General features: G+C 43.3%; 2 pseudogenes across 1 annotated transcript; one reads left to right on the top strand and one right to left on the bottom strand.

The window, feature by feature from the left end:
* Positions 1-15,860: 15,860 nt before the first annotated feature.
* On the bottom strand, positions 15,861-51,433 carry LOC147452191 (uncharacterized; annotated as a pseudogene). The gene is made up of 2 exons (XR_015188879.1): positions 51,296-51,433; positions 15,861-18,562 (listed from the first exon to the last, which is right to left on the bottom strand). The product of XR_015188879.1 is annotated as an uncharacterized LOC147452191 (transcript).
* On the top strand, positions 51,425-52,284 carry LOC147452190 (uncharacterized; annotated as a pseudogene).
* The last annotated feature ends 19,805 nt before the right edge of the window (positions 52,285-72,089 follow it).

Below are 72,089 nucleotides of genomic sequence, written 5' to 3'. Positions count from 1 at the left end.
GCTGCCTGCTGGTTGCTGCGTGCTGCTGGTTGCCTGCTTCCCCCCTTGCACTCCTCATACTCCCCTTCCCCCACCCTTTCCCCCCTGTGCGTGCCCCTTCCCCCGCTCCATTCGCTCCGCCTTATCCCCCCTCCCTCCGAGTCACAGCTGTTATTTTCAGCTTCCTGGTGAGCGCCTTGTCGCCAACGCCCTCCTCGATTCTGCAACAGACACAGAATGGCGCCTTCTGCTCCACCTCAAAGGGACTCCATAGAAGCCCCCTCGCCCAACACTACGGATCCGACCCTTCGACTTTCTCTTTCGCCACAAGAGCAAGCGAGCTTGATGGCCGAAGTGGAGCACTTGCAAGCCACTTCGGTTATCTGTAAGATCATTGGCACTCGGCCCCCAGTCGGGGCGAGGTTCGGGATTTACTACAGGCCCGTCTTCTCTCCGATGTGGGCAAGATCACCGATGTCCAGATCCTTGGGAGAGGGTACTACCAGGTAGAGTTCGAGTCTACAGATATGACGGCCAAGGTGATTTCGATGAGCTCGCTCGGCATCCGAGCAGCTCGAGCTTACTTCCAACGATGGCATCATGGTTTTGACCCTACTACAGATGTGCTTGAGGAGGAGGCAGACTTGCGGATTTCAGTCTGTTTTCCAGGCCTAAGGAGAGAGTACCTCCCTCTTCTCCCCAGGATTGGTTCCGTGTTCGGGACAATTGTAGAGTCTCCGCGCACTGCAGCTTCAGTTGTGGCCAAGGCTGCAGGTTTACCTACTGTGCAGGTTCTTGTTCGAGAGACACACTCCCTACTGCTGTCTCGGGTGAGTGAGGGATGGATGAGACGGAGTGGAGTATTCGGGTCTCCCAAACCATTGTTTCATTTGCAGGCAGATGGGCCATTTGGCAAAGGCCTGTCCTCGCAGGAGACCTCGACCCATAGTGTATGTGCAGCCTTCCATGGCTCAGCATACCAAGCAACCAGATACATAGGATGCACAGTCTGGTATTTTGACAGAGATCAGTGATTAGACAGCTGACGGTTGGGAGCAGATGCTTGGCCGCCGTTGACAAGGGCGGGCTAGCAGCACTGGGTTCTCACTGGGAACCATTAGGACCCCCTTCAGCAGGACCCGCCTGAGAAGGCCCCGTCCACGTCAGTTCCTCCACCACCGCCTTCTCCTTCCTCAGACGCTACCGCTGCGCCTCCCCCATCTCCTCCCTCTCGTCCACCTCTACGTTCGCCTCCCGCCCCTCCTCTCTACCAGATAAGGCCCAAAGCCTCATCTCCCGACCCCTCCACTCCTCCTTGGACGTAGGGTACTGGGCATACTTCTGCCGCGAGGCGTTCTCTTGGTAGTGCTTTCTCTACGAGTCGTGTGGCTTGAGAGGGACAGCCCCACCTGAGGACACCTTCTTTGGTGCAGACTGCTCCCTTTGCAGCAGTCCCTCAAGGTTTGACTATCTTCGACATTCGCAAACACTGGGACTTCTTCGACTACAGCTTCACTCGGTTTCTGGTGACTCTTCTCCTGACCTGGAGGAGGCTAGCTTTCGAGTGGACCCAACACACAGTCCTTGACTGGCTTCAAATTCACGCTACTGAGTTTTCACACCACACAGGGGACTTAGGGGTGACAGATCTGGTGCAGACACTTTGGCCTTTGGTTAAGTTCAGCGTGACGCCTCTGGATGTAGCGGGTTGCATGCACATTGTGGTGCACTTGTTTGCTGACACTCAGTGCCCTCCTTGTTATGTATTTGTGCATGAGGATTCTTGTACAAAGGATGTAGCCCTTCGGGCTGCACGCTCGGCTTGGGCCTAAGCGGGACAGCCACTTCTTTCGCACTTGTCTAGAGGCCGTTCGGATGCGGATTACTCCCCATCCAAACCGGCCTCAAAGATAGCGAGGTTGGCTGCTGCGGCAACATCTGTTTTCTCTCACTAACTCCATGAGGGTCATCTCATGGAATGTGCAGGGATTAGGAGGGTCCGAGTTTCAGCATGAGAGGGGTCGGCTGCGTCAGGAGCTTCAGAGATTCCTTGTGGGTGGTGAGATTGACATTCTTATGCTACAGGAGCATCATCTTTGTGAGAGCCGCATTTGACGGTGTAGTCAGATTTTGTGTGGTCGCTATGAGACGTTTTAGTCAGCTGCATTTGGACCTGGAGGCATCTAGGGTGGGGTATGTATGACTATTGCGGACTCTTTGTAGCATTCCATTGTGGACAGAGGGATTATTGTGCCAGGTAGGGCTCAATGGATTACTATGCAGGTTCAGGGTTGCCTCATGGGCTTCTTGAACATCTACGCGCCCAATGTGACGAGCGCACGTGCAGAGTTTTGGGCTCACATTGTAGAGTCTCTGCCGCAGGCAGAGCAATGGTGCATTGGGGGTGACCGTAGAGTGGGAGGAGTGAATCTATCTCGGATAGATCGCTTCTATACTAGTGATCACTGCTGTGACTTGAGTGGGGCAGTTTGCATCCTTCCTGGGACTTCTTTTTTGGACCATGCACCAGTGATCCTCAAGTGACAGATAGACAAAGGACGGGGAGCACGATGCTTCGCACCCCTGAGAGGGTCTTGCTGGACTTTGTGCTCAGAGAGCGAGTGGTAACTCTTTGAACAGAGGGCTTAAACTTGCAGGACTCTCTTGCTGACAGAGTGGCCTCTGGACCTGCTCAGCTTAGTCGGCTATTTCTCTAGGAGTCTATGGCCCGCCTGGCTGCAGCAAGAGGAGGAGCAGCGTCTCTGACAAGGTGTTGCTTCCCTATAGAGGATGCAGGAGCATCATCCAGATAGTCCTTGGTTGGAGGAGCAGTTACAGCAGGCTCGCCAAGAGCTTGCCAGCACAGAGGAGGGGCGCCAAGAGTTTGCTTTTCATCGTTAGGCATCTCAGTGGACCCAGGTGGGTGACAGAGTGACGAGGGATTTCTTTGAGACAAAGGAGTCCCGGTAGGTGCATGCCAGGGTCAGCCAGTTGAGGAGGCTTGACGGGTCAGTTGCTTCAGAGCCAGAGGACATGCATGCTGTTGCCACAGACTTTACCATGACCTGCTGCCAGCAGAGCCTCAGTCAGAGCGTCAGGATGTATGTAGAGAGCAGGTGTGGGTACAGATGTCTTGTCTTTTGACTGAGGAGATGCGCCAGAGTCTTGAGCTGCCTTTACAGTTAGAGTAGCTCCACGTGGCCCTCATAGCACTTCCCCGTGGTAGTTGTCCAGGTGAGGATGGTCTGACTCCCAGCTTTTTCTTAGAGTACAGGGACGTGCTTGGCTCAGATCTTTGCAGTGCTTTTCATTACATCCTACACACAGGAGAGATGCGTGACAACATGAGTGAGGGCCTGATCTACCTCATTCCCAAGGAGGGTGGCTCCTTGGATGAGATTCGATAGTGGCGGCCCATCACCATCCTCAACTCAGCCTACAAAATTCTTGCCAAGGCTCTGAGTTTGAGGATTCCGCCACTTCTAGAGAGCATCATACATGGGACACAGACAGGTTTTGTCAAGGAGCGTAGCATCCTTGACAACATCTTTACTTTCTGGGAGGCGTCTGCCCTCGCGCGCCTTCGTGGTTAGAATCTGGTGATACTTCTTCTCGATTTTAAGAAGGCATACGACAGAGTTGCCTGGGACTTTTTGGAGGGCACTCTACCCAGGATGGGCTTCTCACATGCCTGGATCAGAGGTGTGTCATCTCTCTACAGACGGGCACACAGTCAGGTACTTTTGTCAGGTGGTAGAGGTTGTAACAAATTGCTGACGTGTCAAAGCCTTGAAGAATGGAGTCAACTTGCAGATGCCAGCCGAGGGGCCTAAACCCTAAGAAGAGCAAGTAACAAAAGAAGAAGTCCTACCAACTTATGAGGAGTACCCCATCCAATGGGGCCCCAAGTGACATAAAAGAAAATGAAGCAGAACCCACGTACACACACACAAGAAATTGCGTAGCTGCTGATGACGTGGCAGATTTCCAAAAATTGCGCTGGCTAATGACGTAGGCTGTACGGATTTTCACATTTTGCGCTGGCTGATTACGTGGCAGGTTGTACGGATTTCCGTAAATTACGTTGGCAGCTTTTTGGCATTGCTTTTGGACCAGGAGCTTTTGAGTTAAAGGCTTTTCATGACTTTAAATATGAGGATAGGGCTCATTCTCTAGCATGCTCCCTGGAGAAGGTGCAGAGTCTGGAGTACCGAAAGGGGCGCCAAGGTTTGGGGCCAATACTCTTTGGGGTGGAATTCCGCAACTTTGTCTTGCGTGTCGTCTCTCTCTCTCTCAGTTCTGTTTTTATTGAAGTGCTAAAAGTCTGTTTAGTCTGTTCTTTTCTATTGGCACATGGTGTCCGTTTTGTGACAGTGGTATCAGAGTATCAGGCGTGTGCTTTTTTTAAAGCATATCGGTCCTACAAAAGAGCAGATAGAGCTATTGGAATTTTATTCAAGGTATCTTTGGCCTCCGACCCCAGACTTACTAGCCACTCCCACCCTTCATAGCGCATCGGGCGCACTCCCGTCTTCATCGCTGTGACTTATAGGGCATAAGCCATAAAGAACCCAAGACGTGAAATTCATGGATTCAACAGAATATTTGTAGTTTCTGTTCAACGAGCTTCACGACATTCTTTCGCGGCATCCTGAGTAGAATCTTTCGATGCTGCAAAGTTTTCAACAATTTTTTAGCTACATGTTACCCCCTCTGCTGCCCTAGGTGGTACCTCCTCCTCCGGCACCAAAAAGTACGAGAGCTTCCAACTGGCAACCTTCTCAGCCATCTGTTCCGATCGGGGAGTCTTCAGAAATATGGTGCAGCCATCTGACCCTGATCCAGTGCAACCGCCTTTGCCACCGCCATTGCCTCCACCTCCATCACCACCGCCACCAGGCTACAATGGTTGAAGCCCATATGGATACCCTTATTATCCATACCCGGGATATGCGCCTAACCAACCCAAAGATTTCAAAGATGGTGGCACCATAGTCAAACTTTTCACTTTTTCCGGGGTGAAACATCACAAGAAAGCATTGCAATTCCTACAGCAACTCAAAAATATCTATGCTTTGGGGATTATACAGAAGAATCCAAGATTTTGCGAGCAGCAGGATTTCTTAAAGATAATTCTATGCAATGGTGGAGTTCAATCACGACACAACCGCATGCTCCAAGGACCTGGCAAGTTTTCAAGACAGTTTTTGCACGTAGTTATATGACTTCGATGTTTGAAGTTCGGATTTTGGCAGAGTGGGGCAACTTGAAAATGCTTGCCACCGAAACCATGGATGACTATAACCAAAGGTTTCTTGACGTGTACCTTCAGGTGTCCTTCTTCAAGTTCATTTCCTTGGGGACCAGTGCGAGCGCTACACCATTGCAGGAATATTGTCTCTCCAAGCAAGTCTCTACCATGCAAGAGCTTATGGACCAAGAAAGTCTCTACCATGCCGTGGTCGGCTCCAAGCTCATGAAAGGAAAGTTGGAGTTTACCAGAGTACAACCTCCGGCCACTAACCAGAACTGCCGGCAACAATGAACAAATTCTCGGGAATCTCGTGAAAACCAACCTCAACGGCCTCGTCTGACATAACGTCAACGAGACGCCTTGTTACAAGAAGGCCGATGCTTCGAATGTTTCCAAACAAGGCATACATTCAATACATGTCCTGAGCAAGCCTCGACGTCCTCAGTGCAACCTTCTGCTCCCACAACAGACAAATCCCCGAGGCCACCTCCGGCCAAGAAGGCTAGACCTACTATTGGACTAGTACCCGATATTTATGGTATACACCTCGAGAGTTTTAATGAATTATGCAGAGCTTATGGAAAAGTCAACAGCTTGAAAGCCCTCATTTTCTTTGACCCCAGAGCTATGGAGAACTTCATCCATCCAGAATTCTTGAAGCAGATGCACTTTGATTATGATGCAGAGGGTGGAGAAATTGAAGCTGAGCTAGCCACGGGGCAAACTAAGAAAGCGGTACCGCTCATTGGTGCACTTCGAGTGACTATACAAGATTATCATGGAAAAGCCGATTTCCACATTATGAAGTTGGGCAATTGCGAGGTTCTCTTGGGCATGCCCTAGCACGACAAGAATGATGCAACTCTCCAGGTCTGGAACCGAACCATCAGCGTGATGTAGAAGGGCAAGCCCGTTGTCCTCAAAGTTCAGTTGTCCGAACCAAACCCTGAATGACCTCTCTAGTTGTTTTTTAGTTAGATACTTTTGAACATTTTTTGAGAAAGTATTGTTTGAATTTTTTTTGAAATGGATGCTATCTGTTTAAACGTGTCTTGGTGCCGATTTGAATTAATTCACTCTGGTTTTAATAATGGTTTCAACAATTGGTGATTTTACTCCCGGGTAGAGAAGTGAGAAATACTATTTTGGTATCGTTTGAACCTCGAAACGACGCAGACCGATGCCCGGGAGCGTTTGGTTGTATGCTTGAACCTCCAAGCGACGCAGATTGCGGTCTGGGGAGCGTTTGGTTGTACAGTCCTCTGAGCTCATGGCCCGGACCTTTTTAGGTTATTTGCGGGGGGATTGACGAGGTAGTCATTGAGTAGCTTCATACCGCAGACCGTTTGTCTCAGGGAAGTGCTCAGCGGCGCTGTTTGTTGTGTCTTGTAACATGCATATGTAAGCATTTATGTTGCATTGTGATGTGCCAATTACTGAATATTTCTAATTGGATGAGATTGCCTAGGTATGTAATTTTAGTGCATCAAGACACCTGTGGAAGATCAGTACGGCATATTATGTTCTTGCCCCCTTGCAAGAAGTGAAGCCTGCATTGATTGAAACAATAGCTGATAGACGTTGGGATGCATGGCTCAGCAAGTATCCTAGCTACCAAGAGGCAGCTGCAATATGTATATAGCTTTTGAACTCGAAAGTTTTTTGGCGCAATGTAGAGAGAATTGTCACCCTGGCCAAACCATTTGTAGATCTTTTGCGAATAGTCGACAAAGACTCCTTTGTCTTTGGTCGAGTCTATTGGTATATGTCAGAGGCATTGCGTAAAGTAAGACAGCATGCTGGCTTTGGCGCAAAGGACAAAGCTTCCATAATTACAGTTGCCAATAAGCGATGGGTGCAATTGCATACGCCGATGCACGGTGCTGCATTTGTATTAGATCCCAAATTTCAAATGCACCAACAATCAGCCAATAAAGAAGTCACGAGTGACTTCGAAACAGTGTGCTCAACTATTAGGACAAGAGGATGGGAAAACTGCTTTTCATGAGTGAGTTAATTATGCTAATAGAACTGGCATGTATGGCATATAGATGCCATTGCACACACAAGTGCATCTCTATGGTGGAAGGAGTATGGTGGGAAGAAAGTGGAGTTACAACACATTGCTGACAGGGTTCTATCTATTGCAGCATTAAGTGGAAGCTGTGAGAGGAACTGGTCGGCTTTTGACTTTATGCATACTAAGAAACGAAACCGGCTTCATCCTCAACGTGCTGCTGATTTGGTTTATGTTTTCTGCAACATGAGACTCATTCATAAGCTGGTGAACATTGCGACAAGAGCAGCACCAAAGCACTATGGTGTTTTTCAAACCCATGAACCTATAGCTGCGGAAGTAGACGTTGACGATGATATGGAATGGGAGATAGCTTCAGAATGCTCTGATATGGATGAAATAGATGATATGGTTGGTATGTTTGATGGAGACGAAGATGTATGACTTAAGGTCTATAAGTTTTGCTCGTTGTGAGTGTGAAAATTATGACACTACAACATGTTTACCTCTCTCTCTCTCTCTCAAGTTACTTTTGCAATAAGAGTCATAATTACAGTTAGATGCAATACAATACAATACAACACATGGATACCTGCTGCAGCTCAATAGGAGCACTATAGTGAATAGGAAGGAGGAGAGAATGCTGAGTCTCGCGAGAGTAGGTGGGCTCAAACTGGCGGATAGCTACATGCGCGGACACAGCATTTGCACGTTGTGCTCCCAGTTAGAGGGTCGTTCGCTTTCGCATTTGCTGATGAACTGTTCGGCGGTTGATGAATCTAGGGGGAGGTGGCTAGATTGATTCAACTCCACCTTCAACGTAATCGACCCTTCGTTGGACCTTGAAGAAAGGACCGTTATCCTCCTTGGTGGGGATGCTCGCGGGAAGTGGATGCCCTTCTAGGTATGCCGTGATCCGCACTCAAGGGACGAAACCGCAGGGCACGTGCTTGTCGCGAAGTTCCTTAGTGAAGTTGTACCCCGGTATTTGGGTGCTCTGCATAGGAGGATGGGGAGATAATGCTCCCCTTCCTATGCTGCTATTTTGATCCAATCCCTTCCGGGGGAAATGACTTAATTCTCCCCAAGCGAAGCCAGATGAGCTACAAGAGCGCCAAGTACCATTACCCCCCCGGGGGGGGGGTCAATTTCACCTAAAAGGGGTTGGGAGGTGCAAAAGGGAGACACCACCAACCTCAACGGACACCACCTGTAAGCCGACGCCCTTCCAAGCGGGTATGGCATTTCCTAAGGGAAAACCGTCGGGTTTCAAAGGAAGTTTAGTGAGGTGAGTGATAAGTTACCTGGAGGAGGCAACTCCAAAGGGAAGACCGAAGCACGTCCCGCAGTACCTGGGCCTCTGAACAAAGGTACTTGGTCGTTGTCACCTCCAAATCAAGTTGGCGAAATGGGTCTCTCAAGGGATTAGTCATGGCCCTAAGAGTGTAGATAATTCTGGCCTCTCGTAGTCGAGAGGAAACTAGTGACAAAAGCATCTGTCTTTGGTTTCTGGGTGCATAGTCCTGGTCGTTCTTCTTGTATACTTTTTTTGGTGTATGAGAGGAGCGGTGGGGCGTGCCCTACTCGACTCCGAAAACAAAACAAAAAACAATACAATATAATTTTTGCCGATCAAGAATACAAAAATGGCCAGTTGAGGGGATAAATGACGAGTTGTGATTACAAAAACTGTAGCCCTTCGCCCAAATAGACAGGGGTAAAGTGAGCGAAGTGCTCAACCCAAAGATTGAGTCACCTCATTGAGTAGTTGGTCTATGTCAAATTCAGCACTTTCAGGCGTAGGAGATGGGCTTGGAGGCTCTTGTTGCGAAGAACTAGCCTGATCTGGCAATGGACCGTAGAGTTCTGCATACTGTTGCAGCTTGGCTTGGGCCTCTGATAGCTCTATCTCAAGCTCAAGGATTGTGCCACGCAAAATGTCAGGTGTCTCTCCTTGGCTGGCAAGATCTTGCCCTTGGCTTGCCAATGCAACGAGTGTGTCTCATTCTTCAGGAAGTAGAACTATGGGACGTTTGCATGGAGGCATTGGATTATTGGCATGACTTGCAGCCACTTTCTCTGCAATCTGACCATGCCCAACGCCAGAGTTCTTGGGGCAGTCTGATAAATCCATGCGTCTCCCAAGGATTTTGTGAACATAACATTGTTGTATGAAGTAGAGTGCCATTTGATTGTTGTTTGGCATAACTCTCTCTCGACATATGAACCTTCATAGCAACACTCGTACGAGTCCTTTGTGCTACAAATCCGACAGCTTTACATGCGCTGATTCCTTGGCATTGCCGCTGATTCGAAATAAATGTTGGCGCACAAAGTGGCTTGGACATAGTTTCGTGCACTCCTTAAGGCTGAGAGGTTCACCTTGCAACCCGGACTCATTCTCTTCGATCTGTGCAATAGCTTCGAGATCTTTCTCCTGACCATAACGCTCTCTCTTCTTTGTAGATGGCCTATGCTTCGGCGTGGTTAAGTTCTTCTTCCATGTCTGTCAATCAAGTGAACATGTCATCATGAGAAAGATTTTTCGTAAAGTTAACATGTTATCACTTTCAAATCTTCGAAGAAATAGACAAGATATCTTCATCTTGCAGCAATAAAGAGATATAATATTTATCACCATGTCGTTAGAAAGAGACAAGATAATTTGATCAATTATATAATTTAGAAGCGCAACTAAAGAGGACCATAAAAAATTCATCACTTGGTCGTAGACCAAAAATCGTTACAATGTCATAGCCCACTCTATGGGCACCGTTTAGACATAGGGAAAGATCAAAAGCGTTAGGTCGGGCTAAAGGGATTGTTTCGCTTGTCACTCTCAAGGTGGGTAAGTACATTGTCTAAAAAATCCCTTTTGTTTTGCTCTTGTGGCACTTCCACGCACTTCAAAAGAAGTTTACAAGTATGGCACATGGAGTAAATATCCATGGCTTTATTCTAGGGAGGGGGATTAGTAGATATGCATTCTGGGGTAGCCCATGGAAAATCTCTCTTGCTCTGTTTTCTAGTTTCTATTTGCAAGTTGCGGAGAGGAGGAAAGGATGTCGTTGTTTTGGTCTTTGTACACGACCCCCAATCCACAATGCCTGCATAGACCCCCTTCTATCCAAAGTGAAGCATCATGTTGTGTGAGTGAAGATCATTGTGGAGATAGTCGTGCACATGTAGATACTTCAGGTCTGAAGAAGAGCGTTTATTATCCGCAACATGTTATTTTGGAACAACTCTACTGTTCCTTCTGTGGTTACATAATCGCGAATGGCAGGTTGATTGCCATATGCAGTGCATTGTGTTATCCACTGCTCTACATGGCCGCCATTCCAAAAACGTGAAATGAGCATTCGACGCTAGCGCTATATGGCGGACCATGGCGAGTGGATAAATGATGCCGCGATGAGCGATGTCGAAAGTTGTGGCTTCGTCCTTGACCTGCTGATCCATTGTGGGTCCATGCAAGTGGACATTGAAGATTTTCGCTGCATACATTGGCTCTTTAAAGGCAGGGTGTGTGACACCTACACACTTCACGTTTGCCAATCTCTCTTCTCCCAGTTGCGGAGCGTGTATGCTGAAGACTGCAGTTTCTGGCAAAAGATATAACACAGAGGGGAGCTGAGACTGATCGAGTGCGAGAGTGGCACTAGCAGGAGTCTCTACTCTAACTGTAGTCTCTGGCTCTGCAGTAGCATCGGAAGATCTTACTTCCACTCTCTTGCGCTTTGTTGCTCTTCACAGCTTTCCCTTGCTCATTTTAGGGTTTTTTAGATCCTGAAAATCCTCGCAATCTGTCCAATAGACTGCTTGACCATGTTCGATAATAAACCTGAGGTCATGAAAGATATGTCAAATGCATTGTGGGATGTGAATGCGTGTTGAAGCTGCTCAAAGACAGACTTCGATAAAGCCTCTGTGAACTGGTAATACTGTTCCAGAGCCGAGGGATTTAGGCAACGACGAAGCTCAAGCTTTGACATGCGATGAAAGTGATGTATTATCACTTTGAAGACGAATTTTCGGTAATGTTTCGCCAACTTAATATCTGCGATATCTGCAAGATATAATTTTATAACATAAATGTTCTCAGAGAAGAGGAAAAACTATCAAATTCATGTCATGTTTGTTAATCCAGATTTCATGCACAATTTGACTTAATTCATAGCTAACGACGATATATTATGATTGCAATACATACATTATACAATAGAGAGGAGAATACACAAAGAGAGAGATGGACAAAGGTGAACAAGCCAGGAGTGTGAGGTACGCTCATCACAAGAACTAGACCCTGTTATGTGCGCTATATAATACACGTTAATGATCGGAGCGTGAATGTGAACAACCTAGATGGTGTGAGTTACACTCAACACAAGTCCTCGACGTTGTTGTAATGTTAATTGATAGTTTAATCAATCTAATCCCTAATGAAGTGTGTGGAAAGTACAACAGGATCATTTGTGGACAATTTAAAATCTCGGATTGTGGTCAAACATTGTACATATTTATATCCAAGACAACACCAATTGATCTACGGATAAGTGGCGTATCTACGGATCAAAAAATACAAGGCGTGTCATGCTAAGATGAAGAGGACATAGATATGCATCTCTCCACTCTTAGGTAGACAAACGTGTCCCTCATATTTCTATGTAGTAAGAACGATGATGTGACTTAATCTAATCCTTGATGAAGTGTGTGGAACTCACAACACAAACATCAGCAGACAACTTAACAATCTCATATGCAGGCCAAATATTGTATGTATTTACATCCAAGACAACACCAAGTCATCTAGTGATGAACATGACGTGTCTTTGGAATTCGAAACACAAAGTGCGTCACACAAAGATGAAGAGGACATAAACTATGCATCTCTCCACTCTGTGTTTGACGAACAAAAACTCTTGTGTATACGTGAAACAAATGATAAGTTGAGCTGACCTAAAATTGAGCAAACTATAGGCCACCCTGCAGTGAGAGGTGTAGCATCATGCCTACTGCACACCACGAGTCGACCACTAAACCCTAAACTGAGCCCTGTGGTGAGAGATAGACAACTGCACCACACGAGTGAGAATCTAAGTCTGTCCTAAAACCCTTCTCTGCAGTGAGCCAAGTCGCTGCACAACAGGAGAAAAGTGACTAATTTCTACACACTTCTGGAGTGAGCCGGATGGCTACACACCACGAAGTGGCCTATAACCTGCAAGCCAACTCTGTGATGAGAGTAAAACAACTACATCACACGAGTCTGGCACAACACACAAAAACAAGTTAGAAAAGAGCAATATAAGTTGAAAATTTTACCTCAAGCTCTGGTTGTCCCAAAATTCTCCTCAAACTTTGGCAATCTCAAGCTTTGTCGGTCTCAACAATCTCCTCAAGCTCTAGAACTGCTTTCGATCGAAACCGGCGACGGTTTCTTCTATAAGATATTTTTCGATCAAAAGCTTTTTTGATCGAAAGATCTTTTGATCGAAAAAAAATAAAATGCAATACGGTGATTATACGGGATTTCGGCATATAATAGCGTTTTATACGTACAAGTATTTTGGTACGGACGTATAAATACAACGCAGATGGGTACTTGAAGTTCTTGATGTTCTTGGCTTGCAATCTGCGTTTAAGAAGGCTTTTCTCTTACCCAAGCTCAACTCCCTACGGGTGCACCCCTTGTTGGCCTTGCGCTCTCACCAAGGTTTCTCTTTCCCACCTCTTGTCGATTGGCCTGCCGCTAAGTGCAAGGTCCGCTCTCAATGAGTGGAAAAGAGGAACGAGGGGAAGCTGGAAAATCCCTTCTTTCTTGGGTTACCTGCCACTCTTTAAAAACACAGATTAGGGATTGACATGCTTAAGTGGTCTTGTTACGTGCGACCACAAGCAGCGAAATAAATAAATAAAAATTTATGTGGTTCTTTGTGCTTCTTTCCTTGAGTGATGATACCGAACAATGCCAAAGAGCTCTGATACCAATGTAATGTGCAGTGGAAGTGAATGATGGTGTATGGCTCAAGATGAGTGATTAGAGAGTGCTCAAGGTTCCTGTTTTATTGACGGGAAGGGAGAGACTTCCTTGACTTAATGAGAGAATGTGCAATGACCAAAACAAAGAGAGTGGAAAAGTGTGAGTGCAAAGTGCATGAGAGAGAGAGAGAGAGAGAGAGAGAGACAGAGTGAGACGACACCAGATGGTGTCCCAAACCCCCCTCCAAGGGCTCCCCTCTCTATTGCTAGAGAGGTATTTGCTTTAGATTGCACAAGGTCTGGTACAATGCTCCTAGATGTTGTGGTACTTGACGACGACGATGTCGTCAACGATGATGATGTCGACCATGATGACGATGGTGTGGACGCAGAGGTCAAGATCTGTGAGGCTAATGGTTGGAATCTGAAAACGCTAGGTCTACTGCTGAGGTTTGGGTCGTATGGCGAAGCTACTGGGCTTATCTGCCGCCGAAGGTGTCGTGTGTGGCTGGAAACTGAAAAACGATGGCTGTCCTTAGGGCTAAATTCTGATCGCTGGCTGATCTGCTGCGATAGACCGACTGCGGCAAGGATCTGAAAGGTGCGGTTCGGCGAGCTGATCTGAAAATGCTAATCTTTGGGGTGCAAAAACGCTTCTTTCTTGAGAAAATGCTGGAGAGCCTGAGGGTCCTGCTGGGTGTTGTGACCTCCTTGTGTCTTCTGTTTCTTCTGCTGTCTACTGGCGGCCCCTGCCCCCCTTTATAGGTGACAAATGTTGGGTCGAGTAGTGCAAGATTAAGCCTCCACGATTTGGTAATAATAAGGTCACTTTGTTAGCCAAGAGGTGGTTCCCACGTGCGATCGGAATTGGTTTACATGCGGTGGAACTGCTCATGCTGGGTACAGGATCATGATGCTAATGCTATGGGTTGTGCAATCAGAAGTGCCTGGACTGCACGGCGTAATACAGGCTCACAAGGGTGCACATAGGGTTAGATGTGCATGTCACATGCTTCTAGGGTTACATATGATTAAATGTCTAGCTTGACCTCTTTGAAGTGCTACTGTTAGGTCCCTTTTAATTGGTTAAGGATGGTGCTAGAATTGTTGACTAACTATTGAAGTTTCGGCGTACTAAACTTGATGAAGGTCTTAATTTAGATACTAGGTAAAGGGTCAATGTGCCACTCCAATGACTCACTAGAATGGGGCTTAAAAGTAGAAAATAAGCGCATGACGACAAAATTAAGGCGAGGATACTAGTATAGTCCATGTCTTGCGATGAGCTTGAAATCACATGGCTTTCTATATACAATCTCTGCAATATGAGTTGGAATCCACCTCACTTGTTCTCCCTTTCTTCTTCATCTACTATAAATCCGTCTTCTAGCTAACTGTTGAGGCAAGTTTGCACGTCTTTGTTGCCATATAAATGAATGTCACCCGTTGCTATGCATGGAGTAGATTGAAAGAGAGGCACACAAATGCTACTACAAGACTTGAACTCAGTCACTCTACAGCCTTGGTGATATTAAATGTACCATCCTTTCATAGATTGGCACGAAAGTAGCCCAACTTGGTCACGGAAGTGTGTTTCAGTCTCACAATTTGGACTCTTGGGACTGTTTCTTATAACATTAGGAGACTTTCTCTCACTCTTTGAAATCTGAATGCAATCCAAGTATTGCTCCTGACAGCCTCTGTGAGCATCTCTCCGGAGAAACAAGCTAATGCTTGTGTGCCGCAATCGAGATTGCTTTGCATAGAGATGTCAAAACCTCATTAAAAGCAATCTAATTCGTTGCATCCTCATTACCAATGAAAATTGAGTTAAAATAGCTAGGTATCCGCATAACCATGGTTAACTTTGGGAAAGGTCTAGATGCGGATACGTGTTATAACACTACTCAAAATTGGCCTTGAAAAAGTGCACTTACTAAGCACATATTGGTCCTTAGTATTGCTACCTCTGCTCCCAATTACAGGCTCAACAATGTTGATTAAGACACGAGCATCAGTATTGCCAGACACCACCAGCATAGTATACTTCTCCATAGTTGACTTGCAAACCCAATGATATCACAACTTGAGTATATACAATACTCTCAAGCTCAAACTTTTCCACATCTAATGGTATGCAATAGCATCAACGCAAGAGTTATTTAGATAAAAACTATTAACAAATTGAAGTCTCTTGGCTTAAGAGTGTGAGAGCGTGTTTTGTACAATAATGTTGACAAGGGATAGACACGTAAAGCTTTTCTGCTTTTAACAATGCCCGACTCTTGAATTGTTTGATATAGCTACGTAACTACCAACCAAACTTTACCCAAAAGAAGGTCAAGTTTCATGTCACAATGGCCTATATATAAAACAAAAAGTCTAGTTAATGCCCCTCTTACAAGATAAGATAAATAGTCCATCCATAACTTGCCATGTTGCGTTAATCGACAAGCTATAGCAGACTGTCCACAATTGCTCCCAAGAGTTCCAAGGCATGCTGTAAGATTCCTTCCATAGGTAGAGACATTCAAGCACATTCAACTCACACATCATGGACAATTACGCTAATTAAGTTTAGTGAAGTGTTTTTTAGGGCCATCCACATTGACTTTGAAACTATTGATGTGAGGGTTTAAAAGGTGGGAATTTTTACTTCTTTGAAAGTCTAGACAGGAATTTGTACAAATGTGAAATTTGAAGGGCAGAAATTTACACAACGTCTGTAGTGCAAAATAGGTTGGTAGAGTCTTGAGTTTTCAGGTTAAGGCTTTAGCTCCGCCGGTTGCTCTGGAGGCAGGCGGGCTGTTGGCGGTTGCTGGTGGCAGAAAGAGACCGGCGACTGTGACAGTAGATGCAAATAGGTTGGTAGATGTGAAGAATGAAGTGTTTCGAGCTCATTCTTTAGCTTGAAAAAAAATATCCATGTCTGGATCGGTTGATCTTATTGAAGGCTCATGCCAACAAATCTTATGGAAATGAGACAATGTGTTGCTACTTCTTTGACAGCCTCATAACGCCTCAATCTACGGAGTGCCAGCTACTTGAAAGGATTGGCAATTATTTGCAAGGGAATGCCTCCTAACATGTGCTTTTCACACACCCAATGCACATCTTTACCTGAAGTACTGTTGTTGACAATATTGCCGAAGGACACTCGGTACAAGCCAAAATCTGATTGCATATCAATATTCTCATGCTTTAGAATACCTTGGATGGCTTCCTTCACCTCCCCTGCTCTCAGCATGGCCCCTTGTTGTGTTAGCAGCTGCTTGCAATCAATGTCGGGCACTCCATTCAGCAAGGCCTCCAGAGCTTTGGGCAATATCACATGTTGAAGCCCATCATGAGTGACCCCTAATGCTTCCAACGCGTCCGGAGAAGGTATGAAGACATTGGCAGCCGGCATGTAGACTGTGGCTGCAATTCTCAGCAGACAGCATATCACTTTAAACGCTGGCAACATCACCCGCGCTGCTTTTGTGAGCCACTCTTTTGTCTCAATTGTCACCTCCTTCCCCCTCTGACCTTGCACTTGATGTGGCCCCCTAGTCAGTGATTCGCACATGAAATGCAGCCTTGCTCTCTTCACTAGTAAAGCCTTCAAAGCACCCAGCTTTCCTGTGTGTGCATCCACAAAGTAAGGGTAAAAGTGGATAGGCATGGTCTCTTGTAAGCTCATGTCTCAAAAGTCGGGTGGAGCAGTTGAATATGATGTTCCTCTCGAATTTCTGTGCATGAGTGATGGCAGCACCGTTTCTACAATATCACTGCACAATTTGGGGATGAGGAGCCCACTTTCTGCAAGCTGTTCTTCAAGCAAGGCTCCTAATCTCCTCTTTACTACCTGCACTTGGGCGATGTTATTTACAGCAACATCAAAAAGATTGGCAAATCGATGTCCTCCACTAGTGCTGCTCATATGCACGGCCGGATCTGAGCTGCTACTGAAATCAAGCTCCCTTGAGAAGTCTGTCATGATTAGATGGGCCTTGTCGCGAGCAATACTGGACATGTCTTCAGAAGAGGCAGCATAGAAGAAATTGACCACCACCATCACCTTGGGCTTGAGCACTGTAGTTGGAGCAGACATACTCGCTCCACTGCCAGCTCTTTTGTGCGAGATGATATATTTCAGCCAGTATCGAAGCTGGCGTTCAAACGCTTCCTGAGAGTGGTGTTGTTCATGCACAAGCTTGCACACCACTACAAAGAGGTCTTTGTTGCTGGCATTCATGAAGTAATGGTGAAAGGTGTGGAAATCCTCTTGACCAGCCAAATCACAAATCACGAGCTTGAATCTTCCTTGCTGGAAGCGAAGTGGATGGAACTCCATACCTCATGTCCGGCTAATTGGCTTGCGAAGCAACCCACAATATGCTGGGCCCATGGATGAGGGTGACAGTAATGCTTGGCAAAGTGTTGATTTACCAGCCTCTCCATGGCCACAGAGAAAGAGTTTGGCCACAGAGGGCTTCACCAGTGGCTCCTGCAGGAGATTGCCAGACTTGTAGAGGGAATTTCGGCGGATGACAGACATGGCTTTGGCCTTTGCTGCAGGATTTTTCCATGTGAGGAACATTGTGCATGTGCAGAGAGAGAAGTTGTGGACCATGGACTCGGCCAGCTCCCACTCTTGGCTCTCGTCAAATGGTGGTGGGTCCCTGCAGTCCAGCCAAAGCAGGGAGCAATGGGGGGAGCGCAAGTAGTCGGCCAGGCCTCCTGCGCCACCAAGCTGCAAGGTGCCGATGTCGTGGACGATAACGTTTTGGAGGCGTAGGGCTTGGAGCAGGTTTTTGTTATTGCTAGCATTGTTGAGCTGTAATGTTTGCCAGAACCTCCTTCCCAGGACCAGCCTAGACTTAAGACTTACAGACAGGTCTAGAAACCTGACGCAAGAATTGGGTCTCGTGAGGACTTCTGCCAGCATCAGCTCAATATTATTCTTCTCTTCTTCTGTAATAGTAAAGATTGTGAGGCGGAGGATGAGGAGACGTTGGAAGAATGTGGGCGTTCCATGGATTAGATCCGTCAAGTGAGAGGCACTGCGGATGGGCACACCCAAGTCGGTGACCGATGTATTTGCAGCCAGCGCCCGCAATAAACTATTGCTGAGAATACTACCATCATCACAGGAACGGAGATCAAGGCGTGAGAGACGGGATGCAGGATGTTGGAGCGCTGACAGTACGATTGGCATCCCGACTTCTGCAACAGCTTGTAATTGCAATTCATAATACTCCATTTGAAACTTCGCCAACTGGCCGATACTGGACGCAAGCGGTTGGCCGGGGTCATATTCTGACCTGGACACTCCACTGTCGGACAACCTTACACGGAAAAGATTAAAGCACTGATTAGTTAGGCCTATGGCTCACATTAAACTAGGCGAGAAAATTGAAACGCCAGTGTGCTCCTTTCCAACTTTTCAAATCAATCATCATACAATAACAAGGTATAGCTCGAAGGTTCAGTATCTAGCAATATTTTGAAATCAAGTAAATATATAGGCCTTTTGCAAACGTTGAGACACATTCACTTGTCCCTCCACTGCATCGCTGTGAGAGAGAGAGAGAGAGAGAGAGAGAGAAGATAAATCTCACACACACACACACACACACACGAAGTCATATATAGGTAGGTGTATGTATGTATGTATCTGCGTGTCTACATGTGAGGAGAATGAAATTGTAGTCCATGGAATCACTCTAGGAAGATAACAATGCCTCTCTCTCTCTCTCTCTTCTTTGAGGTCTCTTGGGATAGTTTCCTACAACGTTAAAACTCTCTTCTTCTTCTTCTCTCTCTCTCTCTCTCTCTCTCTCTCTCTCTCTCTCTCTCTCTAGATAGACACACACACACACACACCAATGTCCCTTTTTGGATTATTCCTATGTTGTTTAAAATTATGTTCTCTCTCTCTCTCTCTCTCTCTCTCTCTCTCTCTCTCTCTCTCTCACACACACACACACACACACACATGCCTTGGGATAGATTTAAAACATCTACAGCTTCTCCAAATATGTGAAGCTAAAGTAGTCGGCGGCAATGGCTCTTAGAAGCTAAAACAACATTGCTAGCCATAGAAGAAGCCCAAATGCATCCAATGCTAAGATGCTTTGCATTTGCATCTCCAATTAGGGTTTTTTTGTATTCACCATTGCAAGAAAAGGACCCATTGTAACTTGTTGCTTCAATTACATCATCATCATCATAACCTACAGATAAATGTCTCTCAATACGTTGTTAGCGTGCCAACGAGCAAGAAAACGAATGCCTCTATAGCCTTGCACGAGCTACACCATTGGAAGGAAGAACTATTGCATGGCCGGAAACACCTGTGGTAAACACCTGTAGAGATTTATGAAACACACTCGAAATTAGGAGAAACAAAATGGGGGCTTTCTTATCTTTTATCCCCAAGAGTTTTCTCTCTCTTCTTAGCCGACAAGGTTCTCTCCTCAGGCATCTTTTAATTGGCTTCTTTTAGGCCTTTTTGGGGCAAAAAATGAGCTATCGTTGACCCTTTGACCAAGGAATGGGGTGAGGGCAAGTGGTTGAGGACCAAAATAAGTGACCAGATGCCTGTCCCCGCAATGTGAACTCCCAAAATGCGCCATCTTATTCCCCATGAGCCGACGAGCCCCCATAGCCGAACCTTGAGAGAGCTCCTTTTCCTTTGATACACCTATAGTGGGCACGCAATGTGCCTTATATACCTTCCACTTTCCCTTTTCCTCTTCTCATGTGGGATAATCTCCCCACCACATGGCAACCTCCTCCTCATTCCTCCCAAGCCCAAAACATTCCAGCTTTCTCCCAAAGCATAAGAGGACTTCTCGGACAATTTTCCCCGAAGCATTACCGATCACCGAATGACGCACCGTAGCACACGGCTCGACGCCCATCACCTCGGCTATCTCCAGAAATGTAAAACTTCAACATTTCTAATCTTAGACCCCCATGTTGGCCTAGTTGTCCTTGTCGCATGCACCTGCAATCACCTTCTAACTTGAGACCGCCCCTTTGGATGCTCATAACTCATGATGTACAAGTCCGATTCACGAGTTATAAAGCACGGCTGAAAATACTTATCAAAAACCATGTTTTGGGACTCGAACAACCCAAAACATCAGCACCCAAGCTTGGCAAAATCATGCCTTTGTACATGAATTTTTACAGGGCCACTTCCAAAACTTGTAGGGCTATGTACACATAAATACATGAGACTAGTGCGCAAGCTTTTTGGCATGACTTAGTGACTTTATGCTCATCCAAAAAATGCCTGACATAGCTTGCCAACCCTCCCTTGCCTGCTTGATTATTCATGACAAGCAAAGGTTTCTAGGGTGAACAACTGTTGCAGCTCATTCCCAGAAACCTCATTTACATTCTCAAATGTCTCCACATTGTCTTCCTCTATCGATAGCATGTCATTTGTCACAATTGTCATCAAACGTGCCAAGTATTTCTTTAATCTATAACCATTAACGCGATATTTATGCTGTGCACCACTCAAATCAGCCAACCGGTATGTGCCATTATCAAATTTGTTCACAACAGTAAAAGGACCTTCCCATTTGATTTGAAACTTCTTCTGAAAAATATTGTCCAACTTACTATTATATCACAACACCAAATCACCCTTTTCAATTTTCTTATCCTCCACGCATGCATTGGCTTTTAGCTGAGCCTTCTTTGACACTTCTTGATAGTAGCTCAAAGCTAAAACTCTGTCCAATTGCAAACATTGTAAATCCAATAATCTTTTCTACCAAGCATTTGTTTTCTCCATCTCCCAATGACAACAACTTGAGTGCAGGAATCTCCACTTCAATTGGCAATAAAGACTCATTGCCATAAACCAAGTGGTAAGGAGAAAATCATGTGCTTGTTTTGATAGCAGTTGTGTAGGCCCATAATGCACAAGGAAACTCTGAATCCCAAGTCTTTCCATGTGTCTGGGTCATCTTTGTCAAGATCTTTACCAACTCTCCATTGAACCTCTCATTGAGACCGTTGCATTATGGATAATAAGGAGAATTGTACCTATGCTGTATATTGAGCTTCTCACATAAGAAATCAAACAGCTTTCCTCTAAATCCTGGTCCTCTATCAGAAAGTAACTCTAGGGGCACACCAAATTTGCAACATATATGCTCATAAACAAATTTCCCCATCTCCTTACTGGTAATCTATTTGACAGCCTTGGTTTTTGTCCATCGTGACAAATAATCCACTGATGTCAAAATGTAAGCATTTCTTTTGCTAGTCATAGGTAAGGGTCCAATAGCATCAAGACCCCATTTTTCAAACACATCAAAAGCTAGAATTTTTTGTCGCAATTCGGGCTTCAAAATTCTCTTTCCCATCTTCTGGCAAGGTAAACACGACTGGCACTGATGATTAACATCCTGCTGAATTCTTTGCCATACATAGCCTTCTTGCAAAATTTTATGCAACACGATCTTCATGGCAAAATGGCTTCCACAAGATCCCTCATGATTTTCTTCCAAAATCTTGTAGATTTTCTCTTTCCAAGGCACACGACACAAAACTAAATTACTTCCTTTCATGTAGAGTACATCATCAAGCACTTTGTATTTCCTGGCTTTTCTTATAAATGCATACTTTTTGGAAGATGGTAAACCTTCAGGTAGGACACTTGTTCAACAGAAAATCCATCTCCTTTGATAACACTTCCCTTCCATGATATAAAGGGACATTTGCCTTCAGTACAAACACACAAGTGATCATTTCTTGGGTAGCATCATGAGATTCTTCGTTTTGAGACCTCTCAATATGCTGCAAACTCCACGCTTCGAACTTTTAGAGCAATGATTTCATCTTGAAGCATAAATTATTCAGTTTAGGATTCTTATTCTTCCATACTCCCATTACTTGCTTCATGACCAACAAGGCATCTTATTCCCAACTGTAAGCAAATGTTCAAGCCACCTTCAAGAGCCATGTACTCTGCTTCATTGTCACTTTTTGTATCAAGTTCCAACCCTTGCTTTCTTATAAGATTCCCTTGTGCATCATAAATAACAATGCCTCCTGAAGCAACATTATGACTTCTTCGACAAGAACCATCAAAGTATAACAGTGAAGCATCATAAATGGAAAGAGTCTCGACTTTCTTCTTCGCACCACCTCTTCTTTAACCAAAACCGAAGTGTCTTTATAAGTAAGTAAATCTGCCAAGGTAGCTCGAGTACTCTCTTCCACCAAAAAGGTGAACTGAAACTCCTGAAGTTAAATAACCCATCTCATCACTGTTTTTGATATATTTGAATTATTGAACAGCTGGGGAAGCAATGAATAACTGGTGAGGAAGGTGAATGACTTTTGCAGCAAGTAGTGTTTGAATTGTTTGCAAGCATAAACCATACTGATCATCACCAATTCAATTTCAGAGAAATCTCTTTCATGAGGAGTCTTCACTCTGCTAGCATAATGAATAGGCTTCATATATTGAGATTCCTTCCTCTTTTGTAATAACATGGCCCCAATGGCATCATCTCCTACTGATGGGTTAACGTAAAACTCCTTTTCCCAATCACGAGCTTGCATAATGGGCAACGTACTCAAAACCTCTTTGACTCTGTCAAAAACATCGTAACAGTCACAAGACCACTCCAAGGGATCATTCTTAACTGCTTGCTCCAATCGATACAATAGTTGTGATGCCAAAGGTATGAAACAAGACATATGTTTAACCTTCTGTATGAAGGTAACCAGCTGTCTGGTATCTTTTGGAGATGACAATAACAACAAAGCCTCGATTTTCTTTGGATCTGCTTCAATTCCATTTTCTGAAATCACATGTCTAAGAAGCTTCACCCTTGACTACGGCAAATGACATTTTTTAGGGTTTAACTGACCCCCGCATTCATCATACCTTGCAAAAGTCATTTCAAGCTTTTGAACATGTTCTTTCCTTGAACTGTATACACAGAAATTATCTATGAATTCTTTGACAAACTTCCCAAGAAACGGGGTAAGGATCCAATCTACTTTTCTTTCAAAAGCTCCATGTCCATTTGTCAACCCAAAAGGAAGGCAGCAAAAGCAGAAACAACCCCATGACATGATAAAAGTAGTCTTTTTCTGGTCTTCAGGAGCAAGGATAAGCTGAAAATATCCTAAATATCTATCACAGACACTGTATCTTTCAAAGCCAGCCACTACATCTAAAAGTTGATCAATGAAAGGCAAAGGATAATGATCTTTCTTGGTCACTGCATTTAATGGCTTGTAATCAACACAAACTCTCCAACGCCCATCTTTCTTTGGAGTGACTACTACAGGGCTCACCCATTCAACATTATCAATTGGCACAATGAACCATGCATCTAAATGTTTGTCCACTTCTTGCTTTAAAGCAATCATTTTCTCCTTACCCATCCTTCTTAATTTCTGTCGTATTGGCTTTGCCCCTTCAACTAGCTCAATCTTCACACGATCCCCAACAAAACCCCTTATTTCCTGATATGAAGTGATGAAAAGATATGAAAACTTGTCTAACATTTTTAAGTACTCCCTTCTTTCTCCTTGCGTCAGATCAGTACACAACATATTTTGAATCAACTCTCTCTTCACTGGCAAATTCTTGTTTAGGTTGCATCAACTCTTCAAGTTGCTCTAAACGGCTTGAAGCATTTATATTCCCTGACACTTGTAACATTTCACCCACTTCCCTTTTCTCCTCATCCAACAACAAGAACGACACTTCACCCTCATCACTGGAACTCAAAGCAAAGCTACTTTTTGAATCTTCACAACTGTCTTCACTGCTAACTTCAGAGTCATCATTCTCACTCACATCTTCTAGTGCCATAGGTTGCTTGGTAGTCATATCAAACACCCTTTTTTCACCCAGGCCTGCCATACACACAGATTGTGCCCTTGCCCCAATCTTGCACAGCACCAACAGCTCTCAACCAAGGTCATCCCAAAATGAGAGGAAAAGCTCCCAGGCCAGCTGGCATAACATGAAATTTTACTATAACCTGCACGTTAAAGACTTCAACTTTCAAATTCTTAATCATCCCCAAACACGTCACTTTGGCATGGTTTGCTAGTCAAATCCGAAACCCTGAGCTTCTGCATGTAATGAGGCCCAGTCTCTGGACACATGACTGTGTGATCACACAAACTTGAGCACCTCCATCAATGTAGGTCTCTCCCATCCTCACACCTTTCTACCAAGCGTTCACCACAGGACAAATGTCGGGTAACTCTTTCACAGCCAACAGTCTGACTTGTCCATGCTTCGTCTCTTTCTCTGGATTTACTAATGACTTCCACTGCCTCTTGAGTTTGGGCACCATATTCATGCATTGTCCAAAAGTACAATCTACTTTCCTTCCAATCAGGTCTTTCTTCAAACAGTAAGCTATTTGGACTTCTCTCAAAGGTACATCTATTACTTCAAACTGTCTACGAGGTCTTCTCTTCCTCTTGGCTTTCGTATCTTCACCCTCTTTCTCTTTCCCTTTCTTTTTGCTAGGACCTGGCACAACATAGCCTTCCCTTTCTCTTTTTCCCACGGACAGCACATCTGCTTCTTTCTTTTCTACCAACACAATACCCACATGACCACCAAGAGGTTGAGGCTTGATTTTCCTGTTCAGTACCATGATCTCCCCGTATATCCAATGCATAATAATTATCCCTATTAGGAATATGCTGGGGGAGTGGGAACACATCACCTCCCATCCTTGTTGGCTTTGAACAATAAGTGCTAATATGACCAAGTTCGCCACAATTATAACAAGTAGGAATGAACCTCCTCTGCGGCTCAAAGATGCCTTGTCCACAACCCTCATTAGCATTAGGATGAGCTTCACATGCTTGAGCCATTGCTCTACCACGTCCACGACCACGATCGCCTCCACCTCCAAGAACACTAAGTCACAATTCTTGCATCATGGTCATCATGTCTTGCATATTTTGTTGTAACTGTGTTCAGTATTAGTAGCCCTTTTAACAGGTTGGCCTCCACCCTCTGCCTGGTTTTCCTCCTTTTGGACACCATTATTTTGCATAGGGACCGCTTTTCCATACTCATTAAGTCTTTGAGCCTTCCATTCTTTCTCCCGAGCAATAATGACTGTCTCCTTGAGGGTGGCGGGCCTTTTCAACTCAACTTTGACCTTCACGTTTTCTTTTAAGTTTTCCACAAAACGGTCCATTTTAACATGGATGTAGGGATTTCATTTCCCAAAGATCGGGCCCATTTATCCCATAAACGGGTATATTGCATGACAAAATCATCAACACTCTGATTACCCTTTTGCGTGTACCCCAAAATTTCATGCCAAATTTTATTAGGTACTTCAATGGATCTGTACTGTGCCAAGAAATCTTGCTTCACATGATTGTAACCTAAAACTACCCCTGGAGTTTGTGCCTATACCAACTCTTCATGATTGTGTAACCAAACTTTTATCTCATCCTGTAAACTGTATTGCAGCAGCCTGCAACAATATAGCTTGATCTAGCATATTTCGTAGTAAGAAATTGACTTCCAACTTTTCGATTAAAAACCTCTACATTCTCATTAGGCAATCCATGAAACTGTGGGAACTCGTCTGCCATGTTTGATTGCCACAAAAACACTTACATGTGACGCCGAAAGCTCAATTGATGCGGATGGATCGCTCCAGTACCTAATCCACCTCACACTGGGTAACCCGGTCCCCAATGCTTGGCTTCACAAAACCTCACGACCCTCCAAAGACTGCAATCCAATTATACGATCACCTCAAGTGCTGTCCACAATTTTCACATACATAGGCGGTTGTCCATAAGGACCCACATCCCCTTTACATTCTTTGCCTACATAATAGATATATTTCACAGGAATTGGAGCATAGGAGAAATTTCTCCTCCGTGGGGGCACGAAAACAATGTTAGCATGCAAATGATTAGGAAAACGAATGCCTCTATAGCCTTGCACGAGCCACACCATCGGAAGGAAGAACTATTGCACGGCTGAAAACACCTGTGGTAAATACCTGTAGAGATTTATGAAATACCCTTCAAGCATGGAACACACACAAAATTAGGAGAAACAAGGGACATCATGACAAAGCTTGTCTCGTGGAGATGTCCGTAGAATATATGTAGACAAACAACAGATGAAGGATGAAAGAGTTATGGCTGCTCAAGTCGGGGGTGCACTCTTTCTTGCTAAACAATCAGCTCTCTGGAAGTTGTGTAGGTATTGCAGCTATTAAAATGGGAGATTTCTTATCTTTTATCCCCAATATTTTTCTCTCTCTTCTTAGCCATTAAGGTTCTCTCCTCAGGCATCTTTTAATTGGCTTCTTTTAGGACTTTTTTGGGCAAAAAATGAGCTGTCGGTGACCCTTTGACCAAGGAATGAAGTGGGCCGGGGCAAGTGTTCGGGGACCAAAATAAGTGACCAAACGCCTGTCCAGGTAGTGTGAACTCCCAAAATGTGCCATTTCCCTCCCCATGAGCCCATAAGCCCCCATAGCCAAGCCTTGAGAGAGCTCCTTTCCCTTCGATACACCTATAGTGGGCACCCAATGTGCCCTATATACCCCCCACTTTCCCTTTCCCTCCCACTTTTCCTTTTCCTCTTCTCATGTGGGATAATCTCCTCACCACATGGTAACCTCCTCCTCATTCCTCCCAAGCCCAAAACATTCCAGCTTTCTCCCAAAGCATAAGAGGACTTCTCAGAAAATTTTCCCCGAGGCATAACTTGCTAGTCCAGTCACCGAATGACACACGGTAACACACGGCTCGAAGCCCATCACCTCAGTTATCTCCAGAAATGTAAAAATTCAGCATTTCTAATCTTAGACCCCCATGTTGGCCCAGTTTCCCTTGTCGCATGCACCTGCAATCACCTTCTAAGTTGAGACCGCCTGCTTTGGATTCTCACAACTCATGATGTACAAGTCCGATTCACGAGCTATAAAGCATTGCTGAAAATACTTATTAAAAACCATGTTTTGGGGACTCGAACAACCCAAAACTTGAGCATCCAATCTTGGTAAAATCACACCTTTGTAATGAACTTTTACAGGTGCCACTTCCAAAACTTGCAGGGCTTTGTACACATATATACATGAGGCTAGAGGGAAAGATTTTTGGCTTGACTTAGTGACTTAATGATCATCCAAAAAATTCTTGACAATGTCAGCCCCCACAATGCTCCAATGTACACGGAAGTGCCATTGTTGTTGAAGGAGGGGTGAAGGAGAGCATGGAGAAGAATGCATTCCCTAAGTTTGGACAATGGAATGGGCTCCTATCTCTCTCTCTCTCTCTCTCTCTCTCTCTCTCTCTCTCTCTCTCTCTCTCTCTCTCTCTCTCTCACACACACACACACACACACACACACGCATAGATTTTGTCTGAGTTGTGGCTACAATTGCTCCCACCTAAGCCATTAGCTCTTTACTCTCTTGCTACTAAACCAAAATCTTAGTGGCTCAAGCAACCCATGCACACCTATTGCCTTGAGCACCCATCTTCACTACCAAGCACTCCCCACCAATGGACAATGCTTGTCCCCTGTTTGTCTCTACATGATCATTAGTAGCTATCCTTATCAAGGTCTTGGTCTTGGTCCCGGTGACCCACCTCACTCTTTCTCTTTCTCTGTCCACTTGCTAGTGGCAGAGCTCTCTCTCTCTCACTCTCTCTCTCACACACACACACACACACACAATTTTGACTACTATAGTATGCACATTGTCCGAAGAAGGTGATTTGCAGAGTCTACGTGCTCTCTCTCTCTCTCTCTCTCTCTCTCTCTCTCTCTCTCTCTCTCTCTCTCTCTCTCACACACACACACACACACATACGCACGCATGCACGCACACGCACAAGTGCGCACGCACACACACACACACACACACACACACACTGACAACATGTTGTCAGATGTAAAATTTTGACTATTGCAAGTCACTGGAAAAGGATGGAATCGTATAGAGTCTGAACTACTTCACTCAATTTTCAAAGGCTCTTTAATGTGTCTACGGTAAAGAAGGACGACCCCATAGGGACTCAACAACTCAATTTTGGTGCTGATCCAACATGCCATGTAAATCAATCAAAAAACAACACGTGGAGGCCCTCTCCTTCCTCTAATTTGTCAAACTCCATTATAAAGAGTATAGATAATGGACTATTGAATAATAGCAAAAATCTATTGTGTAGGGCCAGTGCTCAAGGAAAACCTAGGTTTAGTATAATCCCACCTACCAATTTTCGCAACTATATCTAATGCACCTTGGAGGCCCTTGCCACGTGACATAAGGAAAGCGCTTGGAAGGGAGGGGGGGGAGGAGACCAAGGCAAAGAAAGAAAGAGAGTGGATTGGGTGCCAAGAAAAGGCTCCCTCTTTCTCTCTGTCTCCATCCATAGGAAGGGCCACATACTCGCAAGATTTAATATGAATGTTAGGACACCCACAACGATTGGAGGAAAAAACTTAGGTTTAGTATAATCCCTTTTTTTTTTTTTGAGATTTATCTCTAATTGCGAATGGTTTTTACCAAGCAAGAGGAAGCGGCTTGCCGAGAAGAAGAAGATAGGTCCTTGATAGAAATATAGTGTACTTGCAAAAATGTTCGGGTATGTTTTGGGTCACATGGTGCATATGTTGTATTGGTTGGAGATCCCTGTGCAAAGGATATGCCAAGGTTTGCATGTATTCTTTTTGTATTAATTCAAATCAAACTCTTAAGAGCATTAGAAAAAACTACAAAGGTTAGAGAACATAAATTAAGGTTTAGAGAATCTACAAAGTGCAAAGAATTTTAGTGCAAAAACCTTTAAATATAGTAAATTTTCCTCTAAAATGTTTGAAAAAAGGTATTACATAGCCAAATGCTTGAAAAATCCTCAATTTAGTGTAATCCCACTTGAAAATTTTGGAATTTATCTCTAAATTATAGATTTGAAGTTGAGGAAACCTACATAGTATAGAGAAATTGAGTGTAAAAGCCTTCACATATAATCAAGTTGCCCCTAAAATTTCTCATATGCAAGTTTTCGAAGTTTTTAGGAGAAAGCACTATGCCTCACCTCGATTTAGTGTAACCCCACTTACAAAATCTTAAGATTTGCAAGCTCTCTTTCTATAAACAAGCTCATGTGCTGTAAACGGTGTAGACACTTTCTACACAGTTCTATAAGCCCAGAAACACTTTTCCAAGTCTAGGTCCCACTCTTTAAGATGATTTCCAGCATACTTTGATAACATTTGTACAATTTGACCATTGCAATTTTCAACAAGTCCATTGCACTTTGGGTAGTATCATAGCAATGTTTCAAAATCAAACCTATGATGCACTTTCCTTAGAATGATATCTCTACCATAAAACATGAGATCCTCACCTACCATTGTGTAGTTTCTTGCCTTTGTTACTATTCTCTTACACTGAATCTTTGACGTTTCCTCTGGACATTGGCCTGCCTTTACCAAGAAATACTTTCACATCTTGTAGTGATTCCCTCCCTGCATGCAAGGCTTCTTTGACCCTTACAAGAGCTACCAAAATATCCAACTATTTCCTAGCCAACTCATCAACTTCTTTATTTTGCTTACAAGAAACATATGCTTAAATTGTATCTGCTCAAACTCATGCAACAACTTCTAGATACCACAAAACCATTTCTTTATTAAGTTGTCTTTCTTTACTTTCCACAAACAAAGCAACTGATTCATGAATGGAAATGCGTCCCCTTTTACACGACTCTCCTCAATCCAAACCGAGTGCATTGCTTCAATCCAAGGAACATATTTCTTTCAAATTCATCAAGATCATAGGATCTAGAAAAGATTACATCGCCTTTTGGATTCTTAAGATCACCCCACCACATGCCTTATGAAAAGATTTCCCATAGCATCATCAAACATCATCATATACCCATCATCAATATACACTTCCTCTTCATGATTGTCCTTGTCAACTCTTGAGTAAGATGGTACCTCCCCTCCTTAGTGTACCACTATGTCCACAAGGTGAGATTTAATGGAATGATCAACTTTGAGGTCAAACTCATACTCTTATTGCTCCATAGTCCACTTTAAGATGCACTTGCTAGGCTTCAAATGTTGTAGTACATCCGGAAAAATATTTTATGTGGTTAGCACATAGAATGTTTATGGCCATATATATGTCTTGAACCTGCGACAAGCAAGAATCAATGCAAGTAACCATTGTTCTATCTTCATGTAGGAGAACTCACTTACATTCTTCATAATGCTCTTAGAATAGACTGGCTTGAAGTTTCTACCCTTCTTTTGCAAGAGGGACCACCCAAAGCTAATAATCCCACACTAATAGATACATAGAAAATGGATATCAAGTCACGAGGACTCAATACTGCTAAATCACACAAACCTCCTTGATATTGTCAAAAGCCTGTTGCGTGCCTTCATTCCATTCAAGCCCTTGAAGTATTTGGCTCAGTTTTTGGAGAGGATACACATATTGACATAGCATTACCTAAGACTGCATTCCGAACACGGTTTGGACACTACGAGTTTTTGGTGATGCCCTTTGGGTTAACCAATGCGCCCGTAACATTCATGACACTTATGGATAGTGTCTTGAAGCCATATTTGGGAAAATTTGTCATTGTTTTCCTCGATGACATTCTAGTTTATAGTGATTTTGAAGAAGAACACTAACAACGTCTCAGGTAGGTATTTGAGTTGTTACGCACAAACACGTTATATGCCAAGGAATCTAAATGTGATTTTATCAAAGATGAAATTCATTATTTAGGGCATGTTATTTCAGCTAATGGCATATACATGGATCAATCCAAAGTGGATACCATTAGGAAATGGCCACCTCCTAAAAATCTAGAAGAATTACAGATCTTTTTAGGCTTTGCAGGTTTTTACCGAAGGTTCGTTAAAAACTATGCTCACATTTCTGTTCCTATGACAGATCAACTAAAAGGCAAAGGTAAAGCTTTTCAATGGGGATACGCTTAACAGCACAGTTTCAATACGCTCAAAGATGCATTAGCTACAGCTCCTATACTAGCTAGTGTAGATCCTTTGAAACCGTTCTTTTTGGAAACGGATGCCAGTGATATTGGAGCAGTCCTGTTACAAGACGGACGACCGATTGCATTTGAAAGTAAGAAGCTTGATGCAGCTCAGCAGAACTATTCTGCTTACGAACGCGAACTCTATGCAATAGTGTCTGCCTTAAAGACATGGCGGCATTATCTGTATGGTGCTCAGCTCGATCGAGATTGTTTTTGACCATGAAAGCATCAAATGGTTTACACAACAAACATATTTGAAGGGTCGGAAAGCCAGGTGGGCCGAGATCTTTCAGGAATATGACGCCAAATTAAGGTATCGCAAAGGCCGATATAATGTAGTGGCAGACGCTCTAAGTCGAATGCCAGAGATCAATTCGCTCTTGTTCACGGAAGTTTGTAGTGAATTTTTAAATTCTCTTAAGGGCAAATATGAGCAAGATGAAACATATTCCAAAGTGTGGAGCCATGTTCAAAAGAGGGATCCTTCTCACTCCAATGCAGGTAGTGTACAGTTAACCTCCACACCTAGTTCTCCTTTATCAAGTGATGAACTACAGCGATGGAAGCATTTTACCATCGACAATGGGTACCTACTCCACAAGGGGAGAGTTTGTGTACCGACAAACACAGACATTCGGCACCAAATTATTTATGAATGTCATGATAGTCCAAGTGCAGAGCACCCAGGGATTAAAAAAACTTATTCTCCCGTACGACGACAGTTTTACTGGCCAGGTCTACATGGCTTTATTCAAGCTTATGTCTTGCATTGCCAAAAATGTCAAGTTAACAAGGCAGAGCGCCTGAAAGCAGGAGGACTCTTACACCCTTTGGAGATTCCCAATGGAAAATGGGAAAGTATCTCTATGGATTTTATTGTAGGTTTACCAACCACTATACGAGGTCATGACTCAGTATGGGTGGTCGTAGACAGGTTGACTAACTATGTAAGTTTATTCCGACCAAATCAACGGTTAAGACACCGGAACTAGCCAAGTTATTTGTGGACAATCTATGCAAATTGTATGGTTTGCCAAGTAACATTGTTAGTGACCATGATCCCAAGTTTAACAGCCACTTTTGGAGAGCTGTATTTAAACGATTGGGTACACAACTAAACCTCAGTACAACTGATTATCCAGAAACGGATGGTCAAACGGAATGGTTAACCAGGTGCTAGAGGATATGCTAAGAGCATATGTCAGCAAAAAACAGTCAGACTGGGAAGAATACTTACCTATTCTCGAGTTTGCCTACAACAGTGCTAAGCATGTCACAACAGGTTTTAGTCCTTTCATGCTCATGTACGGGTTTCAACCTAGGTCACCAGTTACGGTGGGGTTGGCAACCAAAAAACTCCAACAGGTTAAGGATTTTCTCCAAAACCACATGGATATGCTGAAACTTGCTCGCAGAATCTCTGGCAAGCATAGGATCGGTATAAGAAATACGCTGATGAGAAACGTCGGCAAGTTACCTTCGAAGAAGGGGAGGAGGTATGTTTACGTGTGCAAGAACATTCAAAAAGTCTAAAAACTATACCGACACCTAAATTATCTCCCCGATATTGTGGGCCTTTCAAAATACTCAAGCAAGTCGGTGATCGTGCCTACAAACTATTACTATCATCACATTCTCGCATTCATCCGGTGTTTCATGTAAGCCGTCTACAAAAGCGGTTACATGGGGATGACAACGTCATTGACCAACAGGTTTTGGTTGATTACATTGAACCTCCTAACTTACCGCATGAACCTGAACATGTTCTGGATTATCATGAGTTGCATACACGACATCACGTACGACAACGAGCCTTAATCAAGTGGAAAGACCGACCTGAAGAAGGTGCCACTTGGGAAAACATTAGTGTTCTTAAGAAGAAGTTTTCCACTTTTGTTTTCGAGGACGAAAACTCTTCTTAAGGGGAGAGTAATGTCAGGACAAGGGTCCTGTAACCTAAGGACTAGGATGGTCATGGACTACGGCCAAGGGCCAGACAAGGGCCGGACTAGACAATGTGGACAAGGGATCCATCTAGAGCAAGGGGCTAGGAGCCCACCTATATAATGGGAGGTTGGAAGGAGGATCTCTAGTCTAGTTTCCCTAGTTTTTACAGCGCAACCCGGAGAGTAGTCCCACTCCTCCTCAGTCACTTGTTCACCACACTATTGTGTGCTTTTCAATTGGTTGTGCAACCATCTTAAGCTCATGAATGTTGGTAGGCTCTCAAGACCCGTCGGATAATGCATCGGTGGTCGTCTTCCCCATCTCCACTAGATTCGTGCCCTTTATCTCTCTTACTTTGCATCCTCGTATTGTGAAATCCACTTTTGCATCACTGGATTGTGAAGCATGAAAAATCGATTGATTTTAGCCTCTAGATCTTCCTTCATTTTTTTCTCAACATTGAGATTACACATAACAATCTTGAAGGGGATCGGGGAGCACCACAGACAGAGAGTGAGAGAGAGAGAAGGAGACACACACACGATGTGGGTGGGGAGACTATGAAGTGCAGCTCCCCCTATACAGTATACTCACTATCAGTATAGGGTAACAGTGGGTGGGCGCCCATGATCTGGGCGACCTATCAAGGCACATAGGCCTTAACCCCAACAACCTCCCACTTAAAGGCCAATGTGCCTTTAAGCAATATCTACTAGTGTACAACTAATAGAAGGTGAGATATTCTCTCAACCTATGTCCACTGACTCTCGATGAGCTAGTGCATCCGGCTCTACTGATAGACAAACATCCCGCTGCGGAAGCCACACAAAGCTAGCTCCAATCTCTGCAAAGAGTCTACAAGAGCTCATGCACTCCTGTAAGTATCGGTCCAATACCTGCAAACCTCCCCCATGCTCTATGCCAAGATCAGTCATCGAACAACTAATCAACCTTGCTGAAAATGCTCCCACTGCAGCTGCTATATCGGGCCTCGAGATCAACATCTCGTACATGAGGACACCGAACGTTGATGCAACCCTGGCAACCTCTGCCACCTCCAACTCAGAACTCAACTCATGGCAATCCTGTCCCCTATCATAGAGACCATGGCACTCTGACTCCAAGCTCTGGAGTGACTCCTCGTGCCCACCACATATCACATGTGTACCAAGAGTATCCATCTGTCCTGAATCTGCATCAAGCTCTGGCATAAGCATATCAAGAAATGACTCCACAATAGTCGACATCTCAGCATCCATGTGAGTCATCTCTGTCATCACCTCTGATGACTCATCCTGCTGTGACTCACTAGAGCTGTCCCGCTCTACCTGTGTATCCGTAGACGCAACCTGCACAACAAGGTCACTGCTCTGCACTCCATGCAAAGCATCCTGCAACCCACAAGCAAAAGAGACTCGCCTGCTCTCTCGCTCTCTACTTGGCTGCATGATCACAGAGACAACACCGTCTCTCCCGTGATCCACATGCAATGGGTAACCTGTACCACTCCTGGCACCTCTCGCAATCACTAGCGAACCCAAATGCATCACAAAATCTCGCTCTCGTAGCGAAATCTGACATCCACAATCTCTAAGCTGACCATCAAACTCACTGTCAAATCTGGTACATAGCGCACATGTCGTAACAAGTAAGATGCACCACTCGGTAATGACAGTCTCACATCTCCTGCACCTGCTATCGCATGCACCGATCCATCGATCAAACGTACATTGCCAAGCATCCCGCTAGAATAGCTACAAAACCGTTCACGATGCGACGTGACATGAAACATAGCATCTGCGTCTAGCAACCACTGCGAAGGGATTGCACTATCCACATGTATAGCATCTCATGCATAGCTCGAGGTAAAAGTGACATCCCCGTCACTAGTATACTCCGACAGTATATCTGCCTCAAATGTCAAAGCAAGTGAGTCCATGGCATCACTACATACATCTCTGAGACTGTTATGTCTCCTACGATGTCGCATACGACGAAAACAACGCCGTCTAACGTGTCCAGAATGACCACAATACCAACATGTCACCTGTCGGCGTACTCGTGAATGTACATGTCTCACACGAGTCCTTGATGACTCAGATCTATCATACATATCATGTAATCTGCGCCAAAGTGCTCTCTAAGTAGTCTCATACATAACAAGAGCATATACAGATTCCGCAAGGTGCAAAGAGAGTGTAGATAGTGCCATCTCCTCTAGCTCCTGCCACTGATCGTCAAACATGTTTGAAATCAGTGGATATCCCTCGCTTTTTGGGCTAGAAGTTGACTTTCGAGTTGGAAAACAAATCTAAGAAGCATGTTCATTTTGAGGATGACCCAAACTTTTCTTCGTCTTCAGAGTGGCGTTCCTATAGTTCGTCATTCTCTAGCTCTAGTGAGGATGAGAAAAGGTGGAAGAAGCGGAAAAGCAAGAAAAGCAGATTTTAAAAAAATCCTAGAAGGCATGGGAGGCCATCTAGAAGTTGAGAGAAGGAGAGCTCGTCCTCTTCTGACAGTGAACAAATGAGCAAGAAGACCAAGGAGTTCGAGGATGGGGCTCAAGCAATCAAATTTGATAAGTTTTTAGGCTACTATGACACCCATCAAACCTTTGAGTTCATACAACAATTTGACATCACCTTCTTGGGAGGTTGGTTCTTGGAACGCTCCAAGGTGTGAAGGTCATTCTCTTACTTAAAAGTAAATGCATAGACGTGGTGGTCTTCTTTGTTGTTCAATAGAAAATATTCTACGAGCTGGGTAAAATTCAAGAAAATTTTCACGTCGACTTGGATATTAGAAGAATATGAAGAAAATGTCATCATTGCTCAAGCTTGGCATCATTTGATAATGAATAAGAAAGATGCATTGGATGACTATTGCTAGAGGTTTTGGGATATCCTTTGGCCAATTTCCTTGTTTTAGAGGATCACTTTGAGGGACTAGATTGAGTGCTTTTGCTACAATTTCCCAAAAGAGATTGGACAATATTTTATGCAATAGAAGTCTAATTCTATTTACAGACTTAAGAGACCTGCCAAGTAAGGTTTTGGAATGCATGTCAGCTCATTGAATTATCCTACAAATAGGCTAGCATCTACCTCTACAAGGTGAGAGTCTTCCAGTGATGAATAGAATGAATAACCGAATAAAAGTTCATATTAGAGGATTTTGGAGAAGGAAATCAAATGGTAGTACATTTGAGGGTTCCAATGAACCAAGGGATGTAAATGAAAGTTTCTCAAAGACACATAATAGAAATAACAGACACCGGTGTCAATCCCAGAGACTCATATTCTCCACATGTGGAATATGTCCCATATAAGGATGGCCAAAAAAATGACATCCATTAAGAACAAGATGTACACTTGTGTGGAGGTAACTATTGTAAACACTTAGCAACATGAATGAGAGAGACCTCATAAACCTTGCTCCACACTGGCTAAACACAACTCCATGAGTTCCTACACCATGTTTCTCCTCTTGTGAGAATATGTGCCAAACAAAACCCTACCATGTAGATCCATAACTACATAGTGTAGAAATGTATTCGGGACACTACGACCCAATATCCTACTTTACCGGCCTTATCATGTGTCTAAAGAGAAACATAGATGAAAGCATTCAAGATTATACATCCTACTTAGAAAATTCAATCAAAGAATATTAAAAAATGAAATAAAACCAAATCACATCCATACCTGGAGGTTGAACAAAGCGGTCACTTACCCGAAGTCAAGCACACATCTGGGTTGCATTTATTCGACAGAATAATGCAATTTATACCGAATAAATCGTCATCATTCGCGTATTCTTGTATAATACGTGGTATTTTTGAATAATTTCTATTCTTTCGATCGATAGCTTATCGATCGATAGTATTTCGATAGAAACAATATCGATAGTATTTCAATAGAAACAATATCGATTGACAATATATCGTTCGATACAAAAATCGATCGAAAGACTATCGATCAATATGGTAGCTCCACATTCTTTCACATTGGGGCTAGTGCCGAATAAGTGTTCCTTGATGCGAGTTGAGTTGCCGTGCAACTTATGCCCACAATGTTTGCATTCCACAAACGAAACTGTTTTGTCTTTCTCTATTTCCTCCACATATGTCCACTCTTTTTCTCTTACCATGCTTTCTGACTTCAACAAAATATATCCTACAATCAATAGATACACTATGATTATAATTTTTCACCATAATCGCGCAATGAGAAAAATAAAAGGTTATATATATGATTTGCTAAATTAAAATGATGAATAAATAGTGTTAAGATAATATTTTAGGGGAAATCACCAATGGATATGACATTCCTAGCTACTAGGAGGTAAAGAGCGTTTGCTCAAGACAACCTAGATGAGTGATGGAGTTATCTCACATTCCACTATCTATGTCTCTTGGAGGTAGGAGCTACTGCTCAAACACAACCAATCGACCCTAAAATAACTGAGGTCTCTAATTTCTATATCAACATAGAGGTAAGAGCATGAGCTCGATAACATCCATGTGACTCCTAAGTACTATGCATGACTAATATTCACTAGGAGGTAAGAGCTTTCGCTCGATCACAACCTAGTGAATTCTATAGGTGATCCACCATATTCACTTAGAGGTAAGAGCATAAGCTCAATAAAAACCAAGTGAATTCTACTTCATAACTTGAACCTCACTTGGAAGTAAGAGAATCATCTCATAAAAACTAAGAGGCACTAAGTGGACCGATTCTATGTCTATATAGAGGTAAGAACATTTGTTCATGACAACCAAAAGACCCTACATGTATGTGTATATCTTATCCATACTTAGAAGTAGGAGACCCTGCTCAAACAACCAAGTATAGAAGTATTTCAATTTAAATAACCTTTGGTAACCTTTTAATTTCACAAAGAAATGTTTATTTTTATCTTCTAAATCAATGTCTTATCTACCTAGTGAATGATATGTTTCAAAATGTATGAATTAACACTACATCTATGCACATATTATAGTTATGATTGATTTAAACCATCAAATATCATTTTAGTATCTATCTAAAACAAATAGAGCTAAGAGTATAGCCTTTAATGTTTAGAATTATACATTTATCTATTCTAAAACAAAATAGAGCTAAGAGTATAGCCTTTAATGTTTAGAATTATACATTCTCACTAAGACACTATAGCTAAAAAGATAGCCTATAGTGCTTAGAATTATTTATTTATACTAAAACAATAGAGTTAAAGAATAACTTTTATTGCTTAGAATTATAGATTATTCAAATCTATCCAAATTTTTTTATTTTTAATGTTTTAACATTAAAAATAATCTATTTTCTTTAAAAAATCAAAGTATTTTTTAAGTTGACAATTCAACCTTTCTATGTCGGGGGTAACCTGACACTTTGGTGAAGGGAATCGTACCTAAAACACGTAAATTTGGGCTTTTTATACTATTTCAGAATCGATCGATACTATTTTGATTGATACCCTATCGATCGATAGTCTTTCGATCGATATGTTAGCAATTAAATGTTATTTTGAATAAAAATGACGTGGCAGCGAATAATACGCTCGAATAAATCTTGAAACGTATTAATCGACCATTATTCACGACTAAAACGAATGTCGAATAACGAATCATGCAACCCAGGTACACATGACCAAAAATATTGCCTCAAAATGTATAGTGTGTCTTTGACCTATGAGACACTAAATTAGAGATTAGAGAAAACAAGAAATATTGAGTTGGTAACCCTAGATGTTTCCTTGGCAATCCAAACCCCTTGGTTATGTTCCACAATGTCCAACTTCTTGGTTAGATTTTGCAATTTCCACCGCTTTGTTAGATTATGCATATCGGGTTTTGCTCCCCGTGACCATGCATTCCAAAGGAGAAGGCAAATAGGGGCAGCTTTGGTAAAGGTCAGGCCAAGTCCAACCCTCACCCCAAGCGATCATTTCCACCACCCATGTCAGCCTCACATTGAGATGCCTCATAAGGAACGTTGCCCATGCAGCACACAATCAAGATTGAGGATTTCCTCCTTGGGGAGTTTGCCCACGTCATGGCTACCCTGCTTCCCTGAGCTCTCATACCAATCTGAGAGTGTGGAGACTAGCACATGCAAAGAACCACCCAACCATGCAGTATATAGGCCCTTGGCCATGCTATTTATACGATCCCCTGCACCGCATGTCTGTCTTAGGCCTTGTCCTGCCCAGTCTTACCTTAGGCCTAACAAGGATGGCCAACCACAAAAAGGCAAAGCGTCTTGGGATAGTTGAAGATGTCAAGACAAAAGTATTGGGGATTGAGTGCTTGGTCAATTGCTACATAATGCAAGCGGGTGAAAATGAGTACCCAATCATTTTAGGGAGGCCATGCTTAAAACCATTGGTGTTAAGCAATATTGGAACACGAGCTTGATCACCGTCCTTAAGCAAGAGAAAGGAAGAACCTTAGTCTACAATATGAAGACACATGAGAGCCATACATAGCCTCTAGTCGACATGCAAGATACATATCCTAAAGATTTAGACAACCAGCTAGTAAGTTATTGGTAAACCAAAACCACATCCAATTCACAACTAAACTAAACTAGCCAACCATCTCAAATATTACCCTCAAAGGAGAGACAATATCCAAAAAGTCTAGTTGAACCGGTGAGGCCATCAATTGGCAATTAGGGTTTCTCTCATGAAATAACCATGTTGGAAGGGAGAAAAGAGAAAACACACCGGACACCACACATTATGCCTCTATATAGCCCATGTGTAAACACTACACCCCAATGATGGGTTCATCAATGCAAAAGCGTACTCCCTAATCATCAATGATTAGCGTACTCCCTAATCATCAATGATTAGCGTTAGGCTATGGAGGGTGAAGCCTTTTAACCATCGTGTTTATGTTAGGGTTAGAGAGATGGTAATTAGAGTTAGGTTATTAAAGAGAGAGAGAGAGAGAGAATTGACACAATGATAAGACTCAAAGTGCAAAGCCTCTAATATAGGCTTGGTAGTTTACATCCATTGGCTAGAGAGGTTGTGTCCTTTTCCTGTTGGACCAAGTCATTGTTTCATTCATCCTAGTAGACCAAGGACCTTTACCATGTGGTGCCACTAGCGTGGTCTTACCCTAACACCCAATTCTCTCGAGAAACACAACAAATCATCAAAATTCATTGCAATCACTTGCCTAAGCACACCCAAGCATAAACTTACTAGTAAAAATTTCACTTGCCACATACTAAACAGAATGATCACCTCTCAGCAATTTCACTTGCCACATACTAAACAGAATGATCACCTCTCAGCTCTCAAACACACACATAATTTACCTCTCTCTCTCTCTCTCTCTCTCTCTCTCTCTCTCTCCACACCACAAATGGCTCGGAGGCTTATGCACACACACAACTAGAGCCACCACATAAAAGAATAGTAGAGAACAAGAGTATGGGAGAGATGACACTGAAAAAATATGCTAGCGATGGCTATGGCAGCCTTCTTCTTCTCACAAAAAAACTTTAAAATAATCTCTCTTCAAAAAAATGGCTTTCCTTTCTCTAATTGTAAAAAACACCCTCTTTCCATGAAAAACGTGGCATAATATGATACTTTTTACCTTTCTTGGAAACTTTGTTCCTATCACACACTTGTTCGACTCTTTTCGATACTTTTTCATGAGCTTGCATCATAATGATCACTTAGGAAGCTTCCTCCTCGACTCAAGCTGTCCCTTTTCTCTTCTCTTCCATAGCATATGAATCCTCCCCTCTTCCCCTAGCGCTAGTGGGAGGGGAGATCTTGCCCTTATAAAAGATTGGGCGGCCCCTTGTGGCCCCATGATGGAAATGGGATCGTGCTAGCTAGGGTGGATGAAAGAGAAACGTCGTGTACACAAGTGAGTGTGTGTTGGATAGATTGTCACTCATGCGAATTAGGTTCCAAGATCAATTAACTTGAACTCATAAACAGGATCTTGAGTATTTGCTCATCCATCACAAACTCACTATAAACAAGAGAGATTTAATGCAAAATAGACTTTGGTTTATTCATTCATGAAATGATCTATAAGAAGCTCTACAACCTTGCACCACTGCATGTGGGATAATTCATTCTCTTCTCTCCTTTACTCATACTCTAGTACTCTAGAACAAAGCTCACACCTTACACCCCATGTGTGAGAATCACTCCCAATTTGGGCAAGAACAACAATGTCATCTGTCAACACTTAATGGAAATGTGTTGGCGAGTGGCAAGAAGTGCATAGTGCGGCTAGGAAATTGCCAATCCTTTAACTGTGAGGGTTCAAAGTAAAATCAAGTAGATTGTAGAACCTTTGAAGCTAAAGGCACACTCAAAAAGACCCAAACTCCATACATGAAATTATCACTCTAGAAAACAACGAATATCAACTCAAAACTCTTATGTGTGTGATGATTTGGTGTAGCCTAGCTCCCTATTGAATAGATACAGTGCTCTTTCGCCCTTATTAAACCCCTAAATTTATGATTCAATTCTTTGTCTCATGACTATTTCATGGGAGCTTCAAGACTTCATCAAACAAGTCTAAGTGATTACTTGAAGAGTGAAAACCCTAATTGGTGGCCTCAGAGCATGGAACATGCAGTGGAAACAGTGCAAGACTGTACTAGCACACTCACTTAGAACTAGAGTATCTCCTTTCTTAGATGTCTAAAAGAGCTCATTCTTGGCTTTATAAACTCACCTCAGCTTGAACAAGGATTTCAATGTCCTTGATGTGGCATTTTGAGCTATTTCAAGCTAATTTTGGACTATTTGTGATCTTTTTAAGGCCATTTTTAGCCCAAAAATGCTTCTTTTTTCTCGCAAACAGGGCAAATTAGCTAGGAAGAATCCCTAAATTTATGGAAAAATCCATTGAAATCATATTTAATGTTTAGCTTGAGTTTTTGAGGAGGCAAGTGTTTTAGACACATCTTTCATTTGGAAAAATATGGACTTTGCATGAGCCTTGTAAGAAATCCTAATTTTTAGGGATTAAGGGGGCAAGGGCATCCAAGTAGTTGGTTTCGAATAGACTTTTCTAGCCTTTTTTTAAAGCACATGTAGGATGTGGACCTAAGAGGTCAATTTCTCTCTTTAGCCTTTTTAAAGTGAAGGGAGTAGAGGAGTATGGACACATCATTAAGAACGTGCATTACTAAGGACAAAGAATAAACACTTTTTTCAAAAAAGTAATTCTTACTTATTTTTGACTTAAAACTCCTCCCCATCATATATACATATCAAAAAAATCATTTTTTGACCTTTTTTTGAGTGATGACTGGTCAAATGTTCAAAGATTGTTAAGAATTACGATTGTGAGTGATGGATGGTCAAATGTTCAAAGAAGACCGTTGATCAATGTATTGCTAGTTTGTCCAAGGGAAGAAACGTTTATAAACGCGATTGATAATTCTGGTGTAATAAAAAGTGGCAAATACATTTCTGAGGTCTTGATTAATGTAATTAAAGAAATTGGTGCTGAACATGTCGTTCAAGTAGTCATGGACAATGCAAAGAATTGTAAAAACGCCAGTAAATAAAAAAGTGCTTTCCATAAATTTTTGCCAATGGTTTGTAATACGCACAGCTTCAACTTGGTGCTGAAAGATTGGTACACTAGCGAAGAAGCCACATTGTTCGCCAAATAATTGATACAACACGTCAGGTTGTGAAATTTATCTTGAAGCGACGAAGAGTGCTCGATTTGTATAGGATGCGCATATCAATGATGTTGAAACTTCCTGCTAAAACTCGATTCTACACACACTTTTATACCTTGGAATCACTTGTTCGTAAAACATGCGCTATGATTGACACATTCAATTGCGCGGCCTTTGATGAATGGCAGCTTGAGCAGAAAGAAAAAGTGAAAGATAAATTTACATGTCTACGTGGCAATGTAAACAAGGCTGCTTGGTGGAGGAGTGTAATGGATTCATACCATGTAATGATACCCGTTATGTTCGCAATCGGCAATCTTGATCAAAGGGCGCCAAACTTGGGCAAAGTATGGATGACATGGTGGTCAGTCCAACAGAGTCTTGAAAATCCTGAAGAGTTGAAAGAGTTTGTAGTAGAGGAGTGGCGATTACCATTCTCTAGCAAACAACAAAAAATTTTGGCTAAGTATTTTCATGCAAGGTGGAAGAGCGCTCATAGTCCACTCCATAGCGTTGCTTACATGCTCGATCCAGAGTATTGGAATTTAGATCTGATGTCCAATACAGAGGTAGTAAGCGATTTCTATCACATGGTCAACACGTTCTACTCTAACTTTAAGAACCGAATTGATTGCATCAAAGAAATAAGTGCATTTAGATTAAAAGAAGGTCCTTTTGCGAATGATTTTATACAAGTAATGGCAAAAGAGCAACCAACATGGAAGTGGTGGATGATGAATGGTGGAGAGCAGTACTCTACCTTACGTCCACTTGCAACGAAAGTACTCGCACAATGTGCAGTAAACTCAAGTTCAGAGAGAAACTAGAGTATGTACAAGTATGTTCACAGCACTATTCACAACAGACTACTAACAGACTACTAGCACTCTTCACATCGAAAGTGTTGGATACGAGGAGGAAATGCCAACCTGGTTGTATGATTGTCAAAACAAAGATGAAGAAGAGTTCAATGTTGGTGTATCTCAATGCACTGTAGACAAAATAGAAGAGAATTTGATAATAGATGTGGAGGTTGAATTACAAGGAAAACCACAACAATCAAACTTAGAACCAGATAACAACTCAACATATTCAATATAGCTTGAGAGTAGAACGAGTAAATGTCAAAAACCATTGTAAAAGACCTTGTATTCAAATGTGTTTTAATTACAATGCTTCATATTCGTGAGAGTACATAGTTTATCAATCTCAATTGTGTTGCCCTGAAGCAGCATCTTGCTCATCAAACAGATTTCTAATTGTGCTAAGGGTATCTTGGCGTGCTTGCTTGAATTTATATTTGTATACCATGCCAAACATAATATATATTCCTTGTAGAATATCTTGTGAATAGATTGCATATCGACTACTATTTTGCATTAACGAATAAGACAAACTAAATGATAATAATGACCACATGTTAATATATAATATCCACTCCATCCATCAAAATTCTTGTAGCAAACTGGACATTGGGAAGATGAGGATGCATCTGAAGTAGGCGAGGGGACCAAATCCGGATGTATGACAAGATGGCTAATGTGTGTCCCTTGTACAGGTGGTGGATTCACTCGCTGTGTCAGATTTTGAACGTCCTGACTTAAGCGGTGAATGCTTTTCTCGATCCGGACTTGTGAGGGTTGGGGTGTCTGGGTGCCTATAGAAAGCCATGTTATTTTGTCATCTTTCTCTCCCAACTGTGTCATGTAAATATCCTTCTCTCTTTTTAACTATAGGTCGGCGCCTTCCACTATCAATGTCAGCTCATCTCGGGTGAAAGTGACACAACTCTCCCTTAAATCATGAGTGGCAACAATTGTCTCCTTTGACAAGAAGTCTACTGGTCGCTGTTGCGTGAAGTGAACATATAACATTTTTGCAAAATATAGCGCACAATCTATATTGTGCAGGGGATGTTCATAAACCTCCAAATAAATCCTCTCAGTGTTTTCTTTGATCGCATCATGGATGCACTTCGAAACCTTCCACCTTCCTTTCTTGATCTCTGCGTCCTCACATGGCCATATTGTCTTGATCATGTCCTTTGTCACTTCTTTATTGATCTCTTTCCATCACATGTGGTTTGGATTTGCCCATTTTGAGAGTCGTCGAGCAGTAACTGTCGCTTGTTGTGCCGACATGCTGTGTGCTAGAGACTTCATGCGCTAAAATGCATTAACAGCCGCTTGTTGTTGATCATCAGATAGTGATTGGGTGCCAATATCTTGCTCTTCATCGACCATTTTCTCTTAGAGTTGCAGTCAACAGATATAAAAATATTCAATATCATTGGCAAATATGTATTCTCATGATTCAACAATCTCACAGATGCAGAATATAGCAGCTTCTCGTTCACAGGGAAAGTGCACGGAATCCACTAAATCAAACCACAACAAATGCGACTAATTGAACCACAAGGTAAATTTGAAATACTAACAGTTAAATACTGCAACCCCAGGGGATTCACTATTAATAATGGGGGGATGTCACATGCGTGCATCAAAATTAGAGAAACCCCCCTATGTACGGTATCTTACATGCTAACCAACCCCCCTACATACGGACAAGATATGGACATTCTCACAATGAGCCATCCCCCCTCATACGGATTTCGTATGGAATGTAATGACCCACTATTTTATGTATACTAGTAACATAACAATCTTAGAAGCACATGCTTTTGCAAAAATACATTTTTGAGCTGCAAATGAACAAAAGTGTACATTGTAGTGTGTTTTCATTTGCAATAGATGGTAAGAGAACAAACCATGAAAAGCAACAAATATAATGAATACTAAATTAAAATAAACCAATCGTTTCAATGTAATTTGTCAAAAAACGAATAGCATTTGCTTTGTAAACTGATACAAATCTCAATCTCAAAACATATGATACTAGCCACCTACTTAGTAGGCTTCTTACATGGGATTTAAGACACACATATGAAATGGATTGTTCTTTAAATAACAAATAATGCATACTCTTAAACAACCATGAAAAACTTCACTCATCAAATCAAAACACATTAAAAAACAACCCATTAAAAGATTAATCTTTTTGAACAAAAATAATTATATGTGATATGAATGCACGTCTATGCTTAAGCAAGATACAAATTTTAAGAAAGCACCATCTGTATTTAATTTTGAGTTTGTATATAAAATATAGATCTTAAAAATTTCGCCAGAACCTCCTTTGTACGGAGACCTCTTTCTCAAAAAAACTCAGTACACCCTTTCTTGGGCTCCCACATAGGATTTTCATCACATAATTTCTTTTTCCAAAAAACTGTCCACCTCATCTTGGGCTCCCACGTGGGATTTAAGGATTATCTTACACATTAAAATCAAACACATTTTCAATAGAGTCAAAGTAATTTAACTTCAAAGTGGTGGTATGACCTTCATATCATAGTACATAGGAAACCTCCAATCACATAGTCTAATCACACGATTACCAAAAGGCAATGTCCACATCGATAGGCGATCATGTACAAAACAAACACAAAATGAAAACATAAAAGAAGTAGTCTACCAAATTAACTTAAGAACCCTCAAAATCAAACTACATTGCAAGTGCTAGTATGTCATGCTTCTTATACTATACAATCAACAAAATGGGATGTCCATGTCATATGGCTGCTGTGTACATAAAATACATAAATCAAATCAAAACATGTCATATGGCTCCTTCTCTCCCCATAACAAAACCAAGTGTGTTTGTTTGCCCTGTCCCTTCATTGAGGTTAATCACAATCTCCTTGATGGCCATACCCGAGTTTTCTTATATGTAAAGACAAACCCCATTCATAAACAAGAATACTTGCAAACAACTACATAATTTGTAACTTCCTTCGTAGCTTTTTAGATAACACATATTGTGTATCTATATCTTTGGCACGCTTACTCTGGTCTCTTTCTGCACGCCAAGCCTTGAGCTTCATTATCAATTGAACACCTTCGGTGTCACGTGACACATCAAACCCTATGTGTCCATGGACAAGCTACAACACGACAAGGGTTCAGTCAGTCCAGCCAGTCTAGATTAGCCAGTGTTCTGGCACGTTTGTGAGTATGTTCACAGACCGTGCATAACCAATCACTTAGTGTAGATGCATATCCTTTGGTTGCACACAACATGATCATAAGCATTCCCATCAGAATCAATCAGGGAAACTTTTCAATGATTTTAGCCTATTTTCCCTATTTTTGACAATTTTCACTTATTAATTTAAGTGACTTTTGTTGGAAACTGAGTAGGGCAAATTGGGTAAGATAATATAAAAGAAAACCCAAGTTAGCACTAAATGACAGAAGAGGCAGCAGGAGCTCCATCTCTCAATAGGCAACTTCTCAAGCAAGAATCCCAACTCTAGGCGATTCTACCCCAAGTAGAGCCTCCTAGCATTTTCCTCAAGAAGCTGCGCCAGACATCAGCCTTGGAGTTTTCCCATCAAGCCCCATCGCCATCCAGACCACAAGACTAACGTTTTCATCCACTAACGCCAGCAGTAGCAGAATCATTTAGCGTTTTCAGCCCTCGTCGAACCAACGTTTTCAACCATCTATAGCAGCGTTTTTCAGCAAGAAGCAGCCCTATGTTCAACCCTAAAAGAGTAGCAGATTCAACCCAAAGATCATCAGTTTTCAGCCCTACATTAGATGTAGATTTTCAGCCCTAAAGACCAGCAAAATCAACGTTTTCCATAGCGTTTTCGGCAACAGCAGATTTCAGCCCATAGCGTTTTTGGACAGCAGATAAAAGATTGCATATTTCAGCCCTTAGGTTGGTCTCCTCATCACCGTTGTCGACATCGACTTAGCCTAGACTTGCATCAGTCACATGCATTCAGTTTATACTAGTTTGTGCAATCATAAGTAGACCACTCTCGCCAACGAGAGTGGGGCCTTTGGAGGAGGGTTTTACATCTCTGGTGTCGTATTCTCTTCTCTCTCTATCTCTCAGTCTCATACACTTGCACGCACAGTATCCACTCACTTTGTTCGTGATAATAGCACTCTCTCATTAAGAACGGAAGGCTCTCCCTTCCATAAGAACAAAAAGGAACCTTGAGCACACTATGGAGCACTCATCTTGAGCAAAGTTCAAACATTCATTCCGTTGCACCTAACATTCGGGAAGAGCTTCATATAAATCATGGGCGCACTTTTCCATGTTACCAATGATACTATAAGCAGACTGGTGAGAGTGGTCTACTATTTGATTGCACAAAGTGGTACAATGCGGATGCAATGGACTGATGCAACTTGGAACTATGATGGTGACGACGATGGGGATGACGACGATGACTTTAGGGCTGAAATCTCTGGTTTTCTAACTGCTGAAAATCTGCTAATCTTTGGGCTGTTTTGGGTGGCTGAAAATGATTGGTTTTGTTGCGTTTTTGAGGGCTGAAAATGGGGGTCTTCTGCATGTACTTAGGCCTGAATCTGCTATTGTCTTCAAGGCTGAAAACGCTGAGCTTCCTGCTGTAGAATGGGCTAAAAATAGGAAACGCTGACAGATTTGGGATCGTTAGCAAAACGCTAGGCAATCTGGAACTGCTGCTGAAATCTAAAAACGCTATGGTTGAGGTTGACCAAAACACTGGGCTAATGGAATCCAAAAACGCTAGGCCACTGGAATGCTGGCGATGATGCTTGGGAGTAAAAATGCTAGATGCAAGGAAAGCTTCTGCGATCCGGAACTGCTGAAAATGCCAGGGTAGGATGGGGTCTTGATGGTGATGGAAACGCTAGGCTTAGGTGAGTGCTGAGGGGTTGCTTGATGAGTTCTTGATGGTTTCTGTTGAGAAGGTGCCTGTTGAGCGGGGAGCTCCTGCTGCCTCTTCTGCCATTGAGTGCTAAGTTACGATTGCTTATATATTAACTTAGCAAAATTGCCCTACCTACCTTTGTTGGAAAGTCACTTAGAAATAATAAGTGAAAAATGCCAAAAATAGGTAAAATATGCTAAATGCACTGGAAATTTCCCCTAATTGAATATGATGAATTCTGAAGGGAATACTGATGATCATGCTGTGTGCAACCAGAGGATATGCATCTACACTAAGTGACTGGGCATGCACGGTCTACGAATAGACTCACAAAAGTGCCAGATGTCACGTGACACATCCCAACCCTATGTGTCCGTGGACAAGCTACACCACAATAGGGTTCAATCAGTCCGATCAAGGTAGATTAGCAGTGATCTGGCACTTTTGTGAGTCTATTCGTAGACCATCCAGAGGATATGCATCTACACTAAGTGACTGGGCATGCACGGTCTACGAATAGACCCACAAAAGTGTCAGATGTCACGTGATACATCCCAACCCTATGTGTCCGTGGACAAGCTACACCACAACAGGGTTCAGTCAGTCCGATCAAGTTAGATTAGCAGTGATTTGGCACTTTTGTGAGTCTATTCGTAGACCGTGCATGCCCAGTCACTTAGCATAGATGCATATCCTCCGGTTGCACACAGCATGATCATCGGAATTCCCATAAGAATCCATTAGCATCAGTTAGGGGAATTTTCCAGTGCATTTAGCCTATTTTCCTATTTATGGGATTTCCACTTATTATTTTTAAGTGACTTTCCAACCAAAGTAGGTAGGGCAATTTTTCTAAGTTAATATATAAGCAAACCAAAGTTCACACTTTCTGGCAGAAGAGGCAGCAGGAGCTTCCTACTCAACAGGCAACTTCTCAGCAGTACCCCCCCTCATGACCCCCCATCGCCATACCTCCCATCACCTTGGCGTTTTCATAGAGCATCCTCGCCGTGAAGTTCTCCCTCAATTCTGGCGTTAGTCCCTTGCAGATCAGCCTCCCTCGGTGTTTTCCCACGAGACAGAACCACATCAAGCATAGCGTTTCCTTCAACATACCTCAGCGTTTTTTCTATTCATTGGCAGCAGCAAAGGGGATTTATTAACGCTAACTTTCTACAGCAGATCAGTTGTGTTTTCAGCATTTAAACCACTGCAAGGAATTCAGCCCTTAAACTCTTTCCAAGACCAGCGATTTCAGCAGTGTAAGAACCTCTGTGGTAGCATTTTTCAGCCCTAATCTCACTGCTGTCCATCGTTTTTTCCAACCAAAGAACTCCCCCAAAAAATGCAGCCTAAAAGTGTAGATAACCCAACGTTTTTCTAGCAGGTATTTGCAGCCACAAACACCGTAAGGAACAGTCTATTTTCAGCCCCGAAAACAGTCCATTTTCAGCCCGAAACAGTCCAAGAAATTCAGCGTATAGAAGATTCACAGTTTCAGCCCAAGTCGTCGCCGTCATCACCGTCGTCGTCATCGGCATAGTCCCATTGCATCAGTCCATTGCATTCGCACTGTACACCTTTGTGCAATAAAAGAATAGACCACTCTCGCCGACGAGAGTGGGGCCTTCGGAGGAGGGTTTTACAACCTCTCGGTGTCGTATCTCTTCTCTCTCCTTCTCTCAGTCTCTTTCACTTGCACGCACAACATCCACTCACTTTGTTCGTGACCACAACACTCTACAAGACGGAAAGCTCTCTTTCCCTAAGAACTAAAAGGAACCTTGAGCAATAAAGATCACTAATCTTGAGAAAATACAACATTCATTCCGCTGCACCTAACACCAGATCACTTCTAAATCTACACTGACTGGAGTGAGTGAACCCTAATCATGTTGTAGCTTGTCCACGGACACATAGGGTTGGATGTGTCACGTGACACCGATAGGTCCTGCCTTTGGTAAGCTCATTTGCACGGGCTACCTTGACCGCGTGGACTTTGTGCATTGCCTACCTCATAGCTTTCCTCACCTAGCCCTGAGAAGCTTATAGCAATAAAATTTTCTTACCCATTCCCTACAACCCATATAAAGCAAAACTTCAATCGTAATGACTAAGAATGGCTGTGGAGTATCATGCTTCAAAAGGAGTGAATCCACGCCCATAGCTTTGATGAGACTCAAGAAAGTGTTGTAGTTCTTGGCGTGATTTCGCAGAAAAACGAATGAGAAGCATCAAGGTTAAAACAAGTTATAGCTCTAGCAACTATCATGGAGAAGAATGGACTAATATGGCACAACACAGGCAAGGTTTGAAGGAGCACTAATGCTCTAGCTTAATGATGCATACCATCATAAGCATGCCTTTTATCGACATGCACATACATATATGTACATCCATACATACATGCATGCCATCTTCCCACATGACATGAGAGCATGCATTTCGTGGGGGACAGACTTCTGCACCTCGTTCGACACCTATGCAATGCTAATATCCATAAAGCCTTAAACATCCAAACACATCGATAAAAGGTGCACAAATCTTTTACCCAAAAGTCCAACAATGTAAAAGATCATATCAATGCTAACCTGGATCAAGATCTCGGTGAAATTGACAAGACCAGCGGCAGGACCTGGTGCGCTAATTCCATTAGGGATAAGGACGGTGCTGATGCTGACAACGCTGATGTTATAGGGGGCCTTGTAGAGCTCGTTCTGGACAACAATGGACATGCCACCATTTGTGCAGGCAATATGAATAGTGCTACCTTTCACAGCGATGTTGACAAAGCCATCCTGGCCAGCCGCTTGGCTAGTGGTCTGATAGAGAGTGGTGCTCAATGTAGTGCCCTTGGTGATGGCCTTGAACTTGGCAATGTCGAAGTAGTCGAGCAGGACATGGAAGCTTACAACATCATACACAGTGTTGGAGTCGGAGGAGTACTGCTGGACAATGGGGTCAAGAACCTGAGTCGGGCGGGACAAAAACAGTGATGGTACTCCTGAAGAAGCTGGCGGCCGCGACCCCTATTTCCTTGCAGAGCCTGCTGAGGGCGGAGTGGCTGGGGTGAGAAGCGAGGATGTCTGTCATGTTGTTGTTGGCTCTGGCGGCACATAGCACAGAGATGAGCAGGGCAAAAGTGAGGAGGGCGACCTTCATGGTGCTAGGCTGCTAGCTCTCTCTCTCTCTCTCTCTCTCTCTCTCTCTCTCTCTCTCTCTCTCTCTCTCCAGCTTGTTGCGCTTTGCTGACCTCCCCCTGGGCGAGGGGCTGCTCTGCTCTCATAAGATCCAGCTCTAGCCTTGCTCTCATAAGCTCCAGCTCCAGCCCCAACAGCACTCCGCCACTGTCGCACCACCCCCTGCTCCAGCGGCGCCCTCACGGGATGGGCCCTGTTCCGCCCATCACAGGTACCTTAGTTCCTCTCTGCTACACATTGCATCGGCTTCTCTCTCTCTCTCTCTCTCTCTCTCTCTCTCTCTCTCTCTCTCTCGGGGTCGAAAACCTCGCACCCGCACGGTCTCTGCATCCCGCCCATACCCGCCCCCATTTGGCGAAACAGCTTGAACTCCTTACCGTCCCCTGTATTTCAAATTTCCCTCACCTCCAAGCTTCAAGCTTATACATTGTATTATTAATTGTATTATTAAACTCCTAAGTGGCCTTTCCCACCCCGAGCCCACTGACAGCCCACATTCGAGTCTTCTAAACAAGAGCGATGGCCCACTGATACCACTTTTTGTTACACGTAGATCATCTTTTTCGTGTGCATGTCATATGTGCTTTGTCGGTGATGCTCTATTCTCAGCTCAAGGTTACATAGCTCTTTGGCTATCGTTTGCATCCTTCAACGCTAGAAATGGTGAGTCGTAGCCCCTACAGGCATTCCCATCTCTTAGGTTGTCCACTACCGGCCCTCCGGCCCCTCTACCCTAGTGCCTACTTCGCTAACCGCCCAATAGTAGCCTGTGACACTGTGTGTATGTGTGTGTGTGTGTGTGTGTGTGTGTGTGTGTGTGTGTGTGTGTGTAAATAATTCTCCCTACTCGTCCACCTACTGGCTCCCCTCACAATTTATTGGTACTACCTACTCGCACAAGAAGTTTTGGACAAATTCTCACAATATTTCCCACATTGTGACTTACCTCAACATCATGAGCTTTTGTGAGGGAGGCGCCGCATACCTAGCTAGGTACGATTGGGGGCAGGGGGCCGCCGGCCCGGTGGGGGGGCCAAGGGTCCCTTGCACCCAATCGTACCTAGCTAGGTATGCGGTGCCTCTCGAGTAAAATCGCATGATGTTATGCATTGTATGAAAAAAATTGAGAAGAACCCCTACATGAGGAAGTTTCTAAATCTTCTTATGTCGTACAAAGCCTCTTCATTGTCTGCAACGAAGGACCAACATTTGGAAATGCTCAAAAGTTGGGAAAAAAAATTTGTTGCATGAATATTTCTAGACGTAGACTAGATTCACACGATGCAATGAAAGAAGAGGGCTAGAGGTGACTTCGACCTTCTCTATGTTCACATCGTGCACTTGAGAGATGCTTGGATTAATCTTGTGCTTGCCCCATATTCAAACGGCAATGATAGAAGGGCTAGAGGTGACTTTGACCTTCTCTATGTTCACATCGTGCACTTGAGAGATGCTTGGATTAATCTTTTGCTGGCCCCATATTCAAACGGCGGTGATAGAAAAGATCAATCTCGTGCATCCCCTATGTTCAAATAGTGCAAGTAGACGATGCTTGAACACCATCATGTTGCCATGAAAGGTGGTGAAACAAATATAGAGTGAAAATCTATGTTCTCACGATGTGTCATTTCTACATTTAAACCAGCATAATAAATACCAGATTTAACATTCTCCATCCCTCTCTCTCTCTCTCTCTCTCTCTCTCTCTCTCTCTCTCTCTCTCTCTCTCTCTCTCACACACACACACACACACACACACATAACAGGTCTTGAGTTCAACGACTCGTCTCGGCTAGATCTTAAGGGAATTTTGGGATAGTTTCCTACGACGTTAAAACTCTCTTCTTCTTCTCCTCCTCTCTCTCTCTCTCTCTCTCTCTCTCTCTCTCTCTCTCTCGCCAATGTGTGGTAAGATAGATGATTGACATTTTGTTGACGACTACACTTATGTGTTATCTTTGTGGACATAGTTGCCTGTTTTGTGAGGTAATATGTGACAAATTACATGCTAACCACTAACAAATGCATCTCAATTGTCAAAAAAAAATAAAAATTAGAAAAGCTTGATCAATCCGACCAAAATAGATACATGTGTACTTTGGGAATTTTAAAAATTTGAAGGGTATTTTGGGAATTTTGACAAATTAGAGGGGTTTGAGCTTGGCTTTAAGAAAAGGAGGAAATTTTCATAAGTTTTAGTGTAATTACCGACAAAAGCTTCTAATTTTGACCAAAAAAACGAGAAAATTTCAAGTTTGCCCTTACTTTCACCACGCCATGACAGTATTCATCGATGCACACACACACACACACACACACACACACACACACACACACACAGAGAGAGAGAGAGAGGCTTACTAATGTTTTTAAGGTGGCTCAGGTAGTTGAATGTAGCCCCAATATAACCCCCCCCCCCCCCCCCCCCCCCTCCCTTATGTGTACGGTATGAGTATGAAATAATGAGGGGCTACCCCTATTGTATACGCTCATGTACAAAATCCAAAAACACCCCTATTGTACGCTCACGTGGTATCGTACGGAAAAACACAGTGAATCCCCCGGGCGTGCAACAAGCTTGTGATGAAGCTGGGATTAGCACCAAAGCTTACATGGCTATTTTTCAACTCCTAAAGGATTCCCTACAGGAGCGTGGCATCACGGAGAACCTATTTTCCATTCTGCAAAGGCAAACCTTGCAAAGAAGGCCACAAACGAAGGTGTGTTCTCTCGCACTGGGGGATATCTACACATTGTGTAACATTTAATGGCCTAAAAACTTGTGTGTAGCGGAAACTAGCATGAACATAGTGGGCATTTCATTAGAATAGATTCCTAATGAGAATTACAAGAGTGCTTGGGTGGAGAGAGCAACAAAAAGCATAACACTTAGTTAGATAGCATGAAAAATACTTTCAAAAGAGAGAGAAATTAAGCTATGGACAACAGTTGAGGACCGGATTTTCATGGAGCCGGTCCCGCCTCCAAAAGGCTTTGTATTATGGTTTCTCCCATCAAGAGAGACATTGTACAATACAATTCTTTGTGTTCCTTCAAGACTAGCTAGTGCAATGAAGATGAAAACTTCATGCACTAAGCAAAACACTTAGCAAACACAACATCAATTATCCCCGGTCTCAGACCCAAGACCTCACACACCTTCAAAGATGGTGAGAGCTAGCAAGGTATGAAAGTAGATTGAGAGGAAGAAGGAGTATCTTACGAGAAAGATGTACATCTCCTCACATAATCACTAATATTAGCATAGCTTAGCTTAGTAATTAGCATGGTAGAGGAGATGAGCATGCATTGAAGCTTGGCTCTTGGTTGTATTTGCATCCACATGCCAAGAGTGTGTCGATGTAGGCTTCTATCTCACAAGTTTGGAGTAGGTGATGAGATCTCCATTAAAGCTTGGGAAGAGATAGTCTTTTTCTTGCTTCTCACATAGACTGTGTGAGAGTGTGTGTGTGATAATGCCTTGCAAAAATCAGCCCCCTCTCTCTCTTGGGCGAGCCCTCTTGCTAATTGCTCTTGCTATCCTCCCATTGGACCTCCCCAGGGCTAGCCAATGACTATTAAGCAGCATAAGTGACAGCCTTCTGACATGTGTCCCCCTTTCCCCTTTTGTGAGAGCTTTAGGTAATTTAATAATTCAACTAAACTCTCATTGGACCCCTTTGCCTCCTGGCCAATAGAAATCAGGCAAGCCATTGGGCTGCTGAATGCTCACTAGATTTACTCTAGCCTAATTCTCATTGGTCCACCTCCAAGGCCATCCAATAGGAATTGGGTACACCTTGTGGGCATCTGGCCTAGGGAGCTGACACGTGTCCCTCATTCCCTTTGTGTAAAGGGAGCTTGTGTGTGTGTGTGTGTGTGTGTGTGGCTTTCTCTCTCATCCCCTACATGCAAGGCTCTCCCCCTCCCAAGTAGGGATTGCAAAGACTTTTTTGTACACACACAAAGCATCCAATTCCCCTAGGGTTGACCTTTGGACACAACCTTTGAATTTTGGAACCTTAGCATTTTGGAAGTCTTAATGGGCTGAACCTTAGGGTCTTTTTAGCCCATTGTTGCACATGGCTCTTTTGCAGATGGCCCCCCCTTTGGATCCCTATTTTCCCTCCTTTGGATCCCTACTGTGGCCGGTCTGCTAGCTTAACCAATATTCTAGCTTTTTCTCCCCTGGCAGTTCCCCAAAATAAATGATCAGTTTAACATGAGAAAATCATTTAGGAGAATTAGATATTGGTTATTATGACACATTGAGGACACAATGCCAACTTCACTCTATGCTTTATGCACACCAAAGGCAAGGGAAAAATACCGGGAAAACTCCATAAGACTTTTGGAGAAGGGCTTCCCTTACATTAGAAAAAGTATGAACCCTCTAGGAACCCTTTGAGGCCTAGGATAAGGTTATTTAGAGGTCAGGTCAGTCAATGAGAAGAGGGTGGTGGACACACTCTATACCCTCAAAAAAGTAGGGGTACAAAGTAGTCTTACACTTATAGCCTCTTACCTCACTACAACACTATATGAAGATATCGACGTGTATATATCGACGGCCATGCTTTTCCACGTGTATATCGACGTAATTAGCGTGCGTCGCTATACGCGTCGATATACGTGTCGTAGTGTGCATTGATATACGTGTGGAAAGGCTTTATTTTCCATGCGTATATCGATGCGTATATCCACGCGTATAGCGACGCAAAAAAATTTGGGGAAAAAACGCGAAACCCACGCGCAGGGGCCATTTTCACCTGCTCAGATCTTGGCCGAAACCTACTGCACAGGTATTATGTCCATCTCTGCCCCCCCCCCCCCCCCCCCCCCCCCCCCTCCCTCTCTCTCTCTCTCTACATCGTGTGTGTGTAGGAGAGAGAGAGAGAGAGAGAGAGAGAGAGAGAGAGAGAGAGAGAGAGAGAGAGAGCGGTGTGTGTGTGTGTGCATGTGTGTGTGTAGGAAAGAGAGAGAGAGCAGTGTGTGTGTGTGCATGTGTGTGTGTGTGTGTAGGAAATAGAGAGAGAGAGAGAGAGAGAGAGAGGAGAGAGAGAGAGAGAGAGAGAGAGAGAGAGCGGTGTGTGTGTGTGTGTAGGAGAGAGAGAGAGAGAGAGAGAGAGAGAGAGAATTAATGTATGCTTAGGAAATTAAAATTAAAGAAAAAAAATTAAAGAGAGAAATGAAATGAAATGTTATATTAACGTCTTCGAAAGGCCAAAGTGACCTATGAGACATGAGACAAGAAAGTTACAATGTGATGGATCTGATACAAAGTCAGAGTAAGAAGATGACAAAATAAAGTATTATGGAATCCTAAATTGCTGGGTGTGGACTAAACGGATAAACCAACTAGCTGGGATAGGTAGATCATAGGAGATCCAGCATCTCTCGCTGGCGGATCTCATCAATCTCCTCCATGGTCAGTAGTCTGATCGGGCGTTGTGCATGTCGAGCCTAAGTGACCTAGCTAGATCCTCTAATGCAGCCTCTATCGATGTTGTGTAGTCCTCCGTAGTCGTGGGCGTCTAGATCTCCCTAGCTCAGTCGCTCGTTCGATCAGTAGAGAGATAGGGAAGTAGAGAGCGAGAGAGAGAGAGAGAGAGAGAGAGAGAGAGAGAGAGAGAGAGAGAGAGAGAGAGAGATAGATAGAGAAAGAGAGTTATATATATATATATAGAGAGAGAGAGATAGGGAAGTGGAGAGCGAGACAGAGAGAGAGATAGGAAAATAGGGAAATAGAGAGAGAGAGAGAGAGAGAGAGAGAGAGAGAGAGATCGAGAGACAGAGAGAGAAAGAGAGATAGCGAGAGCGAGATTGAGAGAGAAAGAACGAGAGATAGGGTACTTAGATAGAGAAGAAACTATGGAACTAAAAGAGGCAAAGGGGTTTTCCCTGCTACATGCATTGCCATGTACACCTGGGAGTGCACGTATGTGTCTACCCATATAGGATTTGACCAATAAAGACGATATTTTGACCCGGTGGTCCTGATCTCCGTACACCTCTGGACCGAGGTGTACGGAGATTGGGCAAGACTAGAGAATGCGAGGTAGTTTACATTATGAGGAGTATATATATATATATATATATATATATATATATATATATATTAAAACAACATTCATAATCATTGTAGATGGCAACGTCATCAACTAACATGGAGGAAAAGATTGCATGCTCGTGCACGCTCTGCAAGTATCAAATCTTGCGCAGGCGTAGGATATGTAATGAGCATGTGCACAAGTACGTAGAATTTGCTAGAGAAACCGTACAGAATCTACGATATGACTCCTACGGAACGGGCATTGATTTCTGCGACATAGCACCTACATCTGAGAGAGAGAGAGAGAAAAAAGATTATGCGTGAAGGTCCGACCAATATAGAGCCACGGATGGAAGCAGAAAAGGGCTTACAGACAGAAGACGACGGCATAGAGGAGATGCTGGATGCCTTCTTCCAGACAAGCGAGGAGAACGCGAACGAAGCAGCACCAGAACCCGTGCGCCTATCTCCTGAAGACATGTTGAGGAAGTTGGCACGTCAACCAATCTATGAAGGTGCCAAAATATCTGTGCTTCGTACTTGTCTGGCGTTTTTGAATATTCAGTCAGTGTACGGGTGGTCAGATGCAAGCGTCACTGCTTTGTTTAGGTACGTAATTTACAAAAGAGATTTTCCGATTGCAACGGTGATGTGCTTGGAGAGATTTTTAATTTAATGTGGCTTAAACAGGTTACTGCGAGAGCAACTTCTCCCGACTGACAATGAAATGCCCCCCTCCAGGCCAGACGCAAAGCAACTTTTGACCTCAGTTGGCTTGGACTACAACAAGATTCATGCATGTCCAAATAATTGCATTCTTTTTCGCAATGAATTCGCAGATTGTCTATCGTGTACTAAGTGCGGAGCAATGCGCAACAAACAAGATGCAGTTGGCGAGACAGTGCCAGCTAAAGTGTTGCGGCATTTCCCTATTATTCCTAGGATAAAAAGCATGTTTCGTTGTGGTTCCATTGCAAAGTTGATGCGGTGGAATTCTATGAATAGATCCACTGACGCAACATTTAGGATGCCCGCTGATTCAAAGCCTTGGAGGCACATTGAAGATATCTGGCCACATTTTAAGAGTGAACCATGCAATTTTCGTTTGGGCATGGCAATGGATGGAGTCAATCCATTTGGCTTGAGAAGCTCGTCATGGAGCACTTGGCCTGTGTGTCTTATCAATTACAACCTCCCGCCGTGGCTTGCCATCAAGAAGGGTCATTTGATATTAAGCTTGATTGTACCTGGTAAGGTCAAGGCAAAAAACATGGATGTTTATCTAGCTCCACTAGTTGACGAGCTCCAGGAGTTATGGCATGGGATCGACATAGCAGATGCGGTTGAACCAGTAGGACAGCAGTATGCAAGGATCCATGGACTTCTTATGTGGACTATGCATGATTGGCCAGGATACGGAGAAGCTTCTGGTAATGGTTATTGATTTACAAAATTCTCCCTATTCGCAAGCCCTTTGCCTTGGCATGATTCATGCTTTAATATATGTAGGGCTAACAACTTCGGGATACAATGCATGTCCAATTTATGGGCAGTCTTTGGATGTGCGCTATTCTGCCTCTCTTCGAAAGACAATTTATCAAGGCCACCATCGTTATCTTCCAGATGGCCATCACTTGCGCGAAGGTCAGCTTGGTTGTGTTGAATGTCGTCCTATGCATGTACAAGAGTGGTGTCGCCGATGGGAGAAACATGAGGGGCAACCTGTTCCAGGAATGAAACGTTTGTCCATTCTCCATACGTTGCCGTACTGGGGTGATCTACTAATTAACCATTTGCTGGATCCAATGCATATATTCAAGAATGTGGGAGAGCTCCTCTAGAAGACAATCATGGGAATGAAAGACAATCGAGCTTCACGAGATGATTTGCAGTCAGTTGGAAAGATGCCAGAGATATGGCCTTTCACCAATGCAGCTGGCCAAACAAAACTTCCAAGAGCGCCATGGGTATTGCTAAAAAATGAAGAGCGACAAGTGAAAAGGGTGATTTCAGAGTTCAGGACGCCAACAAGATATATGCGATGTCTCAAGACAGCATTCACTCGTGACGATCAACTGTCAGGATTGAAATCGCACGATTGGCATAAGTTCTTGCAATTCATTCTTCTAATTGCGATCAAGGGGTGTTTAACGAAGGAAGTGCGGACCTGCATATACAAGATTTCAGAGCTAGTGCGGTGGATCTCTTCCAAGGAGATACGAGAGGAATCTATTGCAGTCGCAAGGGCTAACTCCATTGAGGCAGTTTGCATGATTGAGAAGTATCTACCCACGAGCTGCCTAACTATCCAAATGCACTTGCTCGTCCATGTAGTAGATGAGGTTGCAATGGCAGGTACAGTCCACAACTGATGGATGTTCTTTCTAGAGCACTTCATGAAAACACTTAAAGGTTTTGTTCGCCAAAAAGCACGTCCAGAGGGGAGCATGGCAGAAGGATGGCTTGTGCAAGAGTCTCTTGTATTGACGACCGAATTTCTATCCGTTTCTGACCCAAAAATGCCTCGACTGTGGAGCGATGAGGAGGATGCAACACTGGTGGGAGAGGAGCCGCAAGGGCAAGGGGTGCCAAAGAAAATGAACCTGGCCATGCGAGAAAAGATCATGAAGTTCTATATACTAAATTCAGCGCCAATGCAAAAATGGATTGAAAGGTACGAAGAAGAGAAAGAGAGACGCAATAGGGAGCGACAGGGTTTCAGGCGAAGTCGAACGACTAGAGGCTTACCCTTGCCAGACTATCTCGCTCCTCTACCTAAATTTCCTACAAAGGCATGGTTGGACAAGACAGTGAGAGCAGCTCGATAGATCGGAGAACCCATATCTCTAGAAGAGGAAGAGCTGGCTATTGGATGTGACTGGAAGTATCATACATACATGGCACTGTGGTCGCATGGAAAGCATTTCAAAACACAACAAATTGACAGCAGAAGAAACACGTTTGATAGTGGGGTAATGGTTAGTTTCATGCAAAAGAGCAAGGCCAGTGCTAGAGACACGAATGAAAGCACTAGCAACCTGGATTACTGTGGTCTGGTGTCAGATATCCTGAAAGTAAGCTTCAGGCGGTTTGAGATATTTTTGTTGGATGTGAAGTGGTTCAAGGTGATTACTTCTGGTCGTAATGCAACGGTACACAGAGATGGAAACAAACTTGTGCAAATAGATTCTACAAAGATTTGGACAGATGTGAGCGACACATTTGCTCTCCCCGAACATTGCGAGCAAGTGGTCTTTGTACCGGACCCTCGAGAGCGACAATGGTGGTTTGTGGTTCAGGTTGCTCCAAGAAATAAACAAGTATTTGAAGGGCAAGATCTCCTGGAGGAAAGTCAGTCAGACGACTTCCATACTACTGTGCCATTAGATGAGATGGACGAAGGTATGGCAGAGGAAGTTGACAGATATACGAGGGATGACGCAGACTAGCCAGAATTGACATTTGTAGATGAAGATGCAATGGATGAAGACAATCTGCCAGAACGAGTTGGGGCAGAGTTATGTTTGTAATTAGAGATAGACGATGATACGGTGCAAGATCTTATTGATGATGCCTCACTCGTTGAGGCCTAGGCCTGTAAGTGTTTGTGTGAAGACTTTGATTTAAAATTAAGCTTAAAGTTAATTTAAACAATTGTAGTCTGACGCTTTATTTTACTTTCTTTGTGCAGGACTTTAGTATGGCGGACCAGATTCCAGATCCCGCTTCCATGAGTGTAGATGCATTCATGGGCTTCGTTACACGGATGACGCCTGCTCAGATGGCAGAGGATTCTCAGTACTGGGTAGCCAGAGGCACGGGTACTACACCTCCGGGCTTCACACCGGAGGGTCCGACGCCTAAGGGGGGGATGCCTACGGGGGGGAGGACGCCTATGGGTACGACGCCTGCTTCTCCCATCACGGCCGCTTCGACACCTAGGGGTGGGACAGAGGCGGGTATGTCCTCATCTCCGCAGCATAGGCGCACTCGCCGATCTCGACGATCATCAGGTGGAAGTGGTGGTAGCTGTGGAGGAGGGTCCACAGATGCTTCGACCCCTCCTCGCTCACGACCCCCGTCCTACCTAGGCACACCTCTTGGCACACCTCGGACACCTTGGGGGCACACGATCCTAGTGCCTCAAAGCTCTATACTATATAGGCATATGGTTCTGTTGACATGGATAGAGTCGGGACTGAGATGCGACAACGGATTCGCCAGTCTGCAGAGCTGCAGTTTTCGACCAGCCTTTTGACGTCTTGGAGTGATCAGGATGGGGACAAAGTCAATTACATAGTGGAGACCATCCTGAGAGAGTACCAGCCTGCTTCGGATTCTTCCGTTGTTCCTAGGAGGTGGATCAAGGGTGTTGCACGGGACACCGTGAAACATCGATGAGATGCAGCTCAAAAGGCTTTCAGGACCGGCTCGCTGAAGCCTTCGGGAATCCCACACGAGACGTGGCTGCAGATCAGGGAGGATGAGCGGACAGCGGACACGCGGGTCAGACAGCAGCGTGAGGCCACGCAGGTACGACAGATGACCAGGGGGACATCTCATCTTGGCAATGGAGGCTTCGACACCTTTCGCTATGAGTTTGTGAGTTTCTAATCCAATCTTAACTATGGCGTTTTTTAAAACGCGATGAATCATGTATTCTTATTACTTTGATTTTTGTATAAACGCAGAATCTTGCGATGCATCGAGCTTCGTCACGCCAGGAGGAGTCAGATGGATATCGCAGAGGTATCTATGAAGTATTGAATGATCTTGAAGCTTCAGGAGAGCCTGTAGAGTGGGAGGCCTTACAGTCTCGCTGATCGCTTGAGGGGAGACGTTTGTTAAGTATGGAGCTTGATTTACCCTTGTAATTTTCTGTGGTAAAAGCGCACATTTGTAAAGCCCCCATTATGAGGAGAAGCCATCGTGCGTGAAGGAAAATCACTCACCGAAAACCAAAATTTTCACGGACAAGAATCAGGGGCAACTTTAAAGGCCTCGGGGGCGGAGGCCCCCGAGACTTTTTTTTTCGCCGGAATATTCTTTTTCGCCGGAATATTATGGCCGGACAGCGGCCGGAAAGTGGTTGGAAAACAACCGGTCGGTTGGCCGGTAGTCAATGGCCGGTGGCCGAATTCAAAAGCGGACTTGTCTTCTCAAGGGCAGCCACACATGGGCGGATTGGAGGGTCCGATTTGGACTTATTCGCACAAGGGCGGCTACACATGGCTGTCTCTCATAAGAGAGGGCAGCCCTTTTGGCCTATAAAAGGAGGCCATTTCTACACACATTTCATAGTGTGAAGTTGATGCAACAAGGTGAGTGTGAGGTGGTGAGAGTGAAGCAAGGCGGGAGCTCCATTAAGGGTATAATCCCTTTGTAAACTACTTCTTGTTTTGAAGTACTAAAGCCATTGAGTGGCTTCTTTCCCGTGGACGTAGCCCACATTGGGTGAACCACGTATATCGTGTGTACTCTCTCTCTCTCTCTACTCTATAATTTCGTGTATATAAATCTGTCTCTCTCCATTAAGTAATCTACTCAATTATCTATTTAGCTACGTCTTATTTCCTAACAACTGGTATCAGAGCAAGGTTTGCTCGTAGCTAAATTATCTCAAGGAAAGGATTCCTTGAATTGAGTGGGAGTTATGGCGGAGGAAGGGAAGCTCAAGATTGAGAAGTTCAACGGCAAAAACTACCAACATTGGAAGGTTCAGATTGAAGACTATCTCTACCAGAAGGACCTCTATTTGCCACTAGGCGGTCTTGCGAAGAAGCCCGCAACAATGGCAGATGAAGCATGGATTGTCCTTGATCGAAAGGCACTGGGAACAATCCGGTTAAGCTTGGTGTCAACGGTGGACTTCAATGTTTCGGAGATGAAGACCACGGAGGACTTGATGAAGTCACTTGACGAATTCTAGGAGAAACCATCGGCATCCAATAAGGTATTTCTTATGAAGCGGTTGTTCAATCTAAAGATGGCAGAGAATGGTTCAGTTGCAGAACACCTAAATGACTTTAACACAAACATAAGTCAACTTCGATTAGTGAAAATCAATTTCGATGACGAAGTGCGAGCTCTCCTTATACTATCATCTCTACCGGATAGTTGGGACAGCCTTGTGATGGCTGTAAGTAATTCTATCTCTGGCACAAATACTCTTAAGTTTGATGATGTTGTGGGTGTTCTCCTAAGCGAGGAAATGCGAAGGAGAAGCACAGGAGAATCATCAAGTGCTACACTATCAGTGGAAACAAGAGGAAGGCTTAAGGAGAGGTTCAAAAACCAAAAGGGTCGTGATCGCTCAAGGCGGAGCAAGTCACGCACAAAGTCAGTTCTTGAATGTTGGAACTGCGGCAAGAAGGGCCACGTCAAGAAGGATTGCTGGTCCAAGAAGAAGAAGGAGACAGAGTCTCAAGACAACAAGCCAACATCGGAGGCCAATGTGGCAGGTAAAGTAGAGCAAGATGCTCTAATTCTCTCATTAGACAATGTGTCTAATTCCTGGATAGTAGATTCCGGGGCTTCATTCCATGCGACACCACACAAGCAACATTTCCAAGACTACACCAAAGGTAATTTTGGGTATGTATACTTGGGAGATGATGAAGCTTGTGAGATTGTCGGCAAAGGTACAGTTTTTGTCAAAACTGCTAACGGAAATGAATGGAAGCTTAAAGATGTTAGGCATGTTCCTTCTCTTCGCAAAAATTTGATCTCTACAGGACAATTGGACGATGAAGGTCACAACATTGCATTCGGAAACAAACGGTGGAAGATATCAAAGGGATCTTTGGTGGTTGCCAAGGGTGAAAAAGTCGGTACACTTTACTTGTGTACTGTTAGCACGCAACCTTCAGCTTGTGCAACAACTACAGAAGTTGATAGTGCGGTGTGGCACTACCGACTTGGGCATATGAGTGCCAAAGGAATGCAAATCCTTCAAACAAAGAAGCTTCTACCAGGTTTGAAAGAAGTGGACTTAGAGTTCTGTGAAGATTGTGTTTATGGTAAACAAAAGAGGGTAAAATTTCAAAAATCAGGAAATGAAAGAAAAAATAAAAAACTTGAGTTGGTTCATTCTGATGTTTGGGGTCCTGCAAGTACACCATCTCTTGGTGGCTCATTGTACTATGTAACATTCATAGACGATGCGACTAGAAAAACATGGGTTTATGTCATGAAGAATAAATCCGATGTATTTTCCATATTTCAAAGGTGGAAAGCCTTTGTGGAGAATGAAACAGGTACCAAGGTTAAATGCCTCAGATCCGACAATGGAGGCGAATATTGCAGCCAAGCTTTTGAAAGCTTTTGTGCTAGCAATGGCATTCGGAGGCAAAGGACAACCCCAAGGACACCTCAACAAAATGGGATTTCGGAAAGGATGAACAGGACAATCATGGAACGAGCACGAAGCATGCGGCTACATGCAGGCCTACCGCTTGAGCTTTGGGCGGAAGCTGTAAGTACGTCTGTGTACTTAATCAATCGGTCACCCTCAACGGCATTGGATGGGGGAGTTCCAGAAGAGGCATGGACAGGTAAACCGGTGAATTATGCATTTCTCAAAGTGTTTGGGTGTGAGGCTTTCATGCACATAGATAGAAGCCTAAGATCAAAGTTAGATGCAAAGTCCAAAAAGTGTTTCTTCATTGGCTATGGAGAAGGAGACTTTGGGTATCGCCTATGGAATCCTGAAGATGGTAAAATCTTAAGGAGTAGGGATGTACTTTTTAACGAACAAAATATGTACAAAGATTACTTGGAAAGAAAACAAACAAAAGAAACAGGTGATGAGTACATGGAGCTTGAGGACGATGAAGACTCAAGGACTGCAAATGGTGACAATGTGCAACAACGTCAACCAAATGAGGAGCCTCAACCTATTCCCCGAAGATCTACAAGAGCAAGTAGACCTCCAGAAAGGTTTGTTCCTTCCTTCAACCATCTCTTGATCTCAGATTCTGGAGAGCCGGAATCATATAAAGAAGCTATGCAACATGAATCCAAAGAAGAATGGACGAAGAGCATGCAAGTGGAGATGGACTCACTACATCGCAACCAAACATGGGAGTTGGTTGAGTTGCCTAAAGGTAAGCGGGCACTTCAAAACAAATGGGTGTACAAGCTAAAGGAAGAAGAAGGTGGGAAGAAAAGGTACAAGTCTAGGCTTGTGGTAAAAGGTTTTTCTCAAAAGAAAGGTATTGACTTCAATGAAATATTTTTTCCTGTTGTAAAAATGAACTCAATTACGCTTGTCCTAAGCCTTGTGGCTGCTCATGATCTAAATCTCGAGCAAATGGATGTAAATACGGCATTCCCTCACGGTGACTTAGAGGAGGAAATCTACATGCTTCAACCAAAGGGGTATGAAGTAAAAGGTAAGGAGAAAATGGTTTGCAGATTAAAGAAGAGCTTGTATGGTTTAAAGCAAGCATCAAGACAATGGTACTTGAAGTTTGATCGATGGATGTTGGATCATGGATTCACAAGATGCAACTCGGATCACTGCATCTACACGGAGAATTTGGGAGATGGGAAATTCATCATCCTAATGTTGTATGTTGATGACATGTTGATTGCAAGTGCTAACCTGCAGGACATCAAAGACCTAAAAGAGGAGCTGTCCAAATCTTTTTCAATGAAAGATTTAGGTGCTGCAAAGAGGATACTTGGTATGAAAATATCAAGGGACAGGACGAAGAAGACAATAAAGCTATCTCAAGAAGATTACATCAAGAAGGTACTAGAAAGGTTTGCAATGCAAAATGCAAAACCAGTTTCTACACCTTTGGCTGGTCATTTTAAACTAACGAAGGATATGTGTCCAAAGACACAAGAGGAGATAGCCTATATGTCTAAAGTTCCATATGCTGCAGCGGTAGGTTCTCTAATGTATGCTATGGTCTGGACAAGGCCAGACATTGCACATGCAGTGGGAGTTGTGAGTAGGTTCATGGACAACCTAGGTAAAGAGCATTGGCAAGCTGTGAAGTGGATACTTAGGTATCTAAAAGGGATAACAACAAATGCTTTGTATTTTGGAGGAGCTGATATTTTTCTAGAAGGGTATGCTGATGCAGATATGGCAGGTGACAAAGATACTCGAAGGAGCACTACTGGCTATGTGTTCACGGTTGGAGGCACAGCAGTAAGCTGGGCTTCAAAGCTGCAGAAAGTGGTTTCACTTTCTACCACGGAAGCAGAGTATGTAGCAATGACGGAGGCAAGCAAAGAAATTCTGTGGCTTCACAGATTCTTAGAAGAGCTTGGATTCAAACAAGACAATTGTGTCTTGTACAGTGATAGCCAAAGCGCTATCCATCTTGCGAAGAACTCGGCCTTTCATTCAAGGACAAAGCACATTGAGGTGAGATACCACTTCATACGCACTCTTTTGGAAGAGGGACAATTAAAGCTAGGAAAGGTGCATACAAGTGAAAATCCTGCAGACATGTTTACAAAGGTGGTCAACAAGGAGAAGTTGAGCTTTTGCTCATCTTCAATCGGCATTCAAGGATAAGAAGCCAGAATGGAAAGCAGTCACAGGTTTGGTTTGGAGATCAGTCTCCAAGTGGGAGATTGTTAAGTATGGAGCCTGATTTACCCTTGTAATTTTCTGTGGTAAAAGCGCACATTTGTAAGGCCCCCATTATGAGGAGAAGCCATCGTGCGTGAAGTAAAATCACTCACCGGAAACCAAATTTTTCACGGACAAGAATCAGGGGCAACTTTAAAGGCCTCGGGGGCGGAGGCCCCCGAGATTTTTTTTTCACCGGAATATTATGGCAGGACGGCGGCCGTAAAGTGGCCGGAAAACAACCGGTCGGTTGGCCGGTGGCCGGTAGTCAATGGCCGATGGCCGGTGGTTGGAAGTCAATGGCCGGTGGCCGGTGGTCGGAAGTCAATGGCCGGAGGCCGGTGGCCGAATTCAAAAGCGGACTTGTCTTCTCAAGGGCGGCCACACATGGGCGGATTGGAGGGTCCGATTTGGACTTATTCGCACAAGGGCGGCTACACATGGCTGTCTCTCATAAGAGAGGGCAGCCCTTTTGGCCTATAAAAGGAGGCCATTTCTACACACATTTCATAGTGTGAAGTTAATGCAACAAGGTGAGTGTGAGGTGGTGAGAGTGAAGCAAGGCGGGAGCTACATTAAGGGTATAATCCCTTTGTAAACTACTTCTTGTTTTGAAGTACTAAAGCCATTGAGTGGCTGCTTTCCCGTGGACGTAGCCCACATTGGGTGAACCACGTATATCGTGTGTACTCTCTCTCTCTCTCTCTCTACTCTATAATCTCGTGTATATAAATCTGTCTCTCTCCATTAAGTAATCTACTCAATTATCTATTTAGCTACGTCTTATTTCCTAACAACGTTAATATGTGTGAGTTGATTTAATTAAGTAAGTATATGTGAATTAATATCCATACTAATTTTGTGAGTTGTCCTATGTGTCGGTTGCGACGCCTAGTCATTAGTGGACCGGATTTCATATATATGCTTTGTGAGACACAGACACGCTTCTGTGTCTCTTTTTTGTACAGACAATTATTGTTCAAACAGTTATTGTTCAGACAGTTATTGTTTCCCTTATGGTTATGATTATTGTCATTGTCATTGTATAGACATGGTTATTTCTCCTATTCTTGTATAGACATAGTTATGGTTCAGGTTTTGTTAATGGTTATGTTTAAATTTTTGGTTATGCTTATGGTTATTGTTAATTTTGTTTATGGTTATGGTTATGCTTTTAAGTTATGGTTATGGTTCATTATGGTTATGCTTTTCAGTTGGTACGGTACTTGTCTTTCATTGGCCTTAAATCTCATGTGAGATCCTACATGGATAGCATGTAGGAGGCGTTTACATGATATGGTTTTTTTTGAAAAGTTTATGTAAAAACAAAGGGAACTCTGCCGAAATTTCTGCGCGCGGGAGCATGGTTGATTTTGGTGCTGCTCGCTTTCTTGGGCAGAGGGCAGGAAGTCTGGCTGTGGCTGTGTCCATCTTTTAACTGGGCACAGGCCAGGCTACCTGCCCTCTGCGTAAGAAAAAAAATTTCAGTTATGCTTTTTAGTTATGGTTATGCGTTTCAATTGGTACGGTACTTGTCTTTCATTGGCCTTAAATCTCATGTGAGATCCTACATGGATAGCATGTAGGAGGCGTATACATGATATGGTTTTTTTTGAAAAGTTTATGTAAAAACAAAGGGAACTCTGCCAAAATTTCTGCTTGCTGGAGCATGGTTGATTTTGGTGCTGCTCCCTTTCTTGGGCAGAGGGCAGGAAGTCTTGCTGTGGCTCTGTCCATCTTTTAACTGGGCACAGGCCAGGCTACCTGCCCTCTGCCCAAGAATTTTTTTTCTATTATGGTCGTCGCTATCTGCGTCGCTATCTGCATCTATATCTACGTCGCAAATAGCGACAGGTTCACTGGGACGCGGATATCGACGCACATAGCGACGTAGTGCGTCGATATCTGCTTTGATGACACCTTTTTTTGTTGTAGTGCTTAGTGAGAAGGTGGGAGGGGGTGGAGGGGCACTTGGAATCTCCAAGTTTTCCTTCTTTTTGACCCGGTTTTGAAAAAACCCCAAAAAATTAATTTGTAAAAAATATTCAAAAATCAAATCTTATCTTCTTAAAACTCCCATAAACTTATTTTATGGTCAAAAAAACATTTTTTGACCTCCAAAAGTGTCCCAAAAAACCCTTAAATTCAAAAAATTTCAAAAACTTTTCAAACATCATTTTCTACTCTTCAAAGCCCTCTCAAAACTTTTCCATACTTAAAAATTGATTTTCTCTCTCGAGAACCCCTTTTCCAAGCTCTCCTTGGTTGCAACCATCACACTCACCTTCTACTCCAATACTAAAACTAGTTGAACATCTCTTCCAAATAAGTAGACTGTACCATACCACCACCATGTCGAGTACTTTTACAGTACACCCCTCTTGCTAAAAAATGGGGCTTCTCCATGCCTTGAGTGCTAAAAAATTCAACCAAATTATATTTGTGCATAAAAAATGCTCCATGCGCAAACAAGATATGTTGTTCACAAAAAAAATGATGCAAACTATTGAATCAAAACAATCTCTTGTAATAAGTTCACTATGTGACATGGTTTACCATGTAATATGTGATGTTATTTTCACCCGAAGCAAGGATAAAGACCTTGGTGAAATCCGCCAGCACTTCTTGAAATGATTGGCATTGCTCCTGGATTGTGCTCGTACGACCCATAAGCTTGACCATTTTATCAAAAGTTGCCCAAAATTGCTTGCGCTTATTTGAAAGATCGCCATTCAAGTCATTGTCAAAAGTAGCTTGGCATAATTCCTTCCAGAGTTCCCAAAGGTTAGCTGCCTTGTGGTTGGAGCTTTCTTCAGAAAGTTTCTAACTTTTTGTCCACTCATTGACACGTTGGGCGATCTCATGTGCCTTCCCTGTGTTCTTTGCAGCAATAATTGACACATTTCCACCGTGATAGCCAATGGAATTGAGAAGTGTCTCCAGCCTTTTGATCGCCTCCTTGGACTTTTCCAATGGCTTCATTGTAAAAGCATACTCAATGTGGAGCTTCAATAGCCTATCAAAAATTCCCATGAATGCATGTAATATACAAAAATATACATTAGATGAAAAGATTGAATTCCAAGCCTTGTCCTTTAGTGCACGATATGGGGCATTGAGCATGGGGCCTCTCCCATTCCGTGCCTTCATCTCCAACATCAAGATTGTCCAAAGCATCGTCTCTATCCTCTTCCATGGAAGCATAGAACCGCCCTGCACAATTCTTTGGTGCTTTTTGTCTATTAGGATTATACCCCCGAGTGAAAAATGGATAGGAAAAGAGAGAAGAAGCCCCTTGTTTGCAGCCAAGCAAACATTTTATGGTGTTTTAGTCCCCGCCCAGGTGCCACTCCATATCAAAGCTACCAAAACCGTCAATCTCAAACTTCTCACCTATAAGCTGGGAGAGTATTACTTTTGTGATCCATGGAGTTCTCTCAAAAGTACATGAAAGTAATCCATTGGCCTCTTAAATCATTGGGCACCTTAATAGCACCCAACCACTAGACGTCTTTCTCTGATTTCACATTGAAAGATGGGATGGGAGTACTACAAGAGCTCGCTTAAATTCCAACGTCAAATTACTGGTGTCAATGGTGGGTGTCGGTATATGTGTAGGTAAATCTAAAGATAGATCAAGTTTTTAAAATTTTTAATTTTTGAATTTTTGTGGCTCATACCGGTGTCTGTACCATGCCTATGTCAAGGATTGTAGCGACGCGTATATTGATGCTCGTACCGGCGTCGATACCAACACTTGTATCGGTGAACCCTGCAAAAAATAGAACTACGGGTCTTCCCTTGCGCAGTTTCCTCATTTTTTTGCCTCTTCTCTTGCCCTCTTCTTCCTCACCTGTTGTAGATCTGCTGCTCAACGACTTGCCAAAGGTGAGATTCTCGCTCGTGGATTACTCCTCAACATCAAGGTGAGATTCTTTTCGAGTTTTGTTGTAGGTTTGTGTAATTTAGTGTAGGTGTGTGTAACATAGCGTGTGTGTGTGTTTGTGTGCGTTTTTATAGGGTTGAAGACATTTTTAAGACTCTTTCTTGCTCAAATAGGCCGCATGTGAGTGCCTTAAAGTTTTATGCAATTTTATTTTCAAATTATATTGTATTGACAACATAAAACTTCATGCATGAATCTTTCAATGCTTTAAAGTTTTATGAAATTTTATTTTGAAATTATGCTCTAAATTATAGGTCTAAGTTAGGTTTATGTTTAGGTTATCGGCTATGTTAGGTTATATGCTAGGTTTATGTTATAGGCTAGGTTAGGTTATAGGTTAGGTTATAGGTTAGGTTAGAGCTAGCGACAAATAGTAGAAAAAGCACAAACGAACTTTGAAAATGACTCGTGTACTTCAAAAATCGCAAATGGGGACTTTGGTTAGGTTAGGTTACGTTAGGTTAAGTTAGGTTATAGGTTATAGGTTATAGGTTATAGGTTAGGTTTAGATTATATATTACGTTAGATTATAGATTAGGTTAGAGCTAGCAGCAAATAGTAGAAAAAACGCAAAAGAACTTCGGAAATGACTAGT

The sequence above is a fragment of the Adiantum capillus-veneris genome, chromosome 8 (genome assembly GCF_014529385.1).
Source record: "Adiantum capillus-veneris isolate H3 chromosome 8, ASM1452938v2, whole genome shotgun sequence".
In the NCBI taxonomy this organism is placed as follows: domain Eukaryota; kingdom Viridiplantae; phylum Streptophyta; class Polypodiopsida; order Polypodiales; family Pteridaceae; genus Adiantum; species Adiantum capillus-veneris.
Note: the sequence above shows the minus strand (reverse complement) of the source record. Positions and strands in the feature narration are given on the sequence as shown.